The sequence below is a fragment of the Trichomycterus rosablanca genome, chromosome 6 (assembly GCF_030014385.1).
Source record: "Trichomycterus rosablanca isolate fTriRos1 chromosome 6, fTriRos1.hap1, whole genome shotgun sequence".
In the NCBI taxonomy this organism is placed as follows: Eukaryota; Metazoa; Chordata; class Actinopteri; order Siluriformes; family Trichomycteridae; genus Trichomycterus; species Trichomycterus rosablanca.
In genome coordinates, this window is record NC_085993.1 from 44,496,534 (window position 1) to 44,568,622 (window position 72,089).

The following is a 72,089-nucleotide window of genomic DNA, read 5'->3' on the forward strand; positions in this document are numbered from 1 at the left end:
TTGCACCTGTGCAAACTCGATTGGACAAACACTTCAATCATTTATATGATAAAAGAGTACTGATACTGGTACTGGTCAGAGACCTGTTTCATCCTCAGCTGGTGCTAATTCAAGACACATTATACCTCATTCTTGTCTATGATTGGTTTGCCAACAACCCACATTTTGTAGTCGTGGACCTTCCAGCATATTCCCCATTTCTAAATCCAGTAGATGGAAAGTGTACAAACGCAGACCCCACAAACACTACTCCAGGAAACGGAGGAGGCATGTGACAGCCACATAGATGAATGCCAGGGATGGATATGCCGTGCCAGGCATTTTTCACCCACTGCTTGGTCAAGGAGAACATTGCAGCCAATGTGAATGAGGTCCTTTGGCCTGACCTGGATCAAAGGCGAGATGCTGAGTGATCTGTTTAATTGTATTTTCCTTTTTTTTTGTTTATACTTCAGCTGAACCAAATGTACTGCAGTAACCCATTTGTATCTGTGTATTGATTGTAGATTGAATGTTTCTCATTGAGTTTTGCTACATACTATGTAAAATAGGTAATATTTGTAAATGCTTTTTATTATATTTTTTTTATTGTAAGACAAAAAACCCTAAACTTCACCAAAACTAGAAAAAGGAAACTTATTTCCACACATTTTTGATGCATTCTAATATAAACACTTTGAACACATGGTTGCGTTTTGAATCTATCACGTCAGTGTTCATTTGATGCTCTGTAAGAGATAAGCATTTGGAAGCTGTGTGTGTTGTTTTGATGAAGGGAATCAGTTCTGAGAGGAGAGTACATCGTTTTGAGTGCCGTGTTTTATTTTGCTGGAGATTTGTGACAGTGAATAACTCTGTTATTCAGAGTTTTGAGAAATCGAGCCACTGTTTCTGGAAATGTGTTTCAACATTTGGGAGAAACTGTAACATGTCAACTTCAGGTTCAGTAAAATGTGCCTTTGCTGCCCTTTGTTGTTGCTGATTAAGCCAATGTTTTGGACATTCACCATAATGAAGCGGACACCTGCATTTTTTGGGTTATTATCGGAATTGTTTATGGAAGTACTCAAATCTTTTATAAGTGTGTGTGTTCATTCTCTAAAATCCTATTATTATAATGTAACTATTCAAACAAAGATCAGAATTGTCTAGACTTTAAGCTTTTATGTGGTTCTCTATGATTGTGAAAGCTAGACAATAAAAAACAAGACTGGTAGTATCTCAACGCCTTTGAACTTTGGTGCTGGCAAAGATTTTTGACAGTACCTCAGACAGTAAAGAAAACAAACAAATGGATCTTCGACCAAATCTAACCTTAACTCTCATTTGAAACCCAGATAACCTAGTAACTAAACATTTATTATTTTAAGATTAACCAAAACCATTACTAGAAAGAGGGAAAGGAAAAAGGTTATTGTTGTTGATACATACGTTTTCAGAACTGTGGGGCAGACTGTAGATAGCACACCCAATATATCCAGGCTGTCATTATTAAAACACTATGCTAAGCCCATACGCATGTGTCCTCCAGGGTAGTATTTAATGAAGATTAGTTTAAAAAAGACTGAAGTATTCTTAACCATAAACATACACAGCTCCAAACAACAGTCAGTGCACAATGTAATGTGGACAGATGGAAACAGGATAACTGAGAGCTACTAGCCTCCCTTCCCCCCCACACACAATGCCACTCTTACTATGGCGCATGCTTCTGTGTGGCCTCTTCCTCTCATTCCAACACATCAGCTTTTTCTTTTTTTCCATTTACCTCATTCTTCGACACTTAGGCCAACTGAACAGCTCTGTCCTTGATGTAACCTCACCACACATGTACACACACACACACACAAATACATGCACATATACATACATGTTGACCTGCACATAAACACGCTTCTTCTTAGATTCACCCCATACAGTGAGACTAACGTGATCACACTAGTAAAGTGTTTCATTTCTCGTTCAGTCTCACAGGACCACCAACTTACTGACAGACGTACATCTACACTACATGGCTAAAAGTATGCTGACACACCTCATAGGATTTAGCTCAGGCATTCAAATAACTGTCATTGCTATTGTATAAAAAAGGGAGCAATTTCTGTTTTAGCATGAATTTACCCTTTAACCCTGAATTCAACCCTGCCTAACACATGGGAATGCTAATTGTGACCTAGGCCTATTTATCCAACATGTGTTCTTTAAATAAATGGGCCCAAAATCTAATTAATACACACACACACATATATGTATGTATGTATATATATATATATATATATATATATTGGCACAGACCAGCCATAACATGAAAACCGGAAAACCGCCTACTTGTTATACACTCACTGTCCATTTTATCAGCTCCACTTACCATATAGAACCACTTTGTAGTTCTACAATTACTGACTGTAGTCCTTCTCAGCACTGCAGTGACAACTGACATGGTGGTGGTGTGTTAGTGTGTGTTGTGCCAGTATGAGTTTAAATATCGTGTCCACTCACTGTCCATTCTATTAGACACTCCTACCTAGTTAGTCCATTGTAGATGTAAAGTCAGAGACGATCGCTCATCTATTGCTGCTGTTTGAGTTGGTCATCAGTGGTCACAGGATGCTGCCCATGGGGCGCTGTTGGCTGGATATTTTTGGTTGGTGGACTATTCTCAGTCCAGTAGTGACAGAGAGGTGTTTATAAACTCCATCAGCATTGCTGTGTCCTATCCACTCATACCAGCACAACATACACTAACACACCACCACCATGTCAGTGTCACTGCAGTGCTGATCCACCACCCAAATAATACCTGCTCTAGTGGTCCTGTGGGGGTACACAGTGGTCCTGATGGACTACAGTCAGTAATTGTAGAACTACAAAGTGCTTCTATATGGTAAGTGGAGCAGATAAAATGGACAGCGAGTGTAGAAACAAGGAGGTGGTTTTAATGTTATGGCTGATCGGTGTATACATAAAACACTGATCCTGTAACACTACTTTAAACCCACCTGCCTAATATTGTGTATGTACCCCTTGTGCAGCCTCTGAAGGTGTCCTGTGGTATCTGGCACTAAGACGTTAGCAGCAAATTCTGTAAGTTGCAAGGCGGGCCTCCAGTTATCAGGCTTGACGCTCAATCAGATTAAGATCTGGGGGAATTTAGAGGCCAATTCGACACATTGAACCTTTTGTCACGTTTCTTAAAACACTCAAGAACATTGTTTGCTGCATGGCAGGGTTTATTACTGTGCTGAAAAAATGCCACTGCCATCATGGAAATATCATTGACATGATGGGTTGGTCTTGGTCTGCAACAATGCACTTTTGGTAGGTACTAACCACTGCCTGCTGGGAACACCCAATAAGACCTGCCAATCCGGAGATGCTCTGATCCAAAGCCAAAAAGTGTTAGGAAAGTGTACATTTTAAAAGGTGTGTTTATTTATTCATAAAAAGTCATAAGAAATATACTCCAATTATTGATTTGAATATTGCATAGGCATTAAACAACACTGTTCCCTAACTCTTCATTTGTATATCTCTGTTTTTAGCTGGTCTACAAAAGAAAGCCATTTATTTAATACAGCTGATATTAAAATCAAATGTGTACATAAAATGTGCTTTTATAAGGTTACTTTGGATTTGAAACATTTTAATTATTCAATTCATTTTCATTAACCGCTTTATCCTGGTCAGGGTTGCGGTGGGCCCGGTTTGACTGGGAAACATAGACGCAAGGGAGCAATACCTGGACAGGGCAATTCATCGCAGTGCTTCGGCCACCCTTCTCTCCTTTGAGACATAGCCAATCGTGTCTGCCAGCCAGCCGATAGGACTGCTGAGATTCAAATCCGGATCTCAGCAGTGGTGGGCTAATGAACCGCTGCCTCATCTGATCGACAGCAGAGCTTTTGTTTTATCTTGTTTGTAAATAGACAACCAAGTACTATCATAAGCTGGTTTTAGCTGGATTTTTCAGCATAGTGGAGTAGCGGAATATGGCAGTGAGTGATCCAATGCTTCAATCACCTTTTCCCCCAAACCTGCAATGACAGGGAAAAGACCTGGCAACCTTTCTTACAACATTAATTACGAATGGGGTATTTTAATTATGCTATGAATTTCATTCAAACATGATATAAGCTATCAGATTGTAAAGTGGAGCCCATAATGCCAATGCCTATATTAGGAGAACCGCATACCCAATTCCCCTGCCTGGCAAAATAAACCTGATGGCAATTCTTTCATGCTCCTCACACGGCCAGGGTTGTTTACCTCTTGGCAGCGTGACGTCACGACACACCCCTTCTGTGTGTGAGCTAGTGTGTGTGTGTACGATTGTACGTTTGTGTGAGTGTGTATGTAGGATGTGGGAGTCGTCCTCGTCCTCGTCCTGGACACGAGTTATCAAGCGTCGAACGTAATCGAATAGTCAATGGGTGGCACACAAGCCAAGCCGCCGATTCGCGTCTTAAATCTGTTATAAGCGAAAACTAGGCCGAGTGCGGAGAAAAAAAAACCAAGACGGGGCGAAAACACAACCGAGCACAGCGATTCTGGGTCCAAGTTCATCGTCCCGACGAGGTAAGTGCAAAGTTTCGTTCTGCCTCAAGACAACCGACACAAAAACTGACCCGATCGTCGCTCGTTTTTCGAAATAATCGAGGAAGAGAAACCGGAGGCGCACCGACCACCGAGCTCAATCCTCCGGGCTCCAGCGCTCTGGTGGTAGGCGGGTTTTCTTCCCCCCCCGTGCCTCGATGTGCTAGCTGGCGCCAACTTCTCGCCCCAGAAAAGAAACGCACGACCGAGAGGTTTCCTCCCAAGTTTCACTGGACTGAAGCGAGTAAAAACAAGGTCGGGGTGAATCGGGAATCGAAAGTTGCAGTGATGTAGGGAGGAATCGCGCAGCTCAGTTAAGTCGAGCGCTCATGTGCGCACACTGCGACCGCAAACAAAAGCTGCTAATGTGCTAATGTTAGGAAACCTGCTCGAGTCGAAATACGCTTAACTTCAAAAAGCCCAGACCTGCGCTTAGTCCCCAGTGTCGGGATCTTACAATCTCACAATCACCGCGCTGTGGTTTATATTCCAGCACGCATTTTTACAGACACCGAGGCGTAAATATAGAAACTTTCAATTGTCCCGTCGCGTTTGTTTTTAGGTTCATGAACGCGCGGACGCTGGATTGTGCTGAACGCTTGATTCAAGCCTCGAACAGAAAATACCTCAGGACTCCAATTCCTCTGAAAGACATGCAAAAAACAACCCAGGTAAGAATTAATGCAACGTTTTATGTGCTATTCCTGATCCTGTTTGCGCTGTTTCTTACTCGTTGGCGGTTTCCTGCAGCCATTTGCAGCTGCGACAACACACGCACACGCACGCGCACGCACGCGCACACACACACACACACACACACACACACACATATATATATATATATAAGATAAGTTACATTTACATTTTCAGCATTTAGCAGATGCTTTTATCCAAATCTACTTACAGTTATGACTGAACACAATTTTGAGCATTTGAGGGTTAAGGGCCTTGCTCAGGGGCCCAACTTGGCGGTGGTGGGGCTTGAACTGGCAACCTTTTGATTACTAGTCCAGTACCTTAACCACTGAGCTATCACTGCCCTGAAACATTGTTAAACATCCTTAAACATCCACAGTTAACAAACATTTGCACATATTAATGGACACATATTATTAATAAACACTTAATGCACATGTAATATTTCATGTTTTATATAGTTTATATAGTTACATTCAGCAAATACGTCAAAATTGTCCTTTAAGATTAGCAGAACAACAGTGCATGTTTTGTGTAGATAATGTGTCTACTCAATTTAAAGCACAAAAGTAACACATTTTAAAAAGCAGCATTTTTTCTTAATAGCATTTGTAAGTAAACCTCATTGGCCCTTATTTATTAAAGTTATATATGATTAAATCTGTTTATAAACTGAGTTCATAAAAAAAATTCCAGATAGTTATTTATTTGTTTTATCTTTGGCATTTTTGTAAGATTAAACTTGTGTGAGTTGAAAGTAATAGTTTAAGGAGCTATGAAATGTCTTATGTATGGATGCATTATTAAAGGTATTTTCAGTATATTGATTACTCTAAGTATTGTAAATAAACATAGAAAATAATATTAAAAACAACCAAACCCAAGCTAGATACAGATTCTGTTTCAGAAACACATAAGCACAACACCCTGCACAGAGTGCAATTAATCACCTTGACAGGATACAGAATTTGGATATTGAACACCCCTGGTCAAATTCCACATTAGTTGTGAAAATAAGTAAAAAACATCCTTGACAGTTAACAAACATTTGCACATATTAACGAAGTCACTGTTTCTTTGCTGAATTTAAGACTCAAGCAACATTTGTTGCACATTTAATATTTAATGTTTTATATAGTTTTCACCCCCCCCCAAAAAAAATTTGTTAAATTCAACAAATAATCAAAATTGTCCTGTAAGATTAGCAGAAAACAAAAGTGCATGTTTGTTTTCTGTAGATAATGTGTCTACTTAATTTAAAGCACAGAATTTAAACAGGGGTTCAAACTTGCACAAGACTGTATTTCTAAAATCTAATTAAATGTTAAACTTTCTTACACACTATTAGGTGACTGAGTGTTTAATCGAGGAAATGAATATGCTTATGCTCACATAAAATGTAAACACGTGTAATAACTGAATCTGACAACGCAAACTGATCTGCACATTCTTGATGTGATTCCTTATAATTCCAATAATGTTTGACTCATTTTAGGAGAATAAAAAGCATCATGTTTTCTTAATAACATTCATAAGTTAACGTTATTGGCCCTTATTTATTAAAGTTATATATAATCAAATCTGTTTGTATACTGAGTTAATAAAATGTTACTGATAGTTATTTCTTTGTTTCATCTTTGGCATTTTTGTAAGATTATACTTGTGTAAGTTGAAAGTGATAGTTTAAAGAGCTATGAAAAGTCTAAATTATGAATAGATTATTAAATGTATTATGTAATATTTTTTTATATTAATTACTCTAAGTATTATAAATAAACATAGAAAATAGTATTAATAACAATCAAAACCAAGGTAGGTACAGATTCTGTTTCAGAAACAAATAAGCACAACATCCTGCACGAGTGCAATTCATCACAAAACATCACATACAAACTCATTCCTGCTCATTCCAGTCTAAAGACAATTATTTAAAATAAACATATAATTTAATTATTAATTGTGTGTACAGAAACCATTGCAAGAATAACACACACTTATTACAAATCTGTCTTTATATATGTATATAGATAGATAGATAGATAGATAGATAGATAGATAGATAGATAGATAGATAGATAGATAGATAGATAGATAGATAGACAGATGTAACCTCACCAGAACTGTCAACATCTGATCCAGAGCATTTCAGAAGCAAGAGCTGTAAGCTGATAACTTATAAATTGAGTTTTTTTGGCCACAGTTACCAAAGGTATGTTTGAACAGGGTGATTTGATTAAAAGAACATCTTGTCAACTGTTAAGCATGAGGGTGGAGCTGTTACCCTATTATTATCCTGTTGTGGTTGTGTGGCAGCTAGCAGCACAGATAACATTGAATGTGCTGATAAAATAATGGATTCCATAAAATATTAGCAAATTCTTAAAGCAGGTGAAGTTAAATAAAGGTTAATCTTAGCATTGTTACCAATACTGGTAAAATATATCCTTACTTGGACAATGTGAATAACAGAATCATTACATCAGTTTTTCCTTCCCTGTGTTGGGTAACAGTAACAGTAAACGTGAACAATCGTTGCTGTGTTAAGTTCACTTATTTATTTTTGCTGTATTTTTTATTTATTGAATGAAGAGGTTTGCTGTTATTAACTGGTAATAACAGTGAATTAGTGTCTAGTGTTGTTGTGAGGTTATTGATTATTACACATATTTACATGAGTATTTAAAATGAAAAAGTGTGTTTTTTTTTTTAAATCTTTCTTTGCATGATTTAAGTGTGTAGTATGTTTACATGTTTCTGGCTCTGCTAGAAGCCTGTTGGTGGTATAGCTTGTGATATTCAGAGCAATATTGCTGCACTAAAACATAGTTGTTTTGGTTGGGTTGGGTTTGGCCTTATATTATCTCCTGATTGTGTATGTTCAACTATTTTAATTTGTATTGTTTTGTATGTGGTGTATTTCACATGTGATTTAATGTTCCAGGCAAATGTTGTTGAGCTTTTCTTACAAGTGATTTGTTTGTCTCTGAACACACATTTGTTGCTATAAGTGTGAAGGCATTTTTTATTGATTTATTTGAATATATATTTAATTCCTAGGGGTTGTTAAATTTGTGAAAAAGTAGTACACATAATGTGTTTAAAATGTCAGTGAATGCAGTACAGGTCTGTTAGTGGATGTAAACAGCTTCAGTGTGGTTATTATCAAATATTTATCTGCAGTGTTATTACATATATACTGTGTTTGGGAGTGGGTTTGGCATATCCTCAGGTTTTTTAGGTATTATTTTTTATTTCTGCAGGTATTAAATTGTAATAATTATTAAACACATTGTGTTTAACATGCCAGTGGGTCTGACCGGCCTGATAGTGGACATAAATAATTTCTAGAATTGTTACTACAGCAGTCGAGGAGAAATCCACACCTGTAATTGGTTTCTTTGCTGTGTTTTATTTCCCTGTCTAGTCTTAAACACATTTGAGGTTGCTAAACCTTAAAACAAATATTTAGTCTATCTGCCAGCATCTAGTTATTTTATAAATAATTAAAACTGTATTCCAGGGAGTCTGTATAGCTGGGGATTCTTTATTTCTACTCGTTGATAAAGCTGACATGCCCACACTACTATTATATATCAGTATATTTAAGTAAATCTGATATACTAATTGCTTTGTGATGGACTGATGATCTGATGGGGTGTTTTCTACCTGTCAGCCAATGAATCAGACCCACAGTGACCCTGACCAGGATAAAGCGTGGTAAAACAGACAATGAATGAACTAATTCCTTTGTAAATCTAATTTACACTGATGAGCCATAACATTTGGACCATCTCTTAAACAGTTGTTCATTTCACGGTCACATATACTATATATCAGACATTGGGCTGGTGGCATTGTACACCTGTTGAATGTAGCAGATATAGGCAGACCTGAGCGATTTACATAAGCACAGACGATAGGTTAGGTATCTACAAACAGCAAGGTCTGCATATGGGCAGCTGTGGTGAGACCCCACCAACTGTGGTTTGATGACAGACAAGACTTGAACTGTCAATAGGCTGTTGGGCTGCTAAGACTCATTAACACAAAGGATATAAACCATCAAAGGGCTAGTTACATTTTGGGATTGCTGTAGGAGTTTTCCCATTTTCTCAAAATTGTATCAAATATAATAATTTCCAATTCCCCAACTGTAACTCCTCAACCTCTTGCAACCCTCTTCCCCAATTTTTAACTAGGAGAGTCACAGCCCACAACATGTCTACTAGCCTGTCACTTCTGTTTACCTCCCAAGGGTTTAGACTCACAGAGAACCGTATCACATATAGAGAAACACACTATGCTATTTGTAGATTATCCACCCCTTGTGTAGGCACCTCGACCAGCCAGCACAGGTTGCATTTGCAGAAGCATTGAGGAACTATGTCTAACTACTTTCCTCAGGCACTGCCAATTGTGCCTGATAGCTGCCAGGTCAATAGCACAGAGATTTAAGTTTGAGATCCCATTAGACCAATGTGCCACCCTAACACGCAAATTGCAAGTAATTTGAATACTGACGATAAGGTGAATGTGTCACACCACACAGTGCGTTAAACCCTTATGTGTAAGGGGCTGTGTAGTTGCAAAAGGTCAAACTGTCGAAAGCTCCCACAGTGACCAGACGTGCATTGGAACTGGACATAAAAGCAATGGAGGAAGGTTGACTTGTCAGATGAATCCTGTTTTCTTTAGGATCATGTGGTCATCCAGGCACATCCTGGTGCATCCTGTACCCACAGAAAAGATGGCACCAGGATGCAGGATGATCCACCCAAAAAAAAGTACCTGCTGGTAAAGTTGTGGTACCAGATTCCCCAGGACTTCTTCAAATGTTTTGTGGAGTCCAGGACTTGGCGGGTTAAAGCTGTTTTTACAGCATATCAGGCGGTTGGTCTTAATGTTTTTGCTTACTATTGTAACTGCATTGTGTTAAAGTGCTGTAGATCCTCACCTGGACAATATACAGGAATAACCAAGGCCTACATGGTTAATTCCTTTTTTAAGTTATTGTAATTGTTTTGTTAGACCTTTCCTTAAACCATAACCACTTGTCTCTAGTAGACACTAGAAGATATTAGCAGATTATAAGAGTATCACAACAGCTGGTGGTTGTTTTGTATTGAGAGCAGAGCTACAGATCTCTCTTACACAGGAGTTCAGACTGCTGATTTGTGACTCACCCTCACCCACTTCAGTGTGCCATTTCTCGTTACTTTTTAGAGGATTGTGCTGCCATTCTAACACAATCAGATTTTGTAATTTTTTTTTTTCAGATGGAATTTCTTAGCCAATTTTTACAGCTGTTTGTTCTTAATTATGATATTAGTAATACATCAAGACAAGCTTTAGAATTTTACAAATAAATACCATGTGAGATTACTTTGCTTGTGTGTAATTTTAGTGTGACTTTAGTGTGATTTAGTGTTTATTGCACAAGTACTGTATTTTAGTTCCATATAATGTGTGTATTGTATTACTGCAGGTTGCTGAATCTGATTGATTGATACACATGGTGTGTTTATTTTCTCTATTGTCCCAGAACAGACGTGTTAGCGGACATAAACAATTTCTGTCGCTGACAACACACTGATAAAATAAGACCCTACGCTCATGGCCACACACCGTTATCTTGTGCGAGATTAGTGATGATTGCTGTCATTTTGTGTGAGGCACCAGGCTCTGTTTCAGCTGGTACCGTGTTTGTGTTGCCTCGCTGATCTATCACGCTGAAATACAGCGGTGTTATTCAGCGAGTGTGTGTGTATAAGCGAGTGTGACTAATACAATCAGTGTCAATTCAATTGATACCATTGCGTATGCTCTTTTATAGCAGAAATAATGGAGTGTGATTTGATGTGAATGAGCGTAAGATGAAGTAACAGGATTAACTTTGATAGTCTGGAGAAATTCCAGCTCCCTTCTCTTCTTTCTCTTGTGCTCTGTTTCTCTTAGCTCGCTGGTTTATGTGTTAGTGTGTGTGTTGGTATAACTCAGATTTTCTTCTAAAATGATTACAGGGACAATAGTGTGACAGGCCTTTTTGTCTTTTCATTTATGTTTAAAATGACTTAATAAATACATGACATGTATTATTTAATTACATATTACTTCTCTATATGAACAACAACTTCAGTTACTGCCTCATCTTTACTAGCTAGATAATAAATAAAATAAATTATATAAAAGTGATGAGTTTGGATGTTAAGCATAACTTGCTCAGCTTGATTAGTTATCTAATAAATTAATTATGACATTTAATTTAGATGTTTACATATAAAATGCTTAGATGCCCTTATTAAATTTACAATGGCTGAGAAAACCAGTTGTTTTTTTCTGGTTGGTTTAGAAGTTTTTCAATAAATAAAAATGTTTTTTTTGCAATAAATACATTAATAACCCTGATATTGACACATAATTGTCAAATTGCAAATATTGCAAAAAAGCTAATTGTGTTATTTAATTGATTTTAATAACAATATGATTTAATATGATTTTTCTTAATGTACTACTTATTAACAAAATATTTGCTAGATTTCCTTCAGATCACAGTTTCCATTGTTTAACTTTTTGTGTGTCAGTAATATATTTCATGTGTTCCAGCTATTGTTCATGTTTATTTGTAGATGCTCTTAATAAAGCGGAATGAGCTATTACAATCTACGTCAGATTCAGTAGAACAAATTATAATGTAACACAGAAAACAATAGTTATGTGACCAAAACAAACAAATGTTAACCACAATAGTTGGTATAACAATTACCCGGCTATGGTTTACAACAGGCCTGTTTACAAAAAGCGGTACTTTTCAGTGGTGAAAAGCCTAAAATATGGAATTCTTGTACTTATTTGCAAACATTGTGTGGCCACTTTCTTCAAAACCTTCACAGACAAACAGTTTAATGGTACATAATAATATTATTGTGCTGTCATATTTCTCACATTATACAGACTAAGTATACCCTTATTTTAATAAACATTTAGGTAAATTAGTAGCCAAAATCATAACAGTAAAATTATATAAATTAAAATTTCATTTGAACTGAATCTGTTTTATAAACAAAACCTGTTTTTTAATCATTGACTTGTATGTCTTGTAAAACTGTAAAGCTAATGCCTGGATTTGCATGTTTTTGAAGCCATTCTATACATACTATAACTGTATGTTATTGTACTAATGTTCATTTTGAGACTGAGAATATGAGTCTAAATGGTGTTTTTGTAACTCTAGAAAGAAGCAGTGAGGCCTTGACTCGATCCCCGTACGGAGGCCCGTTTAAGGGAAGACTTAGGCTGTGTATATGCATATGTGCGTATATGTGTTTGCGTGCAGACTGCTGGGATCAGACATGAATCAGAGGGACCCTGTTCAGAAGTACAAAATACTGTGGAAAGCGGAAAGGGGATTCACTCACACTTTTTGGTCGCGTGTGCGCATGCTACCGTTCCGTAACAGAGTACGTGGTGGAGTTACACAAGAGGCTCCGAATATTTTTTTAAGATCTATTTAGGGAATAAACAGTGAACCTTTTACTCAGTCCAATATACGTGCAATATACATGCAAGTTACTGATCAATGTTAAGCAATCATTAACTGTGTCACTAATCTGTACTTGTAGGTTAACGTAAACAACTTACATGAATAACTGAGTAGGGCTGGAAAAATCCGGAAATCTTTAAAGGACCTCTAAGCTCAAAATGTACTGGTATTTTCCAAATGATGAATACCTCTTAAATAGCTTAGTTAAATAATACCACTGATTTTACCAACTAAAATTGTGCTTAAGATGCTTAATCGTATCTTGATGCATCCGAACTATAATATAAAACATTTTTTATTTCAGTTTCATGGTTTACCATCTATCCCGGTGGTGGACCTGGTTTCCCAATGCAGTAACACCCAAGAACAGAATGCAAAGCTGTTGTAGCCCCCCCCAAGATATAGCCAATCATGTTTGTATGTAGATGCCCGATCGGCTGATAGCACCACTGAGGATTCGAACCCTGGATTCTTGGTGCACCTTCTATGTTCTGCTTGTCATGTATGGAAGGTGCAGCAAGAATCAAGTCCTACAAACACATCAAGTGCTTCAGTTCATTTTCACAGCATTGTTGTTGGAGCTAGACTAGCTACATGGACACCATTCTAAGAACACCAAACTGTTTATTTTACCATACAGAAAATAGCCTGGCTGCTTATCTTCCTTGAGTTCTGTTGGGTGGATCACCCATGTGAAAAGGAAGCTGTCCTCTAAGCCTAATACCTGGATAAACCACCTTAAGAAGCAATTACTGCAATCAATAGTTCAGACAACCAAAGGTCAGTATTTCATATTGATGTGGAAACAGATGTGGCACAGTTTTCTTTGCAAAATTGCTTAAATTCTGCCACATTTTTAAGCTTTTAAGCATATTCCACCACCATGTTTCAGCATAAACATTCTTATTCTTATTGTGGAATAACTGTGTTAGCTTTACACCAGATGTAGCCGGTCCTGTGTCTTCCAAAAAAGATCTGCGTCCTGTCCTTGGGTGTGTTACCGCGTAACACCCAGTGATTCTGGGGAAATCCGACCTTTTTCTAATGTAAGACTTTAATTCTGAAATTACACATTTGACCAAGTTAGCCAAATGGTGTGCTAAATCATTCATGCTAATGCTATTGCATTCAGTAGCAAACTGCATACTATATAGTGGTGAGAATAACAATTTTAGTGCGCTTGTTCCACATACTGTTTACATAATCCTGTGTGGTTTTGGCTGCTGCTGAATTGCTTGATCTTGGAGTTTATTTTGTAGAGCAGCAGTTTATACTTTGCATGATCATTCATATATTGGAAATAAGAGTAAATATGTTCTCTGACATGTATAAAATAACAGGTTATTTTAGGTCTTTATTGATTATTTTCAGTTATTTAAACTGGTCAGTTGGAGGTAGCCGAAGCAAAAAACAGACATAATGTTTATGAGATACAGAATTTCCATGCGCCATCCAAACTTTGTTACACTAGGGCTGAGTGATTAGGGCGGTAATTAATATCTAGATTTGGACATACATTTTTTTTTTTTTTTTACACTGTACTTCTAAACAACATTATAAACATTTTCTTGTGTATTTATTTAAAGGGGGTGTTGCTACTGTAATCTGAAGTCATGCATACTTGTTATTCTTTCAGCTAAAACAAAGTGTGTCTCAAATCTTGATCTTCATGTGGTTTTTGAGATAGTACTGGTTAGCAGCTTTTTAAGTGGTTTTGCTGAAGAGGTAGCTGCCAAAATTATTATTATTTTTATATTAAACCAGGTGAAGCATGTGATGTTGGTGTAACTGGTATTATTGTTAAGTTGTACTACTACCTTTAGTAGCAACTATCTTTAGGCTATTTGCAAATAATCAGCTCTTCTTGTCTGCTCAGTGTTTTCTATATCTATTTTGTTTAGCAGTTTCTAGGAACTGCAGATGCTAAAGAGCCACAGAGTGCTCAAACAAGTTTGCTTAAAAGTAGAACAATTATTCAGCAGGTTCCCTAGTAACATAGAAAACAAAAACAATTTATGTTATATTTTAAATACACCACATATATTTTTCATCTCTAAAGGAGTTCACTCTTCATTATGCTTTAGTAGAATTTAGCTTTAGTACACCTCTTACATACCCTAATATGGCTTTAATTTACCGATGCTACCGAAGGACTTGATTAGTTAGATCAGATGTGTTCAATTATGGCAGTAGATCTTTAGGAGCATGATTGGGCCCAAGTGCACTATTGTGCATTATAAAGGCTGCGTTCACAATCAGCCTACAGTGATTGTGCCCATGTGTACTGGCCATGTTTTTCAGGCCAACAGTTTAGAAGCAGACAATTCCTAACACATTGCCTAGGACCAAAAACCCTCAGAGGGGGCCCCTCTTTAAGGATTGTGAATGAGATTATCCTGGTTACATAATTTAAAGCATTTACATCACAGTGTGTTGCTTCTCCTGTTTAAGTAAAAGTTCTTTTTCCTTTTTTGTCAGATTTCTGACAATGCCAGTGCTTCTAGATACCTGTCAGTTGTTAAGCAAAGCTGGCATGCACATTTGATTTGTTTACTACAGAAATTCAGTTGTTATTTTTTTCATGATAATCTCAGTGGAAAAAACAGTCCAGAATCCAGAATCAAATCCCTGCCCAGCAATAATGCTTAATAAGAAATAACACACATAAAAAATTGCTCATTTTGGGGCGAATTCAGTGGGGGTAAAGGTTGCCAGATCTTTCATTTGTGTGCTTTCAAGGAATTTTATTTTAAAGAACTGTACATTTAACTTGTTAAAACACTTATTGACAAAGCATGATATAATAAAGCACATGTAAATTACATGTAATTAAACATGCATTGATCTGATATACAAATGCAGAAAAGCATTTTTAGTTGTTATTTTGAAATCCTTTACATTTAAAGCACTTAGCAGACTGAGCGACTTACAATTGTGACCAAATACAATCCAGGCAATTAAGGCCTAACACTGCTCACCTTGTAGTGATGGGACTTGAACCAGCGACCTTCAATAATTTATCCTATTATTGTTTATTCATCCAATTATTATTATTTTCATGGAAGTTTCATTATGTAGACTCCAGAATTATTTGAAATTAGGATGATTTGGGTCGTGGTGGGATGATTAGGATTAGATTTTGTTTTAGAGTTGCTATTTAAAACAACAACAACAATTGTAAGAAATAGTTCCTTAATAAGATCATTGGTTAGTGTGCATGGACACTGCTAAGTTCTGATGGGTGGATCAAGATAAGCCAGACTTGTAGATTTTTTTATTTACTTTTTCTCCAATTTTTTCCCCCCAATTTTCTCCCCTAATCTAGTTGTGTCCAGTAACCCTAATTGCGTTACGCTTCACCTCTACCGATACAACCCTCCACTGCTGACTGGAGAGCTTCGCTCTGACACGTGTGCAGTAGCCAACCGCATCTTTTCACCTGCACGAGGCGCGTTAATATGCGGATCAGCTTTGTGTACGGAGAGCCACACCTGATCAGCATTATTCCTCAGCTCTGCGCAAGCGCCATCAGTCAGCCAGCAGAGGTCGTAATTGCACCAGTTATGAGGAACCTGGTACGGCTTTTCCCACACTGGGAACAACAGCCAATCGTTGTTCATGTAGGCGCCCAGCCCAGCCGAATGGCAGACCTGAGGTTTGATTCGATGTATTCCAAATCCCAGCTCTGGTGTGCTAGCATATTTTACCACTGCGCCACCTAAGCGCCCAGACTTGTAGATTTGATAAGTACTGCTTAATTTTTGGCTTTGCAGGCAAGCATCATTGTTTTAAATTGAATGTGTCCAGCTACAGGAAGCTAGTAAAGAAAACGCAGCAGTCGTGCAATGTGGCAGCGTTTGGGTTAATTAAAAACAATGTGTGCGGCTGCATTTTGTATCAATTGAAGAGATCTGATGGTAGACATGGAAAGACCTGGCAGGAGGGAGTTGCAATTGTCCAGCCTCAAAATGACAAGAGACTGGAGGAGAATCTGGGTGGTTTCCATAGAGAGGATCAGATATTTCTGATGTAGAGGAGGAACCGGCATGATCGTGTCAGGTTAGCAACATGTGCCGAGAAGGATGTCTGGCTATAAAGGAAAACACTAAGGTTTTAATTATTTTCAGACTGTTTGATTGAGAGGGATGAGTAGATCCTGACATGGAGACATATCCCCAGAAATATGTGTCTTTTTGGAAACACAGCCCCCGCCACAATTATTGGCACCACTGTTAAAGCCAAGTAAAAAAGCTAAAAAATAAAGTAATAAGAGATTCATCATTTGCTAAATTAGCTTAATTTCACACAAGAAAGAGAAAAAAATAATACAGTTCAATTTAATCATAGAATTGAATTATCAAGGACTAATTACTTTGTAATGTTTTAATAATTATTATTAATTATTATTATTAATTAATTAATTAATATAATTTATTTTAATAAAAAAACTTTTATTGGCACCCCTGCATTTAATACTATGTATTTATACCTATTTTACTAAGTCTTCTCCTATAACATCTTGTAAGGTTGATGAATACAGTGCAGGGAATTTGAGACCATTCCTTCCTACAGAATCTTTCCTGATCATCAGTCCACTCTCCTCTTTAGCTCACCCATAGCTTTTCTTTAGGTTTAAATAAGGTAATTGAGATGGCCATGGCTTGATTTTGTGTTTGGTAAACCATTTTGGTGTTGATCTGGACATAAGTTGTGGATCACTGTCCTGCTGGAATGTCCTATGACGACCCATTTTTAGTGTCCTTGCAGAGGCAGACATTTTAACTCTCCATCAATAATCCTTGGGGTTTTAACTTTCTTACTATCCTCCACACTGTGTGTGTAGGCCCTCATCTAGATTATCATTATAAATAATAATAATAGTTATTATTATTAGGGCGGTACAGTGGCTCAGTGAGTAGCACTGTTGCCTCACAGCAAGAAAATTCTGGGTTCGATCCCCAGGTAGGGCGGTCCGGGTGTGGAGTTTGCATGTTCTCCCCGTGTCTGCATGGGTTTCCTCCGGGAGCTCAGGTTTCCTCCCACAGTCCAAAGACGTACAAGTGAGGTAAACTGGAGATCCAGAATTGTCCATGAATGTGTTTGACATTTCTGGTGAATCTTCAGTAATGAGTAACTACCTGTCCCGTCATGAATGCAACCAAAGTGTGTAAACATGGTGTTAAAATCCTAATAAATACATAATAATAATTATTATTTTTAGTCATGTGAAAAAAGAAACAAAACAAAAAAACAGTTTTGTGTTGAATTTTGTTGACAGAAATGAGCAGTTGGCTCAGCCGTTAATGTTTAAAAATCTTTGTAATTCTTGTTTAATTTACTTTATTAAAATGGAGGGACTGGAGAACAAAAAAAACTCTTTTTTGATAAAAAGACATGTATTTCTTAATTGGAAACCCCTCCTTAGTGTAAAAAATGCAGAAATCCTGCATTGGTTCTTTAATAGTAATCACCTACGCAGAACTAATGTTTGCACCCAGTGTAACAGCTACTGCTTCTGCTCTGGTGAATGACACCTCTCTGAGAAAACAAGTCCTTGAAAGAATGTAATACTGAAGAGTCTGTATTATCCCGGTTTTAAGTTATAGGAAAAATCTTGTCATGCTGTGGAAAATCTGCTTTTCAAAACTGTTGCTTAGCATTGACCTATATTTGTGCGAGTGCTGTGTTTTCCCTCAGTTTTTCAGAGAGCGACAAAGACAGACAGTTAGAGAAAAAGAATTGTAGTGAATGCTTGGCAAAGTTATTGTTGAAGGTTTCTGTGAAAGACACCAGATTTAAGTGTGTTCAGCTGAACTGACTTCTGATTTTTAAGAAAGTGTGCAGGGTAGTTAGTGTCTCCTCTGTTTTTATATACACTGATCAGCCATAACATTAAAACCACCTCCTTGTTTCTACACTCACTGTCCATTTTATCAGCTCCACTTACCATATAGAAGCACTTTGTAGTTCTACAATTACTGACTGTAGTCCATCTATTTCTCTACATACCTTTTCAGCCTGCTTTTACCCTGTTCTTTAATGGTCAGGATCCCACAGGACCACTACAGAGCAGGTATTATTTAGGTGGTGGATCATTCTCAGCACTGCAGTGACACTGACATGGTGGTGGTGTGTTAGTGTGTGTTGTGCTGGTATGAGTGGATCAGACACAGCACCGCTGCTGGAGTTTTTACTCAATGTCCACTCACTGTCCATTATATTAGAAACTCCTACCTAGTTGGTCCACCTTGTAGATGTAAAGTCAGAGACAGTCGCTCATCTATTGCTGCTGTTTGAGTTGGTCATCTTCTAGACCTTCATCAGTGGTTATAGGACGCTGCCCATGGGGTGCTGTTGGCTGGATATTTTTGGTGGTGGACTATTCTCAGTCCAGCAGTGACAGTGAGGTGTTTAAAAACTCCATAAGCATTGCTGTGTCTTATCCACTCATACCAGCACAACACACACCAAACCACCACCATGTCAGTGTCACTGCAGTACTGAGAATGATCCACCATCTAAATAATACCTACTCTGTGGTGGTCCTGGGAGAGTCCGGACCATTAAAGAACAGCATGAAAGGGGGATAAAAAAGCATGCAGAGAAACAGATGGACTACAGTCAGTAATTGTAAAACTTATATGGTAAGTGGAGCTGATAAAATGGACAATGTGTGTAGAAACAAGGAGGTGGTTTTAATGTTATGGCTGATCAGTGTATTCAATAAAATTCTTTTTTTGCATATCCCAGCTTGTTTGGAAGCTGGGGTCAGAGCGCAGGGTCAGCCTTTGTGCGGCGCGCCTGGAGCAGAGAGGGTTAAGGGTCTTGCTCAAGAGCCCAACAGTGGCTGCATAGCAGAGCTAAGATTCGACCTCTCAACCCTACAGTTGATAGCCCAAAGCTCTACCCACTATACTACCACTGTCTTCAATAATAGGATTCTAAATGACATATCTGAGTGCTGTTCTTTAGTAAAAGCGTGTGATTTAATTTCCTCAGTTTTGTTATTTATTAGATTGGCATTAATATTATGATTCAACTAATACTATTCTACATGCTAATAGTTATTTTTAGACTACAGTTTGTGGAAATTAAAATCAGCCCGCATTCAGCATTATAATGCCAACTGATGTGCAACATAGCGATCACTATGTAAAGCCTAGCTTTGGAAAAACAGTTAAGCTTTAAGTTTAGACTTATCATGTATTTCAGTTATGAGGAAGCAAAATGTACAAAACCTTTATGTTTATGCAAATGCTTTGTGTTGAGGTGTTTTTCACCTTTGCCATTCCTGTTAGTTCCTTACAAATATTTCGCTATAGTATTAAATGTAAATTTTTTTTATTTTATTTCTGCATTTTCTCCCATCTTAGTGTAGTCAATTTGTCTTCGGCTGCTGGGGGATCCCTGATTGCAGTCGAGGCCGGTATATTGCCGCTCACGCCCCCTCCGACCCGCACACAGCCCTGTGCAGAACCCTTTTTCACCTATGCACTGTGCACAGGCGCTCCTATCTGCTAATCAGGGTCCTTACACAGCGTTTGAAGACCCCACCCACGTAGTCCGGTCATCCCGCCCTAGCAAAACCTCGTCTGCTGCAGGCACTGCCAATTATGCCCGCTAGATGGCGCCCAGCCGACCGGTGGCAACGTCGAGTTTCGAACCGAGGAGTTCAGAATCTCGGCGCTGGTGTGCTAGCGGAATATCCCGCTGTGCCACCTAGACGCCAAACTGATGTATTTTTAACAACATGTAATATTAAAAAATATGAGTGACCATGTCAAGATCTTCATTGGCTTTAGTTTAACAGTTTTTCCTTAGTGGCATAACATAAATCAACTGCTTGTACAAGATGGTTTGACTTCTTTCTGCTATTTGGTGTTTATTTGCTTTGTGATTTGCCACCTTGTTCTTGTCCTGCTGAGTTCTGGTATTTATCAGTATGCACTATAGTATTTAGGGGAAATCATTAACACTGTTTACTGAACAAAGTGGATTTTTCAGTCAAATGAAGGAACGTTTTGTACAAGACCTCAAGATCTCTTAGATGAGCTTAAAAGATATAGGATAGAGGACAATATTACTTTCAATATTCTGCTGTGACGCATAACAGTAATAAAATGATACACAAGACAAGATGAAGACCAATAACCTAGCAATATCATGCTTTTTTTTATTTTAAAACATATGCCTGAGCGTGAGGTGCTAAGGTGGCACAGCAGGCTGATGCGCCAGCCCACCATCGTTAGGAGCTCAAGCTCTCATGTTGGAACTTTAGCTGTGGAATCGAACTGGCTTAACAGAAATTTATTAAAATCTGTTATGAATTGTCAGTATACACGCTTTTATTAAAGGATTTTAATAGGTGAAAAAACGTATGTGTTAATGATCAGCTCAGGTGTTTACATACTTTTGGCTGTTTAGTGTAGCTTTAATTTTTTATTAATAATTTGAAGGAGGTTCAGAGTTGTCATAGCATCTGGGCTCTTTGTGATCTAAATCCAAGTTTGACTGGACACACACACATACACACACACACACACACTCCTCTTCACATGTATAGGAGTAGCACTGTCGCCTCACAGCAAGAAGGTCCTGGAGCAGTCCGGGTCCTTTCTGTGTGAAGTTTGCATGTTCTCCCCGTGTCCGTGTGGGTTTACTCCGGGTGCTCCGGTTTCCTCCCACAGTCCAAAGACATGCCAAGGTGAATTGGAGAAACAAAATTGTCCATGACTGTGTTTGATATAACCTTGTGAACTGATAAATCTGGTGTAAATGAGTAACTACCGTTCCTGTCATGAATGTAAACAAAGTGTAAAACATGACGTTAAAATCCTAATAAACAAAAACACAAACATGTGTGGGAGAAATAAAATGCTTACAAATGGCTTTACAACTTATTATTCTGTTTAATGCAGACATGTCCAGCATGGGCAGTACCTGAATACTTTGCTGAAAACTGATCCTGATCAGTAATTTTGTTGCTTGTTGATATTATTTTGATGCTTTTTGTTGAAATATTTATTACTTCTTTATTTTTTTGTTTTTGTATTAATTATATAATAAAATCCCAATCATAGGACAATAGTATCGACTTCATTAATGTTTTACCTCTTACATCTAATGTACACACAAATGTTTTCTTTTATTATTTTATTACTTTATTATTATTATTTTTGGAAGATCTTTGTTTTGTTGCATTTGTAATTTCACTGTAGTGATATCAGAGCTGTTTCTACTTCTTATCTATGTAGTGCTGTAGTTTTCTCAGGTGGACTCTGGCCAAGGATTAGCAGATGTATAGTATACAACAGCAATTACTTTTTCACCCAGTGACCTAATAACCCCACACAGCGTCCCACTGTTTTGCTCAGTTCCACGCCAGTATCTCTGCTATGTTTACAGCTTTGTTCTGTACACTTGCTTTAATAAACTGCAGGATGGGATAGTAATGAATGTGATGAGCCTCATGCAAAGTGCAAAACGTAGAACTTTAAAAACTGTTGTCAGTTTTTCTTTGAGTTTCTCTTTGTGTGTGCAAAGACACTAAATAAGTTACAGGTCAGAGAAAACCTTTTTTTCATGTGTTAACAGGGCTAAAATGTCCTTATGGGTTGTGTTTGGAATAGTAAAAAAAATGTGTGTGTGTATGTACACTGATCAGCCATAATACTAAAACCACCTCCTTGTTTTACCATATAGGAGCACTTTGTAGTTTTAAAATGACTGACTGTAGTCCATCTGATTCTTTGCATGTTTTGTTAGCCCGCTTTCATGTTGTTCTTCAATGGCCAGGACTTTCCCAGGACCACTACAGAGCAGGTATTATTTAGGTGGTGGATCATTCTCAGCACTGCAGTGACACTGACATGGTGGTGGTGTGTTAGTGTGTGTTGTGCTGGTATGAGTGGATAAGACACAGCAATGCTGATGGAGTTTTTAAACACCTCACTGTCACTGCTGGACTGAGAATAGTCCACCAACCAAAAATATCCAGCCAACAGCACCCCATGTGCAGTGTCCTGTGACCACTGCTGAAGGTCTAGACGATGACCAACTCAAACAGCAGCAATAGATGAGTGATCGTCTACAAGGTGGACCAACTAGGTAGTAGTGTCTAATAGAGTGGATAGTGAGTGGACACAGTGTTTAAAAACTCCAGCAGCGCTGCTGTGTCTGATCCACTCATACCAGCACAACACACACTAACACACCACCACCATGTGTCACTGCAGTGCTGAGAATCATCCACCACCTAAATAATACCTGTTCTGTGGTGGTCCTGTGGGGGTTCTGACCATTGAAGAACAGGATAAAAACAGGTTAAAAAATAGTATGTAGAGACACAGAAAGACTACAGTCAGTAATTGTAGAACTACAAAGTGCTCCTATATGGTAAGTGGAGCTGATAAAATGGACAGTGAGTGTAGAAACAAGAAGGTGGTTTTAATGTTATGGCTGATCAGTGTATACTATACTTTTACTCTTCAACCATCTGCACCTGTTTTATTTTTTTCACACTTCTCTGAAAGATGTTGTTTGATGTAGAGTATAAATCTGTGTTGTTGACTGATAGCTACTTTGCTGTGTTGACTAATGAAAGAGGCGGTGATTGATGTTATAACACAGTTGATCCATAAAGTATTTGGTTAAGATTGTCTCTTAGCCAGACTGTAAATGATTTAATAAAAATGAAGCATGGTTCATAGTCACTTAATTTAATTATGTAATTAAATGTAAAATTAGCTATTGAATGTGTCTTTTATAGGGTTGGGCGGTATGACGATATTACCGTATACCGCGATATTCAAAAATGGTGACGGTATATTTTAAATGTGAAGCGCCGAATTTCTGCTTCAGGTTTACCTTGAAAACTGAGACTTTAGGACATGCGCGCATCCACAGTGAGGGAGGGGTGGGAGGGGTAGGCGGTTGGAGCTCGCTGATTGGCTGTGTGCTCACTGGTCATAACACAGAGAGACGAGTGAAGAGCCACACTGGCTAGCATTAGCTGTGAGCTAACAAGCAGAAACTGAAAAACGGCTCGTCTTTTAATTTTTCAAAATCAAAATTTTTTATCAGTTCAACCGGAAATGAACACAAGCGCGTGCATGCGCGGACATGTACTTATTTACCGTACCATTTACTTAAATACCGTATACCGCGGTATTTCCTGAAGACGGTATGACGGTATGAAAATCGGCAATATCGCCCAACTCTAGTCTTTTACTATATACAAGCACAGAGTTAGCTTAGCTGGCTAATTTAGTACAGTACTCAGATTAGTATTTGATAGAACGCTGTGTATGTGTTTGACCATTTCAATTCTAAAACTGTAATGAAAAAAATAATTAAACAAAATTAAATAACGTCATGGCTACATTTTTTTTTAATTGCTGTTGTATTTGTGTAGTTTTTATAGAATAAAAACTTCTGAAATGTATACATATACATCGATCAACTTTAACAATAAAACCACCTTTGTGTGTCTACACTCACTGTTCATTTTATTAGCTCCACTTACCATATAGAAGCACATTTTAGTTCTACAATTACAATCTATTTCTCTACATACTTTTTTAGCCTGCTTTCACCCCGTTCTTCAATGGTCAGGACCCCCACAGAGCAGGTATAATTTTTAAGGCACCAGTACATCACCTATAAAGCTTGTGTTTCTGATGTTTCTAGAACACTGTTGAGTTTTTTTCCCTGCTTCACTTTAATCCAAAGAAAGACCTCAGCAACTTTGGAAAATGTGTACAGCAGATGGGTCAAGGTTAAAAACTTGGCTTACCTTACTTAACTCTGTATTATCTGAAACACCATGATTATAGATTTCATAAGTGCCGATGAGTCACGTCGTTCTCACGTGTCCTGAAATGTGTTCACGTGTCTGTCGATATATCGCATGCTTTCAGACAGCGGAGTGGGTCCTGCGCTGTGTTCAGTGGAATGTTAAAAAATTCATCCGCTGTGTTACTGTCATGCTCATACATGAAGCGCTTTTCAGATCCCTGACCAGACCTCCTTAATCTCTTGTTTTGACTTTTCTGATTGCTTTACAGTTATTACACGTTTCTTATTTCTCACCTTTATACATTAAAGCTTTAATATGGAACTGTTGCTGTAGAAAATAATGAAACCACTAGACAGAATTTACTAGAGACTCAGATGGCAGAATTAATTCAGAGATTACTGACTTAGCACTTGCTAAATCAGAGTATTATTAAGAGGTGTGACGCAACATAATGTCACAAAATCATTTTCTGTGGTTGTATATTTCTACAGTGAGGTATTTATAATCCCAAACAGTTACATACTGCAGCTATAGGCTGCTGATTCACTCTGATGTTTGTGAAGACTTTTAACATGATGTTTGACCTTAAGCTATTGATTTCTGATTTCACATTTAGCCATGTTTGCCATTTTTATATGAAGTTTGCTGTAAAGACGACATCCAACCACTTCAGGTTTCATTTCCATCACAGAGAATTAATGTCTTTAATAGAGCATGTGTTCTTAGTGTGTATTTAGGATTTGCTGAAATACAGAAACAATGCAATATTAGGGCTGGCACTTGGCCCAAATCACTGGATCGGATATTTAGAAGGAAAAAAACATGTAATCCGATCCGATACTGTTGCTTAATGTAAATAACACTTAATGTAAATAACACTTAATGTAAATAACACTTAATGTAAATAACACTTAATGTAAATAAGGCCATTGTTTGTGTGTAAAGCAAATAAACACACAAGATACGTTCCAACAAAGTGCCGTTTATTGCCTGATTGCTTCTTGGACAAATGTTTAATAGTATTTTTATAGTGCCATTAAATGTTCATTTTGGTCTAGCTGACATAATTGCACAATCACACCACATCATTTTTTACCATTGTATTTATACACCTCCACCCACAGGGGCATCACGGTGGCTCGGTGGGTAGCACTGTTGCCACACAGCAAGAATCAAGGATAAAGCGTTTGATAATAATTAAAAGAAAAATGAACATAATATAAGATTCTAAAGTTCTGAGAGAATGTAAATAGTCACCAGCAGCATAAATCAGGTCTGAACATTCGTAGTTCTCTCACACAGCTGGAAGTTCATTAGAAGGTCACAAGCACTGTCACAAGATTTGTACATGTCAGCGCATACAAATACACCCTGGCAGAGACCTTTGCATTTTTACAATGGTTGTTAAGTAATTAATCTCATTATTATGAGTTGAATAGCGCTTTAGTAGATGATAAACTATTTAAATTAAATGAATCAGTTCAGTGGAATTTCTTTATAGCCTTGTAAATTGTACAGTATGTTCAGCATTAAAACATTGTTCATAACACAGAGAATTGTACCATACATTAACAAAATATTTTACAGTTAGGAAAACAGCATAGAATAAAATATTAAATATAAAACTATCATTGTAATTTTTTATAATTTTTGTATATCTTTTTATGGTGCATAAGTAGGGATGTAACGATACACTCTACCCACTAGGGCTGCAACGATTCCTGGAGAAACTCGAGTAATTCGATTACTAAAAATCATCAATGCAAATTTTTCACATCGAGGCATCGTTTATTCTATACGTTTAATCTATATGGGCAGGTGAGGTGAAGAAGCCGAGGGCTGCGTCCGAAATCTCATACTTTAAAAGAACTTAACAGGACTTAAACCGGGTACTTTTTGCATACATTTGGACACACTCGCCGCTCCCGCGTACTGTTCAGTATGAAAGTATGCGATTTAGGACACAGCCGAGATTTGATAGCTCGGACTGCAAAATGGAGAGAGAGAGAAAATAGCGAGGGGTGAACAGAGGAGACTGGACAGAGAAAACCACAGAAAGTTTGAGATCATTTTAAGCTGGAAAAAACAAAAAACTCAGAACAACATCAACACCATCAGAGCGTCTTGTTATTACGTTTACTTTTCTTCATTGCAACCACCACATGCTTTTTTGAAGGCTTAGGCAAACACACATGTACACGCACACAAACGCCAAATCTACCTCATCTAGGAGATACAATCCTGACAGAACTTTTTTTGCCTCCTACAAACGCCACAAAGCCTCCCAACTAAATATTAAAGCTTTATGTTCTGCGTGAGCTGTAGCTGAAACTTTTAGTTCTGAAAGTTGCACAAATTAGAGGTAATTTGTAATGAAGTAATTTGATTTATTTTTGATGTTTTTGTTTTTGCATTTCAAAGTGTTCTGTTTAAACTGTCCTGTATGCAAGGAATAAAAATGTGCAGTTTGTCTTAGGAGACATGTCTTATTTAATCTTAAATGTATTTATTTTTGCTCTTCATTAAAGCAAAAGTATTTCTTATTCGATTACTCGATTAATCGCTGGAATAATCGATAGAATATTTGATTACAAAAATGATAGTTGCAGCCCTACTACCCACGATGCGATACGATTCACGATACTGGGTTCACGATACGATTTTTCCCGTGTTTTTTTAAACAAAATGAAATTGAAGACAAATTATGACATTTTCCTTTTGTTATTTCTCTTTTAAAAAAAATACTGTATTTGTGCTTATCTTTTATTTATCTAAATAATGAATGCCCTTTTATTTCTGAGGTAGGTACAAACTATGCCAAATAATGCTTATTGTGTAAAAAAAACTTAAATAAAATTTCAAAACAAATCCAACATTATATAAATAAATGAATAATACACATAAAGAAAGTATCCTCGCATAAATAAATTGGCTGGAAAATCCCCTACCTGGCAACTTTGTGAAGTGCCATCAACCAGGCGAGGTGAATAGTGCCAGTGCCCTCTGCTGTTTAAAGTGAATATTGATTTATCTTAAATAAATAACCGATTCGAATCGTGGCACGTGCACCGATTTTTAACTGTCTTGTGGTGCATCGTTACATCCCTTTGCTTAAGGCATACCATGAGACACTGTTACCTGAATCAGCCTAATCTTGATATATTTATTTATGTACATTTTTCATTTCAATTTTACCACCACTTTATTCTGGTCAGGGTCATGGTGGGTCTGGTGTTATGCAGTAATTCACCCCGGTCAGATTCCAATCCATCGTAGGGCCTTGGACACTCAGATGTAGCCAATCATGTCTGTATGTAGTCGCCTGACAGGTCAGTAGCACCGCTGGGGATTCGTACCTTAATCCCAGTGGCAGTGGGCTAGAGCTGCTCACCTGAGTGCCCTACATTATAATTGTGGTCACCGCACCACAAAAATACTTCAGGTCTTTTTTACAGTATTCTGTTCACAAACAAAAGTCTTGCTGTGGTGGTACTACATGACATTTTAATACATTAGATTTTAAGGACAAAACCTTTTTAATAATTGGAGCACTTCTATAGCTGTCATGTTTACCATCTGCAAAAACTACTTATATAAAGTATTAATTTAAATTACACTAAAATATCCTTTTTAATAGTTTGTTTTTGTGTACATGACCAAATGTATTTAAACTATACACTGATCAGCCATAACATTAAAACCACCTCCTTGTTTCTACACTCACTGTCCATTTTATCAGCTCCACTTACCATATGGGAGCACTTTGTAGTTCTACAATTACTGACTGTAGTCCATCAGTTTCTCTGCATGCTTTGTTAGCCCCCTTTCATGCTGTTCTTTAATGGTCAGGACCACCACAGAGCAGGTATTATTTAGGTGGTGGGTCATTCTCAGCCCTGTGACACTGACATGGTGGTGGTGTGTTAGTGTGTGTTGTGCTGGTATGAGTGGATAACACACAGCAATGCTGATGGAGTTTTTAAACACCTCACTGTCACTGCTGGACTGAGAATAGTCCACCAATCAAAAATTTCCAGCCAGCAGTGCCCCGTGGGCAGCATCCTGTGACCACTGATGAAGGTCTAGAAGATGACCAACTCAAACAGCAGCAATAGATGAGCGATCGTCTCTGACTTTACATCTACAAGGTAGACCAACTAGGTAGGAGTGTCTAATAGAGTGGACAGTGAGTGGACACGGTATTTGAAAACTCCACTCATACCAGCACAACACACACTAACACACCACCACCATGTCATTGTCACTGCAGTGCTGAGAATGATCCACCACCCAAATAATACCTGCTCTGTGGTGGTCGTGTAAGGGTCATGACTATTGAAGAACAGGGTGAAAGCAGGCTTAAAAGGTATGTAGAGAAATGGATGGACTACAGTCAGTAATTGTAGAACTACAAAGTGCTCCTATATGGTAAGTGGAGCTGATAAAATGGACAGTGAGTGTAGAAACAAGGAGGTGGTTTTAATGTTATGGCTGATATGTGTATTTACATAACGAAAATATTGTAGAATAGTGTCATGCTGTCATGTCATGTATCTGGACATGAGGAAAGGTGATTAAAGTAAAATATGTTTTAATATTGTATTTAACTGCACATATAGTCTTTTGCACCATCCACGTCCTACAGTATTGCAGTAATAATAAACTGTGAGCTATTTATCACTCACTCGGTCAGTCGTTATGGTTGAGAAAAATATTTACTGTTTTTTTTAACTACCTGTGTATGAATGTAATGAATCTAAAATAAAAAGTGGGACTATTGGCACATATTGACCTGGAAAATATGAATTATTAGCATGACTCAAAATTTCCATTTTAGTTCTTGTGTACAGCTGGCCTTGATGTGAGTTAGTGCCGCAGGTGATGTATATGCAGCATTTTGTTCATACACAAGCTGTAAAACGAGACAAATACCTGCGGATATGGTAATAAATAAAGATGCAAAACAAGACCTAACATTTACAGCGGAGATTCACTGGGTTCTGCAGACCAGTTACAGTGTGGTGTCTAGACAGATTCTGATATTGATATCCTCACACTAACCAGGCCAGCTCTGTTCAGGCAAGTTACGCAAATCTTTAAAGGTGTAATGAATCCACGCTTCAAGTTATTTTATATCCTGTGTTAATGTGGAAGAATTGTGTTCCAGCCCAGATACTATTTAATATCTGATTCAGACTTTAGGTTGCATACACTGATCAGCCATAACATTAAAACCACCTCCTTTTATCAGCTACAATTACTGACTGTAGTCCAACTGTTTTTCTACATACTTTTTTAGCCTGCTTTCGCGTGTTCTTCAATGGTCAGGACCACCACAGAGCAGGTATTATTTAGGTGGTGGATCATTCTCAGCACTGCAGTGACAATGACATGGTGGTGGTGTGTTAGTGTGTGTTGTGCCGGTATGAGTGGATCAGACACAGCAGCGCTGCTGGAGTTTTTAAATACCGTGTCCACTCACTGTCCACTCTATTAGACACTCCTACCTAGTTGGTCCACCTTGTAGATGTAAAGTCAGAGCTGATCGCTCATCTATTGCTGCTGTTTGAGTTGGTCATCTTCTATACCTTCATCAGTGGTCGCAGGACGCTGCCCACGGGGCGCTGTTGGCTGGATATTTTTCGTTGGTGGAGTATTCTCAGTCCAGCAGTGACAGTGAGGTGTTTAAAAACTGCAGCAGCGCTGCTGTGTCTGATCCACTCATACCAGCACAACACACACTAACACACCACCACCATGTCAGTGTCACTGCAGTGCTGAGAATGATCCACCACCCAAATAATACCTGCTCTGTAGTGGTCCTGTGGTGGTCGTGTAAGGGTCATGACTATTGAAGAACAGGGTGAAAGCAGGCTAAAAAGGTATGTAGAGAAATGGATGGATTACAGTCAGTAATTGTAGAAATACAAAGTGCTCCTATATGGTAAGTGGAGCTGATAAAATGGACAGTGAGTGTAGAAACATGGAGGTGGTTTTAATGTTATGCCTGATCGGTGTATTTCAGTGCCAGTAACACAGAATGGTACGGACCAAATTCATTCTGCAAATGGCATTCGACAGAAAAAGGTGACAAATTAAAGAAATAAAATTCAAGTAAGATTTTTTGCTATTGTTCTTCTTTTTTCCTCTTTTTAGCAACCACTAGGTTTATGTATAAATGCAGATGTTATTAATATTAAATTATAGCTTTTTAAAATGTGCACTCCAAAACATTTTCAACCCACTTTAGTGGAATCCTTTTTGAGTTTTTTTGGGATTCGAGCAGCTGAAATAAGTGGGAAAATAGAAGAAGTGCCAGACTGGGATACTGGATGATATAATTAACCAGTAAACACTGTACCATGCTTTTTGGCATGCATGAAATGCTGATCTTTACTTATACTTACTTTTTTATGGTCGGTTAAGCATAGGAAGGTTAAGTTTTTGTAACTTCCAATCCCTAAAAATATGCAGAACGTGAATTGGCTCATTGGAGAGAATAAGACCTAATGAGTAATGTTACGATTATATACACCGATAAGGCATAACATTATAACCACCTCCTTGTTTCTACACTCACTGTCCATTTTATCAGCTCCACTTACCACATAGAAGCACTTTGTAGTTCTACAATTACTGACTGCAGTCCATCTGTTTTTCTACATACCTTTTTTAGCCCCTTTCATGCTGTTCTTCAATGGTCTGGACCCCCACAGGACAACTACATTTACATTTACATTTACATTTTTAGCATTTAGCTTTTTATCCAAAGCGACTTACAGTACTGTGACAGTATACAGTCTGAGCAATTGGGGGTTAAGGACCTTGCTTAAGGGTCCAACAGCAGCAATCTGGCAGTGGTGGGGCTTGAACCAGGAATCTTTTAATTACTAGTCCAGTCCCTTAACCGCTAGGCTACAACTGCCCATAACTGCCACTACAGAGTAGGTATTATTTGGTGAATCATTCTCAGCACTGCAGTGACACTGACATGGTGGTGGTGTGTTAGTGTGTGTTGTGCTGGTATGAGTGGATCAGACACAGCAGCGCTGATGGAGTTTTTAAAAACCTCACTGTCACTGTTGGACTGAGAATAGTCCACCAACCAAAAATATAACCAACCAACAGCGCCCCGTGGGCAGCGTCCTGTGACCACTGATGAAGGTCTATAGTATGACCAGCTCACACAACAGCAATAGATGAGCGATCGTCTCTGACTTTACATCTACAAGGTGGACCAACTAGGTAGGAGTGTCTAATAGAGTGGACACGAGTGTTGACCTGTGACAGATTTTTTTTTTTTTTTTTGGTGGCTTAGGACCCACAATCATGACCCGGACGAGCAAAGCAAGCTCTGTCTACTCAAAAGTGCAGCCAAACCAAACTTTGTTTTTATATAATAAAGACAGCACTTTCGATTCAGACACCTGGATCTTTCAGCTTCATTTGCACCAGAACGTTTGGTTCACATTCTGCCAGCAGTCCAGTTTTAATCCTCATCCATCCTGCAGCTTGCAAATAAGAACCACCAACCTCAGTTTTGACCGTAATAGGTTTGTTTATTATTTAAGAGGTTTTTTTTCCACAGGCTGATGAAAGTGTGGGTCAATCATTCAGGAGCCACTATAATCAAACCAAATGAGTTTTTACTCTGCTCTGTGCCATGCTGATGGATGTGTGAGTACGTCTAGGTGATTAGTGCATTTTAATAAACTTTAAAAGTATTCATGGCTGAAAACAAAATAAAAAGTGACACTGTGGCAGTACAGTGAGGGGGTTCTTATGGAGCCAGTGTTAACTAAGATACAGTGATCAGCCATAACATTAAAAGCACCTCCATGTTTCTACACTCACTGTCCATTTTATCAGCTCCACTTACATATGGTAAAGAAGCACTTTGTAGTTCTACAATTACTGACTGTAGTCCATCTATTTCTCGACATACCTTTTAAGTCTGCTTTCACCCTGTTCTTCAATGGTCAGGACCCCCACAGGACCACCAGAGAGCAGGTATGATTCTTAGCACTGCACTGACGCTGACATGGTGGTGGTGTGTTAGTGTGTGTTGTGCTAGTATGAGTGGATCAGACACAGCAGCGCTGCTGGAGTTTTCAAATACCGTGTCCACTCACTGTCCACTCTATTAGACACTCCTACCTAGTTGGTCCACCTTGTAGATGTAAAGTCAGAGACGATCGCTCATCTATTGCTGCTGTTTGAGTTGGTCATCTTCTAGACCTTCATCGGTGGTCACAGGACGCTGCCCACTGGGCGCTGTTGGCTGGATATTTTTGGTTGGTGGAGTATTCTCAGTCCAGCAGTGACAGTGAGGTGTTTAAAAACTCCATCAGCACTCATACCAACACAACACACACTAACACACCACCACCATGTTAGTGTCACTGCAGTGCTGAGAATGACACACCACCCAAATAATACCTACTCTGGGGTGGTCCTGGGAGAGTCCTGAATTGTAGAACAGGGTGAAAGCGGGCTAACAAAGCATGCAAAGAAACAGATGGACTACAGTCAGTAATTGTAGAACTACAAAGTGCTTCTATATGGTAAGTGGAGCTGATAAAATGAACAGTGAGTGTAGAAACAAGGAGGTGGTTTTAATGTTATGGCTGATCAGTGTATACATGTAAAGTCAGAATATAAATAGAGCCGTTTGCACATTCTGATGATCCCCTGGAAGGCAGAGTAAACAACCGCTAAGCTGTGAAAGGTGATTTTTTTAGTGCAATATAAAACTAGCTACAAAACAGCTCATGCTCAGCAGACTAGCAGTATTGAATTACACCCATCGTAAATAGTTTGTTCACCAGGATTTATAAATATTGTTCCTCATAAATAAAAGATGTGGAAATGTAAAGGAGAATTCCCAACATTCTACACGTAAACATCACATCAAGTGAAAAATAGGAACAGGCAGCTGACCAGCACGTGTCATTCATGTGCACGTTTATTATCTTTACTGACTGCTTAATTGTGGTGGGTTTATAGCCTACCTGGAAATGCTGGAGGCAAAAATACACATAAGACAGGATACCTATATACAGTGTATCACAAAAGTGAGTACACCCCTCACATTTCTGCAGATATTTAAGTATATCTTTTCATGGGACAACACTGACACATTGACACTTTGACACAATGAAAAGTAGTCTGTGTGCAGCTTATGTAACAGTGTAAATTTATTCTTCCCTCAAAATAACTCAATATACAGCCATTAATGTCTAAACCACCGGCAACAAAAGTGAGTACACCCCTAAGAGACTACACCCCTAAATGTCCAAATTGAGCACCGCTTGTCATTTTCCCTTAGTGTTACTAGGTCTCAGGTGTGCATAGGGAGCAGGTGTGTTCAATTTAGTAGTACAGCTCTCACACTCTCTCATACTGGTCACTGAAAGTTCCAACATGGCACCTCATGGCAAAGAACTCTCTGAGGATCTTAAAAGACGAATTGTTGCGCTACATGAAGATGGCCAAGGCTACAAGAAGATTGCCAACACCCTGAAACTGAGCTGCAGCACAGTGGCCAAGATCATCCAGCGTTTTAAAAGAGCAGGGTCCACTCAGAACAGACCTTGCGTTGGTCGTCCAAAGAAGCTGAGTGCACGTGCTCAGCGTCACATCCAACTGCTGTCTTTGAAAGATAGGCGCAGGAGTGCTGTCAGCATTGCTGCAGAGATTGAAAAGGTGGAGGGTCAGCCTGTCAGTGCTCAGACCATACGCCGCACACTACATCAAATTGGTCTGCATGGCTGTCACCCCAGAAGGAAGCCTCTTCTGAAGTCTCTACACAAGAAAGCCCGCAAACAGTTTGCTGAAGACATGTCAACAAAGGACATGGATTACTGGAACCATGTCCTATGGTCTGATGAGACCAAGATTAATTTGTTTGGTTCAGATGGTCTCAAGCATGTGTGGCGGCAATCAGGTGAGGAGTACAAAGATAAGTGTGTCATGCCTACAGTCAAGCATGGTGGTGGGAATGCCATGGTCTGGGGCTGCATGAGTGCAGCAGGTGTTGGGGAGTTACATTTCATTGAGGGACACATGAACTGCAATATGTACTGTGAAATACTGAAGCAGAGCATGATCCCCTCCCTCCGGAAACTGGGTCGCAGGGCAGTGTTCCAGCATGATAATGACCCCAAACACACCTCTAAGACGACCACTGCTTTATTGAAGAGGCTGAGGGTAAAGGTGATGGACTGGCCAAGCATGTCTCCAGACCTAAACCCAATAGAACATCTTTGGGGCATCCTCAAGCGGAAGGTGGAGGAGCGCAAAGTCTCGAATATCCGCCAGCTCCGTGATGTCGTCATGGAGGAGTGGAAAAGCATTCCAGTGGCAACCTGTGAAGCTCTGGTAAACTCCATGCCCAGGAGAGTTAAGGCAGTTCTGGGAAATAATGGTGGCCACACAAAATATTGACACTTCAGGAACTTTCACTAAGGGGTGTACTCACTTTTGTTGCCGGTGGTTTAGACATTAATGGCTGTATATTGAGTTATTTTGAGGGAAGAATAAATTTACACTGTTATATAAGCTGCACACAGACTACTTTTCATTGTGTCAAAGTGTCATTTTGTCAGTGTTGTCCCATGAAAAGATATACTTAAATATCTGAAGAAATGTGAGGGGTGTACTCACTTTTGTGATACACTGTACCTAGGGGAAATTCCAAGTAGCCAGCTTACCTACTGGTATGCTTTGGAAGGCAAAAGGAAAACGGTATTCTTGGATGGCACACAGACGCAGGGAAAACAAGCCTGCCCTTTCATAGACAGTGACCGTAGATAAGGATGGAACCTAGATTTTTGGGGCACCCACACTATCTAATGTGCCACTATACACTGATCAGCCATAACATATGAACCACCTCCTTGTTTCTACACACATTGTCCATTTTATCAGCTCCACTTACCATATAGAAGCACTTTGTAGTTCTACAATTACTGACTGTAGTCCATCTGTTTCTCTACATGCTTTGTTAGCCCCCTTTCATGCTTTTCTTCAATGGTCAGGACCCCCACAGGACCACTACAGAGCAGGTATTATTTGGGTGGTGGGTCATTCTCAGCACTGCAGTGACACTGACATGGTGGTGGTGTGTTAGTTTGTGTTGTACTGGTATGAGTGGATAAGACACAACAGTGCTGATGGAGTTTTTAAGCACCTCACTGTCACTGCTGGACTGAGAATTATCCACCAACCAAAAATATATCCAGCCAACAGCTTTCCGTAGGCAGTCTAGAAGATGACCAACTCAAACAGCAGCAATAGATGATCGATCGTCTCTGACTTTACATCTACAAGGACCAAGTAGGTAGGAGTGTCTAGAGTGGACACGGTATTTAAAAACTCCAGCAGCGCTGCTGTGTCTGATCCACTCATACCAGCACAACACACACTAACACACCACCACCATGTCAGTGTCACTGCAGTGCTGAGAATGATCCACCACCCAAATAATACCTGCTCTGTGGTGGTCCTGGGAGAGTCCTGACCACTGAAGAACAGCATGAAAGGGGGCTAACAAAGTATGTAGAGAAACAGATGGACTACAGTCAGTAATTGTAGAACTACAAAGTGCTTCTATATTGTAAGTGGAGTTGATAAAATAGATCATGAGTGTAGAAACAAGGAGGTGGTTTTAATGTTATGGCTGATTAGTGTAATGCTCTGCATGTTTTAAAGCGTATAGAAATGAATATCCAAGCTCCAACCTACAGCAAAAAAAATTAGGTTGAAAATCTCAGCTCTGTGTTTGTGAATGTGTGTTTGTGTGTGCTGTATTAAACTACACTCATATTTTGTTTTGCTTTTTTTTTATTGTAAATAAATTCAAACAGAACTTGGCCTAAAAACAAATGTTGCTCTTTTGTACTTTAAACTTATTCCCTAAATACTTGCATTCCATCACTGCCCAACCCTGGGTGTGTATATTTGTGTGTGTGTGTTTCAGGATCTGCAGTCATATTTTTATAGAAATTGCATGTAATGGACATCATAGGGTCCTTAGCATTCCGGAAAACCTGCTCTTTATTCGAAAACCCATCTTGTTTTTCTGCCATAAACCAAATCTGGTATTCTGAGTGAAAACAGGAATGCTGTGACATCACTCCTTATCCTCCAGGAGTGTTTTTTTGTTCAGCCAGTGCTGGTCCTGTTTGCATGTGGAGTGTTTTTGAGGCTTTAAAGTACAAAACCCCATTTCCATAAAGGTTAAAAAGTAAAAATAGATCATTAAATCTTATTTAAATTATTTAAAAAAAGATTTTCAGTTTTCACTGATCAAATTTATTGTTTTTGAATATACACCGACCTGGCATAACATTATGACCACTGACGGGTGAAGTGAATAACACTGATTATCTCTTCATCACGGCACCTGTTAGTAGGTGGGATAAATTAGGCAGCAAGTGAACATTTTATCCTCAAAGTTGATGTGTTAGAAGCAGGAAAAATGGGCGACGTCTGTCTTTCCCCCCAATACAAACTCAGCCGTGGACTCATCTGACCAAACAGCACATATGAGCTGAGGCCCAGAGAACTCTGAGGCGTTTCTATATAGAATTGATGTACAGCTTTCTTTTTGTGTAATAGAATATCAGGTTGTCTGGACTGTGTTAAGTGACAATGGTTTTCTGAAGTACTGCCAAGCCCATGTGGCTATATTTATTACAGTAGCTTGACTGTTTCTCATGCAGTGCAGTCTGATTAGCACAAAGGTCACACACATTCAGTAGGGGTTTTCTCTTGGCCCTAGATACCCTAGATTGAGATCTCTTCAGAATCTTTTTACAATATTATGAACAGTAGGTGGTGAACGACAAAATTATTTGCATTTTTTAACTAAATTTATCTTGCATTGAGAAATTTTCTTTTTTTAACTGATTGGGAATTCTCTTACTAAGTTTGGCACAAAGTGGTGAGCAGCGATCCATCATTGCTTGTAAAGACTGATCCTTTGGTGAATCCTGCTTTTATACCCATCATGATTTTCTCACCTTTTAATTGTGGAATGCTGTAACTTGAATATTCTGTAAACTTTGTACTTTTATTTTGCTTCTGTCCCAACTTTTGTGGAGTGTTTTGCAGGCTTCAAATTCCAAAAAAACAGTGTTTCTATTTACAAATAGAATTAGTTGATCTGTGAAACATTAACAAATCACAGATTCTTCTTATTGCGTTTAACAAAACGTCCTAACTTTTTTCTGGAATTGGGGTCTGTATTTAGGAAGTTCAACAAGGCTTTGTGAACCCGATCTGAGGACAGATTCTGGGTTCACCTCACTAATTTAGGACGCGCATACATTAAAATCGCTAATGTGAAGGATCTCTTGTTTTTCAGCCGACCGCTGTCACCTGCTGTTGTATCCCAGCCAAAGTGATTTACAGTTCTATTAAAGCATTGTTAATTATTCAGCATTGTGCTAAAGCACGTCAGTTATGATTTGTGGTTCTGTTTTGATATTGGGTAACGTTAAAGGATAGGGAGATTTCCAGCTGCTTTACCCATTACATACAGTCAATTTCTCCTGCAGCTCCGCCCCCGCAGTCTGGCAATCAGTAAACCCGCTGCTCACCAGACCTAACGCTGTCTTCATATTTCTCTCCGTCTGTCTGTGCAGTGATGGAGTCCACAGTTAGTACGTCCTCTCAAATGCCTGATGAGTTTGATCGGAATGTACCCCGGATCTGCGGGGTGTGTGGTGACAAAGCTTCTGGTTTCCACTTTAATGCCATGACCTGTGAGGGCTGCAAGGGCTTCTTCAGGTACATCCACAACTTCACATATGTACACACACACACACACACACACACACACCTGTATAAAGTTAGTTGGAATATAACTTTTATATAAATGTCAAGAAATAAGTCACCTTTAAACATAATATTACACAGTGCTACCAAAAAAGTCCATAGATAACATTTATTAAAGTGCGTTTACATTCTCTCACCCCCTCTGTATACACCAATCAGCCATAACATTAAAACCACCTCCTTGTTTCTACACTCATTGTCCATTTTATCTGCTCCACTTACCATATAGAAGCACTTTGAAGTTCTACAATTACTGACTGTAGTCCATCTGTGTTTTTAACCTGCTTTCACCCTGTTCTTCAATGGTCAGGACCACCACAGAGCAGGTATTATTTAGGTGGTGGATCATTCTCAGCACTGCAGTGACAATGACATGGTGGTGGTGTGTTAGTGTGTGTTGTGCTGGTATGAGTGGATCAGACACAGCAGCGCTGCTGGAGTTTTAAAATGCCGTTTTCACTCACTGTCCACTCTGTTAGACACTCCTACCTAGTTGGTCCACCTTGTAGATGTAAGGTCAGAGCTGATCGCTCATCTATTGCTGCTGTTTGAGTTGGTCATCTTCTAGACCTTCATTAGTGGTCACAGGACGCTGGACATGGGGTGCTGTTGGCTGGATATTTTTGGTTGGTGGAGTATTCTCAGTCCAGCAGTGACAGTGAGGTGTTTAAAAACTCCATCAGCATTGCTGTGTCTAAACAACTCATACCAGCACAACACACACTAACACACCACCACCATGTCAGTGTCACTGCAGTGCTGAGAATGATCCACCACCCAAATAATACCTGCTCTGTGGGTGTCCTGACCATTGAACAACAGCATGAAAGGGGGCTAACAAAGCATGCAGAGAAACAGATGGATTACAGTCAGTAATTGTAGAACTACAAAGTGCTTCTATATGGTAAGTGGAGCTGATAAAATGGACAATGTGTGTAGAAACAAAGAGGTGGTTTTAATGTTATGGCTGATCGGTGTATATATACAATATATGGCCAAAAATATTTGAACACTTGGCCACAGCTTGTTGGACATTCTATTTAAAAAACAAATGCTTTTAAAAAATAGTGATCTTCTCACACTTCTACACGGGATTTAATCAGCATTCCATGTGTAATTCACAAGTGATTCATCTATAAATCTATAAATAATCAATAATCATGTGTATAATCAACACTGCCTTTCTGTACAAGGGTTCTTCTTTCCTCACTCTATTAAGAATTTCAAAAAAAAAAATTACGTCACTTTTCTGCAGCATGTAGCCACTGATGCACCGCTGCTTTTACATCATCATCATCATCATCACATGAAAATCTTCTTCCCATTAAAGCTTCTTTGAGCGTCCAAAAAGTGGAAATCAGATGGTGCTAAATCTGGAATATAAACTCTCTTTAAGTCTTTAAGACAGTGGTCCCCAACCACCGGGCGCCGGGTCATTTATTACCGGGCCGCACAGCAAGAATAAATAATTAGAGATTGTTACATCTGCAATGAAAACACTGCTTCCATTTCCAACACACGGGTGTTTATCATCTCATATCACCCCCAGGTGGAAGCAGTGTCTCGTTGCAGCGAAAAAAGCTCATTTGTGAGCAGTACAGTTATTCTATTTTGAATCCTCCCGTAAAATTTTATCTTATATGAAACCGATCCGTGGTGCAAAAAAGGTTGGGGAGCACTGCTCTAAGACACGACCAATTACTACTCCTCCCACCCTCATCGTTCCCAATCAAAATATAAAAGTGCAGATACTTTTTGAAGATCCCTTGTATATAGTGCTTTAATTTCCAAACCTTGATTAAGTTGATTTGACGTCTGTTGACACTTGGCATGTGTCAGCATTTCACAGTATTATAACCTAAAACTAATTGCACTGGAATCACTCTAGGCCTTTCTTCAGTCACTTGCTGTTTCAGTCTACCAAGGATTAAATAAATTTCACCTAGATGTATAGGAATGTGAAGTTCCAACTATACAGCAGCACTTTCTTGTTGATCAAACCACTGATATCACCGTCATGTTTCTTTCCCTTTTAGACGCAGCATGAAACGCAAAGCCAGCTTTACGTGCCCTTTTAGTGGAAGCTGCTCCATCACTAAGGACAACCGCCGCCACTGCCAGTCCTGCAGACTCAAACGCTGTTTGGATATTGGCATGATGAAGGAGTGTGAGTTACGCAGAGTTACATAAATATTTCACAACTTGAAAAACATTTGCAGCTCTTGTTTGCTTTTCATCATTAGCTTGGTGTCTCGTATAACCGTCACCACTTTCTCATTATGCCTTGTGTTAAACAGTTATCCTTACTGATGAGGAAGTGCAAAGAAAGAAGGATCTCATTCAGAAGAGAAAGAAAGAGGAGGCGCAGAAGGAGGCGCAGAAGCCCCGGCTCACAGATGAGCACAGCACGCTCATCACCGTACTGCTGGAGGCACATCACAAAACCTACGATGACTCCTACTCTGATTTCTCCCGCTTTCGAGTAAACTTTCAATTCTTTTCTATTTGATATTTATTGAGTGAGAGTTAAAGCCCAACAGACTATCATATTACAAGGGAATAAGAGACGGGAAAGTGTCTTAAAACCACAACGTGAGCGTTTTTCCTGTTTACTCTACAAGACCTGTTCTTTATAATCTGTGGTAGATGGAACACCTTTATTTGTCATACGCATGTACAGTACACTGGTTTCCCCATATATTCCGCATACATTAATTTTAGTTTTTATGTAAGCTGGGGTCAAAGTGCAGGGTCAGCCTTTGTACGGCACCCCTGGAGCTGAGAGGACTAAGGGCCTTGCTCGAGGGCCCAACAGTGGCAGCATAGCAGGTCTAAGATTTAAAGCCACAACCTTCCGATTGGTTGTCCAAAGCTCCACCTACCAGGCCACCACTGTTCCTTATAACGGCAAAGTAAATTTTATGGGCTTATCTTCTTCTTGCTATGACATGTACATTCACAGCATTTAGACAACTAGAGCAATTTAGGGTTAAGGTCCTTGCTCAGGGGTCCAACAGTGGCAAGAGCTACTACTGAGCTACCCTGAAAATGAGTAATTCTTAAACTACTACTACTACTGAGCTACCCTGAAAATGAAAATAGTAAAAATATAATTTCTAAGTTAGATCTTAACCTTGCTGGTACTTGTGGTTATGCATCAGTTGCAATTTTCACACAGTTGTCTAATCTGTGTAATTAGAATTACACATAGATTCATTGTAACAATGTAGGATTTATGCACAAAAATAGACATAACTAAGCCAAATGATACATTTTACTTAAAACAACGTCATTTTCAACAGCTCTTAGTTGTGATATTTGATTATATTTAATATTGTAATAATTGAAACTGAAAGAGGTTCAATTAACATGTTTGTGGTTTATTTTCTTTAAAAAAACTTGTAGTGTATTGTAAAACTGTTGTCAGTTTCCAACTGCTAACAATCCTGCCTTTTATTCCCCCCAGCCTTTGTGCTTCCCTAACAAAACAAAACCAATGTTACTTATTTTTGTACTTATTGTAGTGAATTTACCTGAACTTGGTTACTATAAGATGGATTCACTGATTTCTGATTGTGATAAAATTTGAATTTGGGTGGCAAAGCTGTAAATTGTGCTAACCCATTACCACTTGGATCCAGGGTTCGAATTACCAGCAATGCTGTCGGCCGGACCAGCGTCTACAGACAGACACGATTGTTTATGACTGGGGGGAGGGAACGGCATTGTGTCTTATGAGTAAGGGGAAACTGGACCTACCACGACCCTGACCAGGATGCAGTGGTGGTAAAACATAAAAATGAAAAAAAAAAATTATGTAACCTTTTTTGACTAGATCTACTTAAAAGCTGTTTTGCTTTAAGGAATCGGTACATGCATGCAAAAGCTGAAAATGATCTGTAGCCGTGCTATAAAATTGGGTGATGACATAAGTGATTTTAAAAATAGTTTGAAATAAAGTAAGACTACAATTAAAGCAACAGTAGCAGATAGTTGTGGTGCTCCTGGAACTCTCGACCTGGCCAGTATCTGAAATGATAAGCCACCACTGCTCACATTGGAAATTCTCATTTAAATCTTAATTGTAAATGCCTTTTGTTTTTGTGTCTCACAGCCTCCAGTGAGAGAAGGTCCAGTTACACGCAGTGCCAGTCGAGCTGCTTCACTGCACTCTCTCTCAGATGCTTCCTCTGACTCCTTCAGCCACTCTCCTGGTAAGACACACACCTTTACACACACTACAGCTACACACTGTATAGCGTTGTAATGTAATATTATGGTTATGGAATGAAGTAAATGTAACACGTGTGTAGTGAGAGGCAGAATGTGTGGATTCTCTGCAGGATGTTTATTAGGGTTAATGTTAGTCATGGTAGGGTTCATTTCAGTAAAAAAATTACATATAGTGTCTTCTGTTTCATCTTAGTATGAAACTTAAGCTAAACATTTCATTTAAGATGTTTAAGGGTAGAACTGGGAGATTTAAGCATAAAACTGATTTGTAAAATATTTGTCAGTGAACATTCCACCATAAACCATGCAATGTTTCTCTCTTTTTTAATGTAAGGAAACAAAATTACTAAATATAAATTTTCCAAGTTGCACTTGAATGCAGTTTCAGACATGACTCTTTAACTTACCAGAACTGACAGTGGGGCAGCTTTTTACTAAAAAAAAGTATTGAAAAACATTCCAGGTAACCTAAGATTAAATTGTTCTGCAAGCTTTGCGACTGGCCCACAGGCAAACGTCAGACATTTATTGCTATGTAATTTGTAGTCTTGTAGCTGCTGGGATGTGAGAGGCATGAGTGGTGTGGTTGTGTTACATATTTTAACTTGCAGCTTAGCCAACCACAGTTGTACGCAAAAAGTTTCTTGTCTTACAATTTCTTGTTTTTAAAATGTAGTGCAAAAAAGTTCCACACTTTCTCTACAGAGTCCAAACATCTGCACATCAATGCACAATTACTGTTAATACCTAGTTCACACTACACGATGTTTGCCCTGATTTTCGCTCGCCAACTGGTCGGCGCTAGATTTGCCGGCTCAGGAGCAACTCGGCGATCGAAACTCGGCTCTCAATCGCTGTGTGAACTACTCAACAACTTGATCCGAGCGGCTCGCTGAGTGTTTGCCGAGCGCTCGGCGACTGAAGTTATATATCTAGCATGTCAAATATCTGGATATGAGTCGGCCGACAGGCAATGAGTGCTATGTCGCATAGCCAATGAGAATGCAAGATACGGGGTGAGGGGAAACATGGGGTAGGAGTGTAAAAAGATGGGACAGGGGCATAATATAGTTTATATCAGAATACATCGGCACACACAGGTTTTACAGTATTTCTGACCTTATCGTTCTCTACAAAACATAACACCAATGTTGCACTGCAAAAAATATTTATTAACCTTCAACTCACTATAGAACAATCCATACTGTTCACGTAGCCAAATCCACTCAGATTTGTTTATTTTTTCTCCTTGATTTTACTCTGCACATCAGCACACAAACTTTGTTCACTCGCTACTTGTTGACGTGCATTTTTGGACGTGGTATCATTAAACCCCTCGTCACTTCTCGCGTTTGTTTTCGTGACGAAACGTAGTTTGGGAGACCAGAGAAGCTCGCCTGCGATTCCAGTTGGTGATAGATCGTGTAGTGTGAAACCCCCTATCGCCGATCAGTTGTGTAGTGTGAAAGCCACATCGACTTGAAAGACTTCCGGTAACAAGAGATCCAGTTGTGTAGTGTGAACTGTACAGCGACCTGACGACTTGGAAAGTCATGTAGTGTGAACTTGGCATAAGCTGCTAAATTTATTATAAATTGTGATCTAATGTAGCGGTTTTAAACCAGTGGGTCATGTTCTGAACCACTAGGGGCCTTAGTGAACCCAGAGGAAGCTGTTTTGTTAATAAGAGTGAAATTAATCATGTGTAATGGGGTGGCAAAATCAATAGGCTGTTAGCATACATCAGATCTCTTCTAAACAACCTATAGCCTACACTGGGTCTTTGAGGCATTTGATTCGTCACCTGCAAACAACAGATGGGCACTACCAATGATTCTTATTCATGATTCCTATTCAGTTGTTGATGCAGATCCTGCTGAAGCAGACCCAGGTGAGGAAACTCCCAACTATTAAAACATTTAGCAGATGACTAGTAAACATTTGTTTGAAAACAATATCTTTTGTTATCCTTGCTGAAAGCATAAGAAACTTGTGGGAGACCTGAACCCCACCCTTTCTAAAAACTTTACTTATGCCTGTAGGGATATAGCATTGTTTTTCAAAATACCTTCTGTAATAAAATATGTTCCATTCTGCAATAAAAGTGAGGCTGTCCTTATAATAGCCTACTTCATCAGCCTGCAGGATCAGACCTTTTCTCTTTTTTTCTCTAATGCACTTCCTCTGAAGACTACTACAGAGACAAACTAATACAACACCTACTGAATGAATTTTCTAGTCTTTTTTTAAAACCATTGATCAGTTCAGAAATGGTAAACAGTAGGAATGTAACAATACACTCTACCCGCGATGTGATGCGATTCACGATACTGGGTTCACGATACGATTTTTTCCCGATTTTTACAAAATGAAATTGAAGACAAATTATGACAAAGTTTCCTTTTATTATTTCTCTTAAAAAATAAAATACTGTATTTGTGCTTATCTTTTATTTATCTTTTATTAATAATGAATGCCCTTTTATTTCTGAGGTAGGTACAAACTATGCCAAATAATGCTTATTGTGTAAAAAAACAAATGAATTTTCAAAACAAATCCAACATTATATAAATAAATAAATAATACAAATAAAGAAAGTATCCTCGCATAAATAAATTTGGCTGGAAAATCCCCACTTTGTGAAGTGCTGTCAACCAGGCGAGGTGAATAACGCCAGTGCCCTCTGCTGTTTAAAGTGAATATCAATTCATCTTAAATGAATAATCGATTTGACTTGTGGCATATGTGCATCGATTTTAACTGTCTTGTGGTGCATCGTTACATCCTTAGTAAACAGCGTTTAAAATGCTTTGCACATACAAAGACAGCACATATGCTAACAGCTTTAGCATTTTTATTTAGAGGTAGTAGATACAAGCTTTATACTGCAAAAGGGTTTTTAATTCATTGCTGGAATAAAACCTGGACTGGCTGCACACCTAGAGGCAGTTTAAAGTAAACCGTGTTTTTGGAGGTGATGAGAATCCAGAGTATGCATTACAAAGGAAGAATAGCAGTAATTTAAAATTTTAAGGCTTAGACAAGGGCATACGTGTTTTTTCAGTGTGCTTGTAAACGTTTGAATACATTTTTGAGTAAATCGTTTTCTGCCATGATTCCTCCTGTCCTTCACATGAAAATGATGTAGGAATTCCTACATAGTTGATTTGAAATAAGTCTTGTTTTGTCACAGTTTATATCACAGCTGTCATATACCGATCTGCAAATACCCTGCCAGAGTCAAATCACTGCTGATAATTTTGTTATCAGATCATATATATTGTCAGACTACCCAGACCTTTTTAATCAAATCAAATCTAAGTTTGTCACATACATAGTGATACATGGTACAGCTTGCACATGAGCAGTTAGGTAAGATATTAATTATAAAGGACACCAAATATACACAAATACAGCAAAATTGAGAACATTTTCTTATAAAGCACGCATGTGTGGAAAGCATGATAATACAGTGACTCATCCTTCTGAATGAACAGAGTGTTTTCTTCTTAATAAAGAAGATATAGTGACACACACTTCCTGCTGTGTGTTTGTCTCTCAGGTAATTAAATAGATTATCGCTTCCTTGTATAAAATAAGCTTCTGTCATTTAAACAGGCCCAGGCTCAGAAGAAAAACATTACTATGAAACAATATATTAAATATGCACTTGTACACTTACCCAACCTGGCTGCTAATTGTTTTCACTGATCTGATAGCACGTTGTACCATTAAGGTCGACACAAAGGTTTTAAAATCAGGTGTCTGATGTTACTAAAATGTATGTATTTATACTCCAACCAGGCATAACATTATGACCACCTTCCTAATATTGTGTTGGCCCCCCTTTTGCTGCCAAAACAGCCCTGCAACTGCAATGCACTGTGTATTCTCACACCTTTCTATCAGAACCAGCATTAACTTCTTCAGCAGTTAGAGCTACAGTAGCTCGTCTGTTGGATCGGACCCACACAGGCCCGCCTTTGCTTTCTACGTGCATTGATGAGCCTTGGAAGCCCATGACCCTGTCACCGGCTTACCACTGTTCCTTCCTTGCACCACTTTTAGATACTGATATACTGACCACTGCAGACCAGGAACACCCCACAAGAGTTTTGGGGATGCTCTGACCCAGTCGTCTAGCCATCTCAATTCGGTCCTTGTCAAACTCGCTTAAATCCTCACGCTTGCTCATTTTTCCTGCTTCTAACACATCAACTTTGAGGATAAAATGTTCACTTGCTGCCTAATATACCCCACCCACTAACAGGTGTCGTGATGAAGATATAATCAGTGTTATTCACCTTCACCATAATGTTATGCCTGGTTGGTGTATATGTCTATAAGTTTTGGTGGTAAATATTATCCTCAGAAAACACTATCCTGATCATTTTCTAGAAACAAATGGGGCAAACTGGGAACCTACCTTGGAGAGAGTGGGAGGCATCACAAAGCATCACACATTGACTTATATCTAAAGACAGTTTAGTGCATTTTTAGACTTGAATATGTTTAGTATGTACAGTCCCTGACAGAAGTTCTGTCGCTTATCCATGTTGTGGAAACAAAAGCTTATAACCTGACTTTAAATTCATCCATTGGTTTTAGAAATGACTCATATGAAAGCTGAAACCCTCCCAAATGAGGTTTAATTTACGAAAATAAATTTGCTTCACTGCAGAAATATTGATCATTTAATGAACACAGAAAGGTCAGATTTTGGCAAGACAAAAGTTTTGTCGCCCACAGAAAGTAATAACATTGGTGAATGAAGTTGTGGTGCTATTAGAGCCATATTTAATATTTTGTGTGACTTCCATGAGCTTTAAGGACTGCATCCATGCGGTTCGACAATGATTCATACAATTTATTGATGAAGTCATCAGGAATAGCAAAGAATGCAGTCTTACATGCCTCCCAGAGTTCATCAAGATTCTTTGGTTTTGTCTTCCAAGCTTCCTCTTTCATCCTACTCCAAACATGCTCAATGATGTTCATGTCTGGTGACTGGGCTGGCCAGTCCTGGAGCACCTTGATCTTCTTCGCCTTGAGGAACTTTGATGTAGAGATGGATGTATGAGATGAAGCACCATCCTGCTGCAAAATTTGACCCCTTTTATGATTGGGAATGTAAGAGGTAGCTAATACTTCTTGATATTTTAGGCTATTGATATTGCCTTCCACCTTGCAAATGTTTCACACACCCCCATACTGAATGTAACCCCAGACCATGATCTTTCCACCACCAAACTTAACAGTTTTCTGGGTGAATCTTGGATCCATACGGGCTCCAGTAGGTCTCCTGCAGTATTTGCGGCGGCTGTGGTGTAATTCAACTGAAGATTCATCTGAGAAATCCACCTTCTGCCACTTTTCCAGCGTCCATCCGTTTAGCAGGCTGTGGGCCTTGGCAAATGCCACATGGTTTTTTAATTGCCTTTTGTTTAGTGCTGGCTTCTGGGCACTGATTCGACCATGGAGGCCATTTCGAGACAGAATCCTACAAACTGTTCTAGTTGACACAGGGACTTGAGGTGACCAGGCCTGGTGGAGCTCTGCTGCAGTGGAAGAGGGGCTGGCTTTGGATTTTCTAACCAACAAACGTTCCTCCTTAGCAGTTGTCTTGCGAGGTCTGCCGGACCTGGGCTTGTCAAAAACATCTCCAGTCTCTTCAAATCTTTTTTTAATTCTTTGTACTTGACGCTGAGACACATTAAAGGTGCCAGCCACCTCTGCAGTGGATCTGGTCTTCAGCCTCTTGATAATCAAGGCTTTGGTCGCAGGGTGGATTTTTGGCATGTTGTCAGAGGTGAAGTTGCAGTTCAAGTGAAGGTCTGGGGTGCTGGGGTTCTTTTTATACACACCCACTAATTAACCGATCAATTAGTGAGCACAGGTGAGGCTGTAAACTAGGATTGGGTGCATTATATGACAAGGCGACAAAACTTTTGTCTTGCCAAAATCTGACCTTTCTGTGTTCATTAAATGATCAATATTTCTGCAGTGAAGCAAATTTATTTTCGTAAATTAAACCTCATTTGGGAGGGTTTCAGCTTTCATATGAGTCATTTCTAAAACCAATGGATGAATTTAAAGTCAGGTTATAAGCTTTTGTTTCCACAACATGGATAAGCGACAGAACTTCTGTCAGGGACTGTATAAAAGCCGTTTTAAAGCTTAGATCATTATATTAAACCTCTCTTTGGGGCTCTAACAGCCTCCACTTATCTGGGAAAGCTTTTTACAAGTCAGACGTTTTTGAGAGGTCAGGAACTGATGTTGGATGAACAACATCTGACTAAGCCTGGCCTGCAATCTCAGTAGATTCTGACCTGAACATTTGAATCAAGTTAAATTCAAGAGTAACCAATCCACCCACTGGTGAGTTTGAGACTTGTGAAGAAACTGAAGCATCTAAATAAAGTACATGTACCTTATTTAGTTGCTGGAACTGTGTGTTTTTCGCCACCTGTCTGAAAAACACAAATTTATTCTCTGTCTCTTCTGCTCTCTGTTTCTCTTTGTACAGAGTCAGGTGACAGTAAGATGAATCTGAGTAATATGTTGATGATGTACCAGGAGCAGGGATCAAGTCCTGACTCTCAGGAGGCTGATGGCTCTCGTCTGTCAATGCTCCCTCACCTGGCTGATCTGGTCAGTTACAGCATCCAGAAGGTCATCGGCTTTGCCAAGATGATCCCCGGATTCAGGTGTGTGGAGGTTTGTTTGTTGTGCTGTTAGGGAGTGAATGTATGATTATTCCCATGGATCTTGTAACGAGAATACACATCAGAACTGCATGTTTTTTTTTTCAAAAGCTGGGGGTAAATTCCAGTGAAAGAAGCACAGGTTACTCCAACAAACTTTTCAGCTCAAATCTGGCTAGTTTTTGTATATTCATGTCTTAAAAATAAAGGTTTCCGGAACAGTACTACCATTTGATTTAGTTCAAAGAAAGATCTGTTTGATTCACTGATGGTAATTTTGTCATCTGTATTCTGTTTGTTTCACCTAAATTGTGAACAGCGGAGATTTAACATTAGTTTTTAGTTCCTTCCTTGTAAAAAAAAAAAATCATTTACCCCCCTGAACATTAATGAGAAAGTTATTTGATTTGTTTCACAAGACTAGTTTTAATTTGTTGCAACACCTTACCTTGCCAATTATTACTTTAATATTAGTGAGCATCTGTGTAAAGCATTCATTTGTTTTCAGCTACATCACAAGAATGAATAGCTCTATTCAGGCCTATAAGTGAATTTTGCCCACAGAACAAATCAAAATAAAACAAGTTAGACATCTGATCATATAGTAATAAAGATCTCAGATTTTAAAGGTCTTAGGTCTAAGACATAAGAGCTCAGTCCAGAAAATAGGAAATTAAAACCTCACTGTCTATTTCAGAGCCCCCCTCTAAATGTAGTCAGTGAACTCAAATGACTTGTTAGAAGAGCTACTGTGACACTGTCATGCAGAATTGTGAAAGTCGGTGGCCGTAACTAAATGCAATGTCCACTGAGCAACCAACACAAGGTGTTTTAAAAAAGTAATCTTTACTCGCAACAATTGTCACTTTAACGGCTTTCGTGCCGCACGGTCGTTGAGTGGGTAGCACTGTCGCCTCACAGCAAGAAGGTCCTGGGTTCAAGCCGCTCAGGTGGCGCAGCGGTAAAAAGAAACGCGCTGCAACCAAGGCTGGATTCTGAGAAGCGTCGTATCGAATCCAGCCTTGCTTTACCGGTTCGATGCTGAGTGGCTATATGAGGGGGTGGGACAAAGAACCGGATGTGGGTCTCTCTCTGTCAGAATGCGATTGCGTTCTCTGCCGGCTGATTGGAGGCGCTTACACAGAGATGGGAGGGGGTGCCCTTAGGGTGTGTCTCTCCGCATGCAACGCTAGGTGGCGCCAAACTCGTCAATGTGTGGGTGGCAAAGATGCATCTGGCTGCTGCTCGTGTTTCGGAGGGGATACGGGTTAGCTTCAATCACCTCCGTCAGGGCAGGGTTCGGCATAGACAGAGAGGAAGCACGATGCTAATTGAACAATTGGATGCGCTAAAAAGGGGAGAAAAAGGGGTAAAAAAAAAAAAAAAAAAGAAGGTCCTGGGTTCGGTCCGGGTCCTTTCTGTGTGGAGTTTGCATGTTCTCCCCGTGTCTGCGTGGGTTTACTCCAGGTGCTCCGGTTTCCTCCCACAGTCGAAAGACATGCAAGTGAGGTGAATTAGAGATACTAAATTGTCCAAGACTGTGCTCGATATAAAACATGACATTGAAATCCTAATAAACAAACAGACTTTAACGGCTTTCAAACCAAGTGGCAAAAAGTGACTTAAATTTAACAGGACCAGGTAACACCATTCCCACTGTAAAATGTAGTGGTGTTGGAATTATTTCAGCTTTAGAGACTGGCAAGAAGGTTAAGAAACTTTGAAAGTTACCCTTGGCATCCAAAACAACTTACTGAATGCTTTACGGTAAGATGTTGCACAATTCTTCAAGAAGCAAATCTTTCAGTTCTTAAATAGATGAGATCTACTTCACAGTCTACATTCCTTTAGATTGAACACAGTCTGAACTTGCTATAAAGACCTAATTATGTAATTAGCAAACCATAGCAGGTAGTGCACTGTTGCAGTAGAATACTGCAATAATACAGTGTTAGCAGTATTGCACTGTACACAGACAGGCATAACATTATGACCATAAACTGTAATGCACTGTGCATTGACATCTTTCTATCAGAACCAGCATTAACTTCTTCAGCAATTTGGACTACAGTAGCTCGTCTGTTGGATCGTTCATCGATGAGCCTTGGCCGCCCATGACCCTGTCACCTGGTTTACCACTGTTCCTCCCTTGGACTACTTTTGATAGATACTGACCACCACTGCAGACTGGGAACACCCCACAAGAGCTGCAGTTTTGGAGATGCTCTGACCCTGACTGTTGTCTAGCCATCACAATTTGGCCCTTGTCAAACTCGCTCAAAACCTTAGCTTGTCCATTTTTCCTGCTTCTAACACATCAACTTTGAGGATAAAATGTTCACTTGCTGCCTAATATACCCCACCCACTAACAGGTGCCATGATGAAGGGATAATCAGTGTTATTCACCTGTAAGTGGTCATAATGTTATGCCAGGTCTGTGTATTATTTTATTATCATTCTGAAACATGTGAACAAATATTTATTTGCATTATAAGGTGCATCTGGTCCTATTAAATTGCCTTATATTTGTGAACTGAGCAAGTAATTACAGTGCAATTAATCAGCATGCAAATAAATCATTGGACTTAGTGATTTTATGTCTGTTTTTTTTTTTGTTTTTTTCGGGAGCTCCGGCTTCCTCCCAAACACATGTACGTTAAGTGAACTGGAGATACAAAATTGCCTGTGAGGGTGTTTGACATGAAACTTGAACTGATGAATCTTGTGTACCCTGTAACTACCTGTCCTGTCATGAATGTAACCAAAGTGTGAAACATGAACTTAAAATCCTGTTAAACAAACAAAGTAAGAAATTGTAGATACATTTAAGAAAGTGTTCTATATTTAATAACATCTACCTGCTAAGATGACATTTTTGCATCGTTTTGCTGTAGCTATACAAGTGTAAAACAAAACAACCGTAACAAATGTGGCACGGCATCACTGTAAAACTGGGTCTAAATTAAATCTATAATTAATAGTTTGATGCACCCTAGTGGCCAGACCTAAAAACCCAGTTTTGTTTTTTTTAAATATGTAAAACAGGTTGATAACGAATAGCATATACACTGATCAGCCATAACATTAAAACCACCTCCTTACACTCACTGTCCATTTTATCAGCTCCATTTACCATATAGAAGTTCTACAATTACTGACTGTAGTTCATCTGTTTCTCTACATACCATTTTAGCCTGCTTTTACCCTGTTCTTCAATGGTCAGGACCACCACAGAGCAGGTATTATTTAGGTGGTGGATGATTCTCAGCACTGCAGTGACACTGACATGGTGGTGGTGTGTTAGTGTGTGTTGTGCTGGTATGAATGGATCAGACACAGCAGCGCTGCTGGAGTTTGTAAAGACTGTGTCCACTCACTGTCCACTCTATTAGACACTCCTACCCAGTTGGGTCCACCTTGTAGATGTAAAGTCAGAGACGATCGCTCATCTATTGCTGCTGTTTGAGTTGGTCATCTTCTAGACCTTCATCAGTGTTGGCTGGATGTTTTTGGTTGGTGGACTATTCTCGACAGCAGTGACAGTGAGGTGAACTCCATCAGCATTGCTGTATGTTATCCACTCATACCAGCACAACGCACACTAACACACCACCACCATGTCAGTGTCACTGCAGTGCTGAGAATGACCCACCACCCAAATAATACCTGCTCTGTAGTGGTCCTCTGGAGAGTTCTGACCATTAAAGAACAGAATGAAAGCAGGCTAACAAAGCATGCAGAGAAATAGATGGACTACAGTCAGTAATTGTAGAACTACAAAGTGCTTCTATATGGTAAGTGGAGCTGATAAAATGTAGAGAGTGTAGAAACAAGGAGGTGGTTTTAATGTTATGGCTGTTAAAAAAAATAATAAACAGTAAGTCATGTTATTGACCTTTGTGCATTTGTGGTTTGTTTGACAGAGATTTAACAGCTGAGGATCAGATAGCTTTACTAAAGTCCAGTGCAATCGAGGTGATCATGCTGAGGTCTAATCAGTCCTTCAATTTGGAGGATATGAGCTGGAGCTGTGGAGGGCCTGAATTCAAGTACTGCATCAATGACGTGACTAAAGGTTCACACACACACACACACACACACACACACAGATTGGGATTTTTCCATTGACGCACACTGCCATGACCACACCTAAACTTTGATAATTACCTGTTTCGAATGACTCACTCAGAAATGGAAGTTTCATAAATCTCTGCCAGTCACCTACAAGCATCGATGTTTAAAGCTCGAGTCTGATGTTTAACCGCATACGTTCACACACACACACAATACTACTGCACTGACAAGACCTCAAATATTCAAGCCTTTAGTCAGAATGTCTAGGCCACAGTTTTTTTTTTTTTTTTTAAACCTGATGAAATAAACCTCTGTGGTGCTCTGTGTGTATGCATAGCTGGACACACCCTGGAGCTACTGGAGCCTCTGGTGAAGTTTCAGGTGGGCCTGAAGAAGCTATATCTGCATGAGGAAGAGCATGTGCTGCTCATGGCAATCTGCCTGCTCTCACCTGGTGAGTTGGCGCTGTTGATTGTAACAGTGTAATTATATTAAGTACAAAAAAATTATGATACAGAAACTTTGTCAACACAAGGACAGCTGGTGTTCCAGACATACCCCGGTCAGCCATAACATTAAAACCACCTCCTCGTTTCTACACTCACTGTCCATTTTATCAGCTCCACTTACCATATAGAAGCACTTTGTAGTTGTACAATTACTGACTGTAGCCCATTTATTTCTCTGCATGCTTTGTTAGCCCCCTTTCACGCTGTTCTTCAATGGTCAGGACTACCACAGAGTAGGTATTATTTAGGTGTTGGGTCATTCTCAGCACTGCAGTGACACGGACATGGTGGTGGTGTGTTAGTGTGTGTTGTGCTGGTATGAGTGGATCAGACACAGCAGTGCTGCTGGAGTTTTTAAATACCGTGTCCACTCACTGTCTACTCTTATTAGACACTCCTACCTAGTTGGTCCACCTTGTAGATGTAAAGTCAGAGACGATCGCTCATCTTTTGCTGCTGTTTGAGTCGGTCATCTTCTAGACCTTCATCAGTGGTCACAGGACGCTGCCCACGGGGTGCTGTTGGCTGGATATATTTTTGGTTGGTGGACTATTCTCAGTCCAGAAGTAACACTGAGGTGCTTAAAAACTCCAGCAGTGCTGCTGTGTCTTATCCACTCATACCAGCACAACACACACTAACACACCACCACCATGTTAGTGTCACTGCAGTGCTGAGAATGATCCACCACCCAAATAATACCTACTCTGTGGTGGTCCTGTGGGGGTCCTGACCATTGAAGAACAGGGTGAAAGGGGGCTAACAAAGCATGCAGAGAGACAGATGGACTACAGTCAGTAATTGTAGAACTACAATATGCTTCTATATGGTAAGTGGAGCTGATAAAATGGACAGTGAGTGTAGAAACAAGGAGATGGTTTTAATGTTATGGTTGATCGGTGTATAGAGCTGAACGAGAGGGCAGCCTACTTTTGAACAGCTTTGGTGCGAGATATGTCATAGCCAAAACCCGTATGCTGTGTGGCACACATACTACACACTGCCACAGTGCTGCCCACAAAATAATCTGACCTTTTTTATTTTGAATTTGAATTAAGTACATTTAATTCACATACGCTTTATGGTCAAAAGTATTTGGACACCTCAGTGAGTAGCACTGTCGCCTCACAGCAAGAAGGTCCTGTGTTCGATCCCCAGGTAGGGCGGTCTGGGTCCTTTCTGTGTGGAGTTTGCATGTTCTCCCTGTGTCTGTGTGGGTTTCCCCCGTGAGCTCCGGTTTTCTCCCACAGTCCAAAAGTGAGGTGAACTGGAGATACAGAATTGTCAGTGACTGTGTTTGACATTGAACTTGTGAACTGATGAATCTTGTGTAATGAGTATCTACCGTTTCTGTCATGAATGTAACCAAAGTGTGTAAAACATGACGTTAAATAATAAAATAAAATAGAGTGACATCTTATCTTATCAGCTATATTAACAGCCACTCTTTTGAGAAGGCTTCTCACAAGACCTTAAAGTATGTGTGTGGGAATTCAGTCAAAGGAGCACTTGTATGGCTGGGCACTGATGTTGGTCAAGAAAGCCTCAATCGATGTTCCAACTGTTCAGTAGGGCTGTGATCAGGAATCTGTGCAGGACACTGGATTGTATTGTTTTTTTGTTGTTGTTGTTGTTTTCCCTTTTTCTCCCCCTTTAGCGCATCCAATTGTTCAATTTTGCATCGTGCTTCCTCTCTGTCTATGCTGAACCCTGTCCTGACCGAGGAGATCGAAGCTAACCCGTATCCCCTCCAAAACATGAGCAGCAGCCGGATGCATTTTTGCCACCCACACTTTTTTTTCATGAGTTTGGCGCCACCTAGTGTTGCATGCGGAGAGACACACCCTAAGGGCACTCTTCCTCATCTCTTGGGCAGGCGCCTCTAATCAGCCGGCAGAGGTCGTAATCGCATTCTGACAGAGAGAGACCCACGTCCGCTTCTTTGTCCCACCCCCAACTGAGCAACGGACCAATCGTTGCTCATACAGCCACTCAGCTTCGAACCGGTGAAGCAGAGCTGGATTCGATACTACGTACTCAGAATCCAGCCCTGGTTGCAGCGTGTCTTTTTACCGCTGCGCCACCTGAGCGGCTGATTGTATTGTTTTATAGACTTTGCTTTGTGCACAGGGGCACAGTCATGCTGGAACAGGAAAGGGCCTTCCCTAAACTGTTGCTGCAAAATTTGAAGCAAATAATTTCCTGACTATAATTGATTTATTTTACCTGTTGTCAATTGTTGAGGCTGAAATGCACACATTCAAAAATTAGAAGGCCTATCCCAATACTTTTTTAATATAGTATACAGCGGTAAAACATGCTAGCACACCAGAGCTGACATCTCGAACTCGTTGGTTTGAATCTCAGCTCTGCTACCCGACAGGCTGGCGCCTACACGAACAACGATTGTTCCAGTGAAGGGTGTTGGAGGGGATTCCTCATAACTGATGCAATTACGACCTCTGCTGGCTAATTGATGGAGCCTGCACAGAGATGGGGGATAATGTGATCAGGGTGTGACTCGCTGTGTACAAGGCTGATCCACATATGAACTCGCCTCATGCAGGTGAAAAGTGTGAATGTGTCGGAGGGGGCGTGTGTTAGTCACTGCTCTCCTCAGTCAGAGTGGAGATCAACATCAGTAGAGAGGAAGCATAATGCAATCGGGTATTTGGATACAACTAAATTGGGAGGAAAATTGCGGAGGAGATTTATTGTTCAATAATGTGTCATTAAGTAGTGTAACTGATTGCAACGTACCTGCTTTGAATTTTTTTTCCTCATTCTGAGGTCACTTACATGCATGTCAATTCAATAATTCTGCCAAATAGTGTGACTGTATGTTTGTGTATACATTACAGATCGTCCCGGAGTGCAGGATCACGAGCGTGTGGAGTCTGTGCAGGAGCGCCTGTCCGAGGTTCTCCAGGCGTACATCCGCGTGCACCACCGTGGGCGCCTGCATTACGCCAAGATGATCCAGAAGCTGGCCGAACTGCGCAGCCTGAGCGAGGAGCATTCCAAGCAGTACCGCACGCTGTCCTTTCAGCCCGAGCACAGCACGCAGCTCACTCCACTGGTGCTGGAAGTGTTCGGCAGTCAGGTCACCTAACCCCAGGTCACCAGGGGTCAGAAAGGCGGGGGACAGAACGAGTGAACGCATGGACAATCACCCTGATAGACACACACGGAGGGCTTGGGAGTGACGTGTATGTTGTTTGCCTGTGTGTCGGTGTGAGAGTGTGTGATCTGCGCTCAGTGAGTATTGAGTGCTGGATGAATGTGCCTGTTCTTTTTCTCGGTTTGTTATCAGTAAGGCTGGGATTATGGTTGCCGTCTGACTGCAGCTTTAAACGATTAAAACTTTCTAGATTCTAGCAGAATAAAAAGTCAGACTTGTCTCCGTTTGACTCGGGATACTATTTGTTTTAGTAGCGCTACTAATAAATAGTATCCTGACTGAAGTTAGTACTCTACCAGTGGTGTCAATACTAAACTATTTTTACAATCTATTTAGTACTTACTGTAAAGTTTGGAAAACAGCACTTATTTCACTTATTTATATTTATAATCAGAAACATACACTATATGTTCAAAAGTATGTGGATAGTTGGACATTTCGTTCCACTCCATTGTAGCTATAACAGCGTCCACTTCCTTCCAAGTGAAAGTCTTTCAAAGAGTTTATAATATATCTGTAGCAATTTGTACCCATTCAGTTAAAAGAGCACTTGTAAGGTCAGGCACTGATTATGGAGCAAAAAGTCTCGTCTCACAATTGGTATTTTAATTCATCTCAAAGGTTTTCAGTATGGTTGAGATCATGCTTTGAAAAAAAATATTTATGTAATTATACATATTAAAGACAAAAGGGTTCACATACATTTGACCAAATAGTGTATAATCTCCAGCCTGTTATGCAGGATGGATTTACATCAATGAAAGCACTTGGTGTCTCTTTTAAATTTCCCCCCATTTCTATAAAAGTATTTATAAATATTTACTCTAGTTAATTAACACTAGGAATGATCAGTATATTAAGGAAAGGCACAGAAATGAGAGGGATTTTATTTTTAATAATTAAACACTAGCAAAAACGTTTATACAGAATGTTTGTACTTTTGAGTCAGTTATAGTTTGGTTAGGCTGTTGCTGTTGTCTCAAATCTCGCTATACAGCGACACAAGCATAAATGAACTGAGTAAATGAACGCTAGATGTGTGTGAAAGCGATCTTGAATGCGAGTCGTTTGTTGTGTAGTCAACAAAAAGTATAATCCCGGCCTAATGGATTGCCAACACAGTGTTGTGCAAATTGCCATTGATCTTATTCCAAAAACACTAGCTGACAGTATTACACTGCGTGTGTAGTTCCTTCGTGTGTGTGTGTGAGCGTTGTGGGTGTGTGTGTGTGCGCGCGCGAGACAAACCTATTCTCTAGCTGTGGCCATTTGTCCCTCTAGTGCTGTCCACTACTGCTGTTTCCTTTCACCTCCTACCTTTAAAACCAAGTGGCCACTAGAGCTAGCATTAGCTTTCAGCTCTATATTAACTCATCAAAGTAGTACAAGCTTAGCCACTGAACCAATCACAAAGCAGGGCTAAACCTTCTGATCTAATTCCTTCCCTTACTGCTCTGATTGGCTGAGCATTCTCTCATGCACCTTGTAGTGATGGAATGATTTAATTAGGTCTTTGTGGAGTGGTCAGTGCTTCGTCAGCTTTTGTTGCTGAGTTGGCGTGTAAATAGGACTATATTCTTTTAAATTTATATTCTTGGTATTATATTCATTACCTCTGACCTGAGATCTGTATATAGAAACAACTGGAGACGAGTTTGGATAGGAGCTTAAAAAATGCACATATGTACTCACTAATTATAAGATGATTGCTGTGTGACCTCAAGGGTTGGAGTTATTAAGGAAGATTTTAATGTCACTTTTCTTTTTTTCTTTTTGTTGTAGGTACAGTAAATTTCCATAGACAGGGGTGGACAAATCATGAATGAATTAGCTGTTCTTGAACAGTTCCATGTTTTAAAATGCCCTACATAACATAATAAAAATGATCATTATATTGTGCCAATACAGGCTTAGACTTGATAAGCACATGATAACTGGTAACACTAACAAACAGAGATGCTAGGTTATTGCATGTTAGCTGTAATGAAGTTGCAATTTGAACTGAGAGTTCTTATTTACATATAACCCCATATGGGACCAGAGAAGTGAACCTCCCAATGGCTAGGCTGTTTTGGCCTCCAACTGTCCCGAAATTCAATCAAGACTGCTGATTGCTAAATTTCCTCAAGGACAGGGCACTGATATTAATTGATGCACAGTTTTCACAATGTCTCCAGCAATTGTGGTGATAGGGAAACTACACAAGAGTTGAAATTGTCCTGCTTAAGTATTTTTAAACTTAAAAGCTCTAAAGCATTTTTGCTTGCTACCTGTGGTTCCAAAAACATTGTGGACACCACAGTAAAACAAGAAGGTCCTGGGTTCAATCCCCAGGTGGGGCGGTCCGGGTCCTTTCTGTGTGGAGTTTGCATGTTCTCCCTGTGTCTGCGTCCGTGACTGTGTTTGATATAACCTTGTGAACTGATGAACCTTGTGTAATGAGTAACTACCGTTCCTGTCATGAATGTAACCAAAGTGTAAAACATGATGTTAAAATCCTAATCAACAAACAATCATACCTCTAAACTTGCAGGGTACAGCAGTGTAAAAATCACTGCTTTAGAATTCCAGTACTTGCTCGTTGTTTTAATTTGATTTAAAAAAAGAAATATGAAAAACAAATAGACTTTCATAAGTTCACAAATACATAGCAAATGAAATAATAGTTCTAAAGTAAGATGGAGAATTAACATTGGTGATCGCCAAATTCAAAACCTATCGAGTCTAAATGAAAAGCTAATCGCTCAGACTCATGATCAGCTCGTCCCGTGTGGCCTGCTTGTGATATGTCCACCCCTGCATATTAATTCCTGATGGTTATTGCCTTACTCACGGCATGGGATCTTCTTGACATGCCCATTGTATTTTGTTTTTGTAAGGGGTGAAGCTGTCTTTTTCCCCCCTTACAGCAAGGTCAGAGGTGCAGATTTGCCGTAAGTCTATAAACATTTGAAAGCGTAAGGACAGCTTTGTGGACGTCCCTCTTAGGTCCACTCAATAGCTTCCATGTGGAGAACATGACAGTGAGGCTGCTGCTTAAAAGGCTGACTTCATCCTCTATTTACGCTCGGACTGCTTTTTTCCAGTCTCTGGTAGATTTGCTGCTTTAACTTGCTGCTCTAACCTCCAGTACAGCTTATTTTAATTATTGCTGTTGATTGATCATCGAAGCTCTTTAATGTGTATGTTTTATAGATCAGTATTTCTTATCCTCTATTTCTATAGCAATTCCTTTTTGCAGAATATGTAATGAAGCTGATTGCTTTAGTTAATACGAATGCTCTTTTTGATTATTGATTGGTCAGTGGGGAGACAGTTATATTACATGGCCCCACTGATATGTATAACACTTTAAGAGATGTAACACCTATAGATACTCAGCATAGTAAAACAACGCTAACCATAAGGCTGAACAATGACATCCGTCACCGTGCTGTCGTCTATGCATAACACAAATGCTTTTGCTGGGGCTTTGATTTACTACATCTGTACATTGTTCAGGAAAGTGTTACGAAGTGTCATTTTGGGCCTCCTGCTGCATATCTGTGCTCCTGGTTGGTTTAGGACAGCTGGTCATGTTGTTCAGAAACTCCAGCACTGGCACACTGCGCTGGTTTCTTGTGTGTCTGCTGAAGAAAGAGTGTGGTTAGTGCGGTGATGGCAGACAGAAGCTGCTTGGTCTAGGCTCAGGGTCGATGGCAGAATGTTCTTGTATGAATTTTTTTTTTTTATTATAGGTGATCGAATACTGCTTTTGAGGAATAAGCATGGGGTTTTTAGTATGGATGGCTCCGCCCAAAAGGAGACAAAAACTACCTAAAAACTGAGCTTGTGCAAGTGTGTATGTGTGTGTATGTGTGTGTGCGTGCATGTGAGAGTTTATAGTAAGGCAGAACTGTAAAGCACTTATCTGAGTATATTGAAATGTCTGTCTGGGCATACCGTAATCCCTGAAGGGTGTGGGGAGTGGGTTTTCCAGTGCAGTTATTTGCAAAAGATTTAGTCCTGGCACTTAAAAGTCAAAATGGTTGAAATATTGGTTCAGACCTTGAATGTTTTTTGTTTAATTTTTTCCAGTTTCCCATCTTAGTTGTATCTTATGTCCCAGTATTGAATCAAACTGTTTTCCCCTTTCCCTTATCACCACCATCAACACCTAGCTTCACACCATTAAATCCGACCGGCTACGTAGCACCGCTACAAAAATGTCATCTGCCCAGCTGTGCCACATGCCTACAATAATGTCTTACTATGGATGCCTAATTTGGTATAGCCTATTTTGGGGAATATTTGAAGTGTCCAACAAAGTGTAGGGAATTAAAAGCTCTACCCACTAGAGCAGCTTACTGAAAATCTTTTGGCTGAGACCCCACTATTCCGCTTTTAAATTTTCATATGCCGATGACCTAAAAATTTCAGACTAATAGTACAAAGTCTAAGCACATAATTATATCAAAAACAGCCGAGTGCAACAAATATGCAGAAATGGGTGGGGGGGACCTAGGGGCAAATACTTTTTAGCACTTTTTATTACGATAAAGAAATGTGATATTCATCTACATCTGAGCATGTAGAATTCTGTTTTTAGCTAAAGCTAACAGATTTAAACAGGGTTCCTTCTAAAGTCACACCCTAAAACACGTGTGGCTAAGTGGGTAGCACTGTCGCCTCACAGCAAGAAGGTCCTGGGTTCGATCCCCAGGTGGGGTGATCCGGGTCCTTTCTGTGTGGAGTTTGCATGTTCTCCCCGTGTCCGCGTGGGTTTTCTCCGGGTGCTCCGGTTTCCTCCCACAGTCCAAAGACATGCAAGTGAGGTGATTTGGAGATACTAAATTGTCCAAGACCGTGTATGATATAAAACTGATGAATCTTGTGTATTGAGTAACTACCGTTCCTGTCATGAATGTAACCAAAGTGTAAAACATGACGTTAAAATCCAAATAAACAAACAAACAGTCATGAACCATGACAATAAAACAGAACGCCTCTTGGTGCTCTACTCGTTACCTTAAATAAAATATACGTACTTTAAATATAAATTTTAATATATAATTTATTGTCAGCTTCCAGAATGATTTAACTGAAAATTTTGTCTTTCCCCTTAAAAAACTGTTTACTATGTTATCTAAAAGATAAGGATGATTAGTTTGTAGAACAGCAGCCTTGTACTTTTAATATAAATAATTCCTGTGGGTTAAATGTTCACAGGATAACATTGTAATAAACAACAGATCGTGTTCTTGCCGCAATTTTAGCATTATAACATGCTAACATTTAGCAAGGGAGTCTGTCATGTTTTTAGTGTCCTATAATACATGTTCTTCACTTGTGTTGTTTTAACAGCTCAGTTTTATTGTCTTCAAATATTCCATCTTAATTTGCTATTAGTAATAATAAATAAATAATGTTTAGCACCCCTGAAACAATCCGCTCAAAACTCCTCTTCAATTGTGGAGAGATGTTACATTTCAAACACAGACTAATCGATTGGTTTGCTGCAAATGTCAACTTGTCCTCATGCTCATTGCATGTATTGCTGTGTCTGGGCCCATCGTGTCGATTTTTGAGAATGTGCACAACCAAACACAGAATAAACAGATGTGATGCACTGCAGGCATCTCACAGACTGTTTAGTTACAGCAAGTGTAATTCCAGACATCCATACACGTCAAAGGCACGTTGCACGGCTGGGACCCAAACCCAAATCCCCACTCGCACCCTCTTTCATCTTGTAATAATCGTGTCAATAATCTGATTCATAATGGAATAAAAAGTATGCTTGTGTGTGAGACTGCAAGTTGAGTATGTAGATATGCTGATATAACTCTTTATGGATGAGGTTTGATGGAAACCCCTCTTTTCTAACACAGGTTTATGAAAAGTCAAAATTTCTTTCTCATTCTGTCACCTAAAGCTGCTCATTTCTATATAGAGTTTATGTTTTCACTCTGTTTCATACTGGACAAATGAAGCTTTTCAGTGGAACGTTTCAGCAGGTATCACAGGACTTCACGTTGAATGTTTAATCATTTCCATTGTCATGTATTGATTATTTTGGTAATGGAAATGATCTTTCTACACCAGCATCTGTTTGTATCACAAAAAAATCAATCCCACATAATAACTGCAACTGTCTCAAGAATAACAACCGGCTATACATGATGATGATGATGATGATAATTATAACGATGACGTTGATGATAATGGTATTGACTATATGATAATGTTGATGATGAAATAAGGATGATGTTGGTCTCTGTTTTCTGAGTCCAAAGTGTAACCATAACAAACTACCTCACTGGGCTACAGACGCATTTAATTTTGTATTTTTTTTATGATTCATGTTTGTATTTATTGCCATGCAGTGGCTCACATGGACGACTCAGTACCTCAAACGTTATGTATTTCCCACATCACAACCGACACGCCTTAACATAACAGCTGTTATTTTTCATATATTACAGTATTTTTATCTCCAGCTTTTTCTCCGAGCACATTCTACATGCACACACACATACACACACACACACACACTGTGTTTACATGCACTCTTAGTGATCAGGTTCTTTAGCTTATGTGTACTGTTTATTGGCTTTTTTTAATCGGTACACCCTCCTACCTCCATCCCAAACCCAAAATAGGGTTCTAAGTACTTCTTTGCTGTAAAAAATTATATAAAAGAATGACCCTAAATTCACAGGACCCATATTACTGTGTAGCTCTCACTGGGCCAAAATGAATGGGTCTAAATGAAACCCCAGTGCTGTGAAGAGCTAATTAATTTGCTAATTAATAAATACTATTTTAATTTTTTGTAAACATTTGTTTATGTTTAAATACATATTCAGTTAAAACCCATCTGTAGATTTAAAGGATAAATGCAATGCAATAAAGATATATTATATAACAAATTTACTATAAAATAATTTGAAAACGTGTAAATCGGCCGCTCAGGTGGCGCAGCGGTAAAAACACACGCTGGAATCGGAGCTGGGATCTCGAATACATCATATGGAGTCTCAGCTCTGCCTGCCTATCTGATTTTGATAAATAAATCACTGCCAAAATCTAATTCCTTGCAGATTTTGGATTATTTTGTACATGTAAACACACTCATCAACAAACAAACATATAAACACACAGAACGGAGAAAAAGCTGTTGTAGGCGTGGTCACTTCTGTGACTGACGTGTTTAGTAGCTGCTGGGATCGGGGTTGGCCCCCTGCTGCTGGCCTTGTCCCATCTCGAATTCTGACTGCTAAGTTTGGTTTTGCTGCTTTACACAAACATTTACACAAACAAACATGATCACCTCAGGAGTCTTACTCATTTCCTCTTTTAACAGTGACACTGTCTCAAATACTGATGACGGGTTTTGCTACAAACAAAACTGTAGCTTACTAAGCACCGAGGACTTTCACTTATAAATACTTCTGTACATAGCAACAAACAACCTCAGAATCAACAGTGACTATACAGAACACACCCACACACATATACCCTCATACACAGCTGCTAAAGTGTCAGTGCCTCAGTGCCTTATCAACTCACATTAAAACTATTCTTGATGACACTTTCACTATTAAAAGAGGAAAACAGACTCACTCTTTGTGTTTTCTTTCATCCTTTAACCCTCATAGGCTTTTAGAGGGAAGCTGTCTCTGTTCACAGGTTAAATGCTTTTACACCAGGACCTCAGTTTATTAGTAAAATCAAACTGTAATCCAGCCATTGAAAGGTTGTTATTCCTCTTTTTCTTTATATTAGATATTGATTTCATTTAATGTTTGTCTAATGTTTTACAAATCAACCAATAAATAACAATGTATATAACAAATCATGTGTATTTGTCATTTATCTGTGTGCAGCTTTATGTTTGTTTGTTTGTTTATTAGGATTTTAACGTCATGTTTTACACTTTGGTTACATTCATGACAGAAACGGTAGTTACTCATTACGCAAGATTCATCGGTTCACAAGTTTCAACGTCGAACACAGTCATGGACAATTTTGTATTTCCAGTTCAACTCACTTGCATGTTTTTGGACTATGGGAGGACACCGGAGGAGGAAACCCATGCAGACACGGGGAGAACATGCAAACTCCACACAGAAAGGATCCGGACCGCCCCACCTGGGAATTCTTGCTGTGAGGCGACAGTGCTACCCACTGAGCCACTACCCACTGTGCAGCTTCAATGCCAACTATTTAAAAAATGACTCAGTGCTACATTAGGTATCTTACATGCTACAATGATTATGTACAGCAGAATATATGATACATGATTTTTTTAAGGTAGCATTTTTTTTTTTTTTCCTTTTAGCGCATCCAATTGTTCAATTAGCATCGTGCTTCCTCTCTGTCTATGCCGAACGCTGCCCTGACGGAGGTGATTGAAGCTAACCCGTATCCCCTCCGAAACACGAGCAGCAGCCAGATGCATCTTTGCCACCCACACATTGACGAGTTTGGCGCCACCTAGCGTTGCATGCGGAGAGACACACCCTAAGGGCACCCTCTCCCATCTCTGTGTAAGCGCCTCCAATCAGCCGGCAGAGAACGCAATCGCATTCTGACAGAGAGACCCACATCTGGTTCTTTGTCCCACCCCCCATATGAGCAACCGGCCAATCGTTGCTCATATAGCCACTCAGCTTCGAACCGGTAAAGCAAGGCTGGATTCGATACCACGTTCTCAGAATCCAGCCCTGGAATCCAGCTATTTTTAATGGAGGCATTTATTAAACCCCAAAATTAAACAAACTCTGAGGGAATCAGAGAGAGTTAGATGAACTGAACGTTTTATGAGTGTTTTAAGCATTGTTTGTATAAAACTGCTGTACAAGCTTTTTTGCATTCCCCGATTTCTGTTTAATTTACCAAAGTTAGGGCAATTATTAGTGTTTTCGGTATAAATCAGCCACAGCTGTGTTGTTGCAAATGATTGACAGGTCTCTGTTTTATCGTACTGTATTACCATTTTGTGCAGTGTTTCCTGGGAAAGGCTCCAGGCACACTGTGACTATGAATTAAAAATACAGCCTGGACTATAATTAAAATCATATATTTTTATTTTAGCAATGCTGTAATGTAGTGCATATAAATCCTTTCTGCTTATTCCTGTTTAGAGTCACATTGGATGTGGTGCCTTACACACACTTATGGTCATTTTAAAGTTGTTAATTCACTTACTGTCATATGACCATAAAACCATGAAACAAAATCCTGTAGTTGAAAACAAAATGCTAAACATTCTGGTATCTCCACCAGGACAAAAAGACTAGAAGGTGCTACTGGTCATTTTGATGTCTGACTTCACTTGCCATATGAGTCACTGATGGGGGTACTGGCAATCAGTGGCAATTTTGCATTGCTTAGTGTAAAACTTTTGCTTCTTTGTTTTTCTCACACAGGTATGTGAATAAGTTTCAGTATTCAGTAAAAAAGATTAAGGAGAACAGCTTGTGCTGGCCAGAATCCAGTAAACAAAGCCGTGTCTGTTAGAACAGCGGTCCCCAACCTTTTTTGCACCACGGACCGGTTTAATATAAGATATAATTTCCCGGACTGGCAGGGGCGGGGGGATTTAAAATAGAATAACTGTACTACTCACAAATGAGCTTTTCTTGCCGCAACGAGACACTGCTCCCACCTAGGGGTGATTGGTGACAATAACACCTGTAAAAAAGTAGTGTTTTCATTGCTAATGTAGCGATCTCGAATTTATTCTTTCTGTGCGGCCCGGTAATAAATGACCCACGGACCAGTACCGGTCCGTGGCCCAATGGTTGCGGACCACTGTGTTAGAAGACAGAAGCAACTAAGACAGAAGCAAGAGCAAAGTGGCAGGTTTAGTTCCAGACATAGGGTAGTTTAATACACACTAGCTTTTTAGTGACTTGAACATTGTAAACATAAAGGAAAGTGATAAGTCTGTTATACCAGATCATACCTGTAAAACTGTAAAATTTAAAGTAAATGCATAAAATTACATAAAAGCTCTGTTTATAACTGTGGCACTATAATATTTCAGGTATACACAGCAGTGCTGTCCAGCCACCATAATTCACTCAGCAATGTCTGTCAGAGAATGCTTGTGTTTAAATGTGTGAAGGAATAAAGCTGATTTTACATGTTTATGGACTAAGATGTACCAGTCCAAGGGTTGTTGGTTATTTTGCCAAGTGAATAGAGAACTCTAAAGTAATTAGAGAACTCTTATTCCGAATGTGAGACCAGTGGCTGGTATGTTGAGGTTGTTGGAGACTTTACATGTGATTTTCTGGAAATAATTAGGAAACCGCTAGCCAAAAAATGATGCCTGTCCTAGATCCAAAATAGGGCATTCTTCACCAGGCTCTAATGCCGCACACATATTAAATAATTTGCTATGTTACACAAGCTTACTTAAATTTAGTGTTTGTCTAAATGTAAGTTGTTATGAATTTGCAATAGTTTAATGTAAAGTGCAAAAAAGTAAAGGGAAAAAAGTACAAAAATACTGGATGCAGGGTGGGAATTTACCCTCTGAACAATCTGTTTCCTGCCATGGACTGGTACCCTGTCCAGGGTGTTCCTGCCTTACGCCCAGTATTTGTGAGTTGTTTAGTAAGGTTGTAAATGTAATAATATTATGACCTATGATGGTTTCTATCTGTGATTATTAAACAGCCTCTACTTTGTAATGAACTTCACTTTTAAGAGCTCGTACAAATCTGCAGTGAAATTGAAACCTCACACAACTAACCCCCCCCCCCCCCCCCCCCACACCCACACCCACACACACACGCAGTAAGTGCAGCAAGGTTTGAAGTGATATTTACTGGAATGAGGAGACTGTAAATAGGTCGTGGTGGTTCTTATGTAGGTCAACATGTCTGCTGTGTGTATGGATGTTTCAGAGTAAAACCACAGTCATGCTTGTAGATACCCCACCTGAGAAAACAAGGGGCTAAAACATATTCAAAAGAATCATCTCAGCTAAAAACTACACACAGTTGTAATATTCTAGTAACCAACAGGCTAAGTATGACTGACTAAAAAACGAAGATTCATGACAGGTAAGATTTTTTTTTTTAAACATGACCGTAAGAAATTACATGTAGGGTATCTCTTTTACATGCTGAGTACTGTTGGGCTGTTTATTATGGGTACCCTTCCTTTTTTCTTGTTTCATTGCTAAATTTGAGTAGCAGCTTAAGTTCTAGATTTCTTTGAATAGACTAAAATGTGTAATATCAGGTTTAAACAGCATAAAAACTGTAAACCTCATTTCTAACTCCATTTTAAAAGAATTTGATTTGTTAATTCTCATGAACCTTTAGATACCTGATAAAAGCACAAAGAAAAATTTTGTGAATTTAAACAAATTTAGAATTTGATGCCTGTAAAACACTCAAACAGATGAATGTTTACTACTGTTACACCCTTTCTAATAATTACAGTTTTTAATAGTTTGGGACACTGATTGTAGTAGAATTTTTTCCTGTTCTGTAAGGAAAAGTCTACACCTGAGTGGCAGCTTGTCTCTCTAAAATCCCAATATATGCCTCTGGTGCAAATCTCCCATGTTGTGGGCACTGATGCACTTCCATACTACACCATGATGGATGTTGGCTTTTGCACCTTTTGCTGGTAACAGTCTGAATGGTGCTTTCATCTTTGGTACACAGAATCTGACAGCCGTTCTTACCAAAAGCTGAAATTTGGACTGATCTGACCCCAGCAAATACTGTCTTCCAATGCATAATGCCAATCATGCACCACTGAGATCTGAAGTCAGATCTGATAGACTGCTGCACCACACAAGCATCTATCTACAGTTGCAAAGAATAATGCATGTTTATTTATGTGGGCAGTGAGTTTATGCAGTGTTTAAAACCCTAACCATGCTGCTGTGCCTAATTTACTGATATCAGCGTCACATTGTAGTTGTCAGTGCTGAGCGATTTTATCTTACACTATAAACTAGTTTGATGGGCCCGTAATTGTCTCATGCTGGTGATGGTTACAGCAAGATGCTTGAATTTACGAGGTTTTATACTGACACAGTCTTTTGAGTATGCACAAACCATGGAACAAGCAAAGTGTACAAACAATTGTGCATGTCAACACTGTTGTAAAGTTGAAATAGCACACATGGGTCTTTTAATTTGTTTTTACATGTAACTTTGCTCATACACAAATTAAAAATGCCCCTGAAATGCAATCTGCCACTCGTGTGAAGGATTCATGAAAGAAAAGTCTGTTATATCCTTACCCAAACTGTACAGGAACTTTTAATTAAATAAACAGCAAGAAAATTAAACATGTTAAATAAATTAATTAATTAATTTTAACATTGCAAAATCCAGTTACATTTAGACTTTGTATCTAAAACCCAGTTTTATCACTTGGTTAAAGACTACTGCAACCCCATCTGCATCTCAGGTGACCCCACGCAGGGGAACTAAATTTCAAAAACTATTGGCTTAAATTACTGAACTATTACAAGCTGTAATTATTGTTTATATTACCCTAAAACATTTACATTAAACTCCTAATAACGTATAAAAGACAGTAAATAATAAACTCTTGAAATTAGTTTTTTTTTGGTATTTTTATAGTATTTAGAAAACCACTTATTTTCTGAAGTGAATCATGCTTGTAAGTTATAATCTGCTGCATCGAGTGGTTTGACGCTTTTAAAAAATGATGTGAACTATAACCCATAACTTGGCATAGAAGAGGTCTGGTATTTAAAAAAAGACCAAATGTTGGTCGGAGAGGTCTAAGAGTAATCAGAGCAAAACAAGATGACACGTAGTTCACTGCTCGCTGTGAGAGTGATGGTTTTAGGTGTTTATCTGCATGATTTAATAGATCACTTCCTCATTAGCTGTGAGGTTTGTATAATGATTTAGTCATAAATTTATGGGGTGGTTTTCGTGGTGGTGTGAAGAAAATGGGGTGTGACACAGAGACCTAAATATAGAACATATCAGTCTGTTTACCTCACTTAACTGTCTATAGAATTAAGAGCAATAAAATACATCACTTGATCATTTTGGTCATTTGTTGCCCTGTTCAGGATGTGTTAGCGCCTTATGCCCAATTTGTCCAGGAGATGCCAGATGTATGCGACCCTGATCAGGATAAAGATTAATTAAATGAGCTACTTGTATAAAAAAATATACTCTTAACCTGTGAAACCCTGATGCACGTGGCCTGTAAGAAATGGTTTTGGTCATTGTTAGTCCACTCTTAACTGGTGTTTTGTTTTTCTTTCTTGATTTTTTCTTACAGATGTGTGAGCAGCACCTAAGACTGGCGGGATTGAGAGAAAAAGAGGAAGGAAAAGGAAAAGTGGTTAATCAGCATTTGATAAAAAGGAAAAGCCAATACAGTAATTTTTTCAACCTACATATTACTATTATTTAATAAGCGCAGAACTAAGATGATAAAAGAATATTTTAGTAGTTTATGACAATTAAAAAAGGAATATTTGGTGATTTTGGTTCATGTACGATTAAGCTACATGCCTTCAAACGTATTGGTTTTTATACTCACCAATAACATGCAAGCACACACTAAAATACATTGAATCTGTTGTGAAAAGATTAAGGGAATCCAACCCTGGATGGGGTTTGTCGATGCCCATGGTTTTGAAATGGGATGTCTTACTTATTTTATGGTTAGGTGTCTTTTGGCCATGTAGTATACAAATATGTACACAGCTTTTATTTTAGTACTGCTGTGCATTTTGATTTCATTCTTTCCAACTTTTACAAATGTATTGCAAGTGATAAAAACTGAGGTGTGCTAAAAGGAAAAGCAGAGTGATCCCAAGGCCCTGCACAGACTGATGTAGTTCCTAAGTCATAAAAAGTTTAGAGAAAGAGTGGACAGTGATGGTAAATTGTAGATTTTTTTTAATCAAAAGTGTAAACCCTGTGCACATTTTTTAATTTGTAGCTTATGTGATGTTTTGTTTGTCAGGTGCAGTTGCTAGTAAAACTGTTAAACAGAAGCTGCAGGAGTTTCTAAAAAGGCAAAACAGAAAGAGTCTCAAACAAGCTGAATTTCCATGGTACCATTTTAAATGTGTCTTTAAAACTGTTTACTTGTACATTTATATCATTTTTCTGTAGTGTTGATTTGTATAACGATTTATTATTATTGTTAATTAGGAAACTGGCCAGTTTTTCTGACCTGGAGTTTCACCACCAACCAAATCCATCTGCATCACAAAACAACAGAGGTAATCATCTGTGGAGCTTAGCTCAAGTTTTCAGTTTTAATTCTGGAGACTAAGGAGGCCACTCCAGGTTTTTACCAAGTTTTGTTTGACTTGGAAGTGTACGCGTGATCATGGTCCTGCTAGATAGACCAAATATCAAATACCAAGGTTCAATTTCACCACAACATTCCTACATTGTCACTGACCCACCACCATGCTTGACCATAGGGATGGTATTTTTTTGGTCTTAAACCTTGCCTTTCTTGCACCAGACAATCTGCAAATCCATATGGTCAGTTACAGTTTTGATTTGTCACTTTGTAGAACTATGTCCCCGAACAGATATTAAACAGATACTATTGTGACCCTGTATTGGTTTGTGCTTTTGTATGTTCTAGTCTCAGTTTTTAAACACAAACCAAGACTGAGGATGAACAGTAGAAAGGATCCCCTCAATCGTAATTCCACTTTTTCCTCTTAAGGCAACCATCCATCATATGACTCACATGGTAGGATAATCCCAATTCCTGTGTAATTCTAGGTTCTCCACAGCTCAATCAAAGATTACTGTTCCATTTGTCTTTACCACCTTTTTGTATGTGTGTACGTTTATAGACTCTTGCTGTAGCAGCAGTAACATGTCAGCACCTGAATGTTGTTGTCCAATGTACCCATCAACCTGCCAATCACAGGGCTTG

General features: G+C 39.2%; 1 protein-coding gene across 1 annotated transcript; it reads left to right on the forward strand.

Annotated features, from left to right (window-relative positions):
- Window positions 1–4,359: 4,359 nt before the first annotated feature.
- vdrb (vitamin D receptor b) lies at window positions 4,360–57,363 on the forward strand. The gene is made up of 10 exons (XM_062997039.1): window positions 4,360–4,575; window positions 5,156–5,264; window positions 38,276–38,420; window positions 40,505–40,635; window positions 40,766–40,950; window positions 42,583–42,682; window positions 49,231–49,411; window positions 53,333–53,484; window positions 53,821–53,937; window positions 56,854–57,363. The coding sequence occupies exons 3-10, from the start codon at window positions 38,278–38,280 to the stop codon at window positions 57,102–57,104; spliced, it is 1,260 nt and encodes a 419-aa protein (XP_062853109.1). The 5' UTR covers window positions 4,360–4,575; window positions 5,156–5,264; window positions 38,276–38,277; the 3' UTR covers window positions 57,105–57,363.
- Window positions 57,364–72,089: the final 14,726 nt, after the last annotated feature.

What these genes read in the sequence shown, in the direction of transcription:
- vdrb (XM_062997039.1), top strand. Translation starts at nt 38,278, where the DNA reads ATGGAGTCCACAGTTAGTACGTCCTCTCAAATGCCTGATGAGTTTGAT. An exon ending in TATTGGCATGATGAAGGAGT is followed by an intron (nt 40,636 to 40,765) that starts GTGAGTTACGCA and finishes TGTGTTAAACAG; the next exon opens with TTATCCTTACTGATGAGGAA. An exon ending in CTGATTTCTCCCGCTTTCGA is followed by an intron (nt 40,951 to 42,582) that starts GTAAACTTTCAA and finishes TGTGTCTCACAG; the next exon opens with CCTCCAGTGAGAGAAGGTCC.